Source organism: Rhamphochromis sp. 'chilingali', assembly GCF_963969265.1.
Source record: "Rhamphochromis sp. 'chilingali' genome assembly, chromosome: 1".
Lineage (NCBI taxonomy): Eukaryota > Metazoa > Chordata > Actinopteri > Cichliformes > Cichlidae > Rhamphochromis > Rhamphochromis sp. 'chilingali'.
The window spans coordinates 58,258,347-58,330,435 of NC_137929.1; the positions used below are offsets into that span (position 1 = coordinate 58,258,347).

General features: G+C 38.6%; 4 protein-coding genes and 1 long non-coding RNA gene across 5 annotated transcripts in view; 3 read left to right on the forward strand and 2 right to left on the reverse strand.

Moving 5' to 3' along the window:
• Positions 1–11,454: 11,454 nt before the first annotated feature.
• Positions 11,455–15,603, forward strand: LOC308409283 (Fc receptor-like protein 4; the record flags this gene model as incomplete). The annotated part of the gene is made up of 5 exons (XM_080901905.1): positions 11,455–11,491; positions 14,505–14,768; positions 14,848–15,093; positions 15,162–15,329; positions 15,414–15,603. 5 exons carry the CDS (start codon positions 11,455–11,457, stop codon positions 15,515–15,517), a joined length of 819 nt encoding a protein of 272 aa, XP_080758031.1. The 3' UTR covers positions 15,518–15,603.
• A 4,611-nt stretch (positions 15,604–20,214) lies between these two features.
• Positions 20,215–30,962, reverse strand: LOC308402835 (neural cell adhesion molecule 2-like). The gene is made up of 5 exons (XM_080891933.1): positions 30,130–30,962; positions 29,774–29,862; positions 26,384–26,737; positions 25,916–26,275; positions 20,215–20,724 (listed from the first exon to the last, which is right to left on the reverse strand). Exons 2-5 carry the CDS (start codon positions 29,844–29,846, stop codon positions 20,702–20,704), a joined length of 810 nt encoding a protein of 269 aa, XP_080748059.1. The 5' UTR covers positions 29,847–29,862; positions 30,130–30,962; the 3' UTR covers positions 20,215–20,701.
• Positions 30,963–33,600: 2,638 nt separating this feature from the next.
• LOC308409289 (low affinity immunoglobulin gamma Fc region receptor III-like) lies at positions 33,601–36,764 on the forward strand (the record flags this gene model as incomplete). Its single annotated transcript, XM_080901918.1, is given in 6 exon segments — positions 33,601–33,685; positions 35,734–35,997; positions 36,077–36,322; positions 36,397–36,524; positions 36,528–36,576; positions 36,661–36,764. Coding segments are annotated over 6 exon segments (876 nt in total).
• Positions 36,765–39,078: 2,314 nt separating this feature from the next.
• LOC308392506 lies at positions 39,079–59,521 on the forward strand. The gene is made up of 5 exons (XR_013970824.1): positions 39,079–39,333; positions 39,412–39,582; positions 40,962–42,516; positions 52,533–52,668; positions 53,952–59,521. It is a non-coding gene; the product is annotated as an uncharacterized lncRNA (long non-coding RNA).
• A 6,284-nt stretch (positions 59,522–65,805) lies between these two features.
• LOC308409297 (uncharacterized protein) overlaps positions 65,806–72,089 on the reverse strand; it is an 11,214-nt gene continuing 4,930 nt past the window's right edge. The window contains exons 6-11 of the mRNA XM_080901930.1: positions 71,849–72,085; positions 71,189–71,455; positions 70,108–70,413; positions 69,753–70,013; positions 67,599–69,249; positions 65,806–67,382 (exon numbers count right to left, since the gene is read on the reverse strand). Coding sequence (XP_080758056.1) covers positions 69,092–69,249; positions 69,753–70,013; positions 70,108–70,413; positions 71,189–71,455; positions 71,849–72,085 — 1,229 coding nt within the window. The 3' untranslated portion in view covers positions 65,806–67,382; positions 67,599–69,091. The remainder of the gene's footprint in view (positions 67,383–67,598; positions 69,250–69,752; positions 70,014–70,107; positions 70,414–71,188; positions 71,456–71,848; positions 72,086–72,089) is intronic.

The following is a 72,089-nucleotide window of genomic DNA, read 5'->3' on the forward strand; positions in this document are numbered from 1 at the left end:
CACTGAACGTGCTCCTGTGACTGACCAGCATGTCATGGAGTGGGTGGGAGGTATTATCCAACATTGTCTTTATCTTGGACAACATCTGCCTCTCCGAAACCACCTTGAGGGAGTCCAGCTCCATCCCCACAACATTGCTGGCCTTACGGATCAGTTTATTGAGTCTGTTGGCATCTGCGACCCTCAGCCTGCTCCCCCAGCATGCAACAACATAGAGGATCGCACTGGCCACAACAGACTCATAGCAAATCCTCAGCATTTTCTGGCAGATGTTGAAGGACCTCAGTCGCCTCAAAAAATAGAGACGACTCTGGCCCTTCCTGTAAAGTGCTGTGGTGTTTTTAGCCCAGTCCAGTTTATTGTCAATGTGTACTCCAAGGTATTTATAGTCCTCCACAATGTCAACAATAACCCCCTGGATTGAAACAGCTGTTAGAGTTTGTATTGTTGATTGTCATTTATGCTTAGAAATATTTAACCATAGATGCTTAGAGGTGTATAATCAATTGTGTAGTGATAAGTTGTGTGATCTTTAACAGGCTACAGAGGCTTGGTGTGTATTCCACACTAGGATTAACGTAGCTACGTCTGTTCTAGTCTAAGTGCTTTTCTGTTTGAACTGCTGGACTTCCTCACCGGGGGGGTCTAGTCTACCCTCTTCCTGACCAAGGATGTTTGACCCTTTGATCAGCAACACACACACACACACACACACACACACACACACACACACACACACACACACACACACACACACAGGCAAGGTACTCTTTGTGTGAATGTAGACGTCATATGTTAATGAACCTATGCATATTCATGTAACCACAATAAAAGGAGTGCTATGGGAAGCCTGGCTGAGAGTCTGATGGAGGTCAAGTGGTGGAACGACGCTTGGCTCTAGCCAGGTCTCCCTCATGCATGAGTAAACCAGAGAACTCTGCCTACTTGTGTCTTGCTTTGCAGTGTAATTATATTGTCTTCAACGTTCCAGCGGATGGGTTCAAGCTACAAACCTATCAACAGCGGTCAAGTGTTTCAATTGTTTTGAGTGCCATGTACCACATAAAGTTGGTTCAAGGTCAGTAAGCACAACCAGGACAACCAGAATTCATACATAAGGCACACTGTTGATTTTTGAGAAAATTATTTTAAGTATTTTAAGTGCGCCTTATAGTGCGGAAAATGCAGTACATGCTGTTTTCATTACATGTATATGCAGCTCAATAGACAGGAATTGCTACAGACCAAAAAACTACCTGCAACATTTCTGTGGTGTGCTCTGTATCGTGGAATTGGTTTGTGACATTCCTCCTTTTTATTTGACAGGAGGAATGTCATGTGACGTGTGTCCTGATTTGAAGAGACATGCAAATATTTTCCATCTCTGATACACGCGCAAGCCCAGTAACAAGTCTTTGACTGGAATGCACTTCAGCATATTTTGGGTAATTCAGTTTCTCAGAAACATCTTAAGGTGATGTCATACTTTATATTTCCAAAACAAACACTTTCTCTTAACCTATAATAGATTTGAAAAGGTGACAGGCTGTACATTCTGAATAGGTCATACTCAAGTTTACAAAAAAAAAAAAACAAAATACTAAAGCTATTCTATTATACCTTTGTTCCAAAAATACACTGCACCCCAAATATTTCACAGTTCAGCAATACTGATCTTTTTATTTAAACTTTTAGCAGAACTTTAAATCTAAAGTAGTATTTAAAAAGCAATTTAAATGGAATTTTAGAGATTTCAAAAACTGAAAAAAAGTTCCATATCAGCACAAAATAATGTTTATATTTAAAAACTTAAAAAAGAAAAAAGACTGTAGAATGGACCCTTTTATACTTAAAGTTTAACATAAATAGACATCCAGAGTGGAAAGAAATGCAAATAAATGCAAACACAGCTTCATGACACTCATATTTTATCAAGATGGATGTCAGTGTGAGCTGTTTCTATCACATTTAACCTGAGACCGAATTTTTTGTAATTTTTATACAAAACTTAACACAAGTATGAAAAAAGTGTTTTTCATGTTTTTTATTTTTTTTAACGAAAAAACAGTTTAGCCTGCAACACTGCGTTTTGCAAAGTAAAACTTGAGTATATCCATTGTAGAGTCAGACTTAGCCATGGCAACGCACAGATGTCCGAGCTCCATATATTGCTTGCAAAGCTTAATGTTGGAATGCTTTACAAACATTCAGAAATGAACACACTCGCTTTACTTCTCTGTTATAGCTTGAAATGCTTGTTTGGAAGCACGTAGCGAGCCTCCAAATGCTTTCAGTGTGAACTAACTCTAGACTTCTGACAGATCTCGCACACCACAGCCACAGCCAGACACATGTCGCATACTGCTCCGATGTCCTAAGGTCATGAGGTTATGCCATGTCACATTTTTTTGAGCTGGTTTTGTGATATTTAACCCTTTAAGACCTACCATAGAACCAAGTCCGCTAGAGCTTATATTATATTTTTACATGTTGTAGTGCCATTTTTGGGAGCATTTCAAGTTGCTATACATCAATACAACCATTATAGACCAAATTTTAATAATATGTCTGCATTAAGTGCATAGTAATTACATAAATTGCAAAAAAGTGCAATAAACTACAACAAGTTGAAAATCGTTTTTGTTCTTTTAACCTATATTTCTAGTTAGAAAACTTATCCCTCAAAACTGTAAATACAAAAAAGTTGCACAAAATAGTTTCCTACCACAGGAAATTTATTTTAAGTGTCTTCATAGTTTTATTTCTGAAATGCACCAATTTTTATACACTGCAGGAAAAACAGAAATAAATATTAAAATGCAAATTTGCAAAAAAAAGCAGCATGTGCATCAAAACAAACTTTTTCCAGCAGTGCAATATGAGTAATAAGCATCCCAGAAACGACACATAAAGCCAAACATAACTTTTAAAAACACCAGTATAGGCTCATAAGGCCTTGATGGTAAAAAAAAAAAAAAAAAAAACCCTACAGTTCCGCAAAATGATAGTTCGCGCTGATGGACGTAGGAAGTGTTACAAACAGCTGATCGGATCGGCAAAGCGTGTTTCTGGAATATTATCTTTTTGTTGCTGCAAGTGCTTTTTATGCAGTTTTTGATAGTGATGGGCAGATGAAGCTTCATGAAGCACTGAAGCTTTTCATCCTGCCCACGTTTTATTCTGTAAAAACTAAATTTCCACTGCTTTTATGACCTTTTTAGTGGGGAGAACATAGCTAGGTGTCACGGTTCTGGGTCCGTTGGACCCAGTATTTTGAGTTTATTATGTTTTGGTGTAATTTTGCATCATGGATTGTTTTCTTGTTCTCTTGTGGTTGTGATTATTATTATTATTATTATTATTAGAGTTTCATGTTTCTGTTATCCATGTTTTAGGAATTGTGGATTCATGTATAGTTCAGTTCCATGTGTCATTTTCTGTCTCTCTGTGTTGAGTCCGTGTCTCTGAGTTGTGATTCATGTTTCCTGTTTTATTGTGAAAGTCTGTCTTATGTTAGTGTGTGCAGCTTTGTTTCCCCCGTCTCGTTAGCCCTGATCTCCCCCAGCTGTGTCTCCCTTCTGTGGCCCATTCCCTCATTACTACCCTGTGTATTTAAGCCCTGTGTTTTCCCATGCTCGGTGTTGCGTCGTACCCTCAGACCCTGCCTGTGTGTTCCTGCTTGGTTTCATGGTTTGGTTTGGTTTGGGTTTTTGTTTCATGCCAGCAGTAAAAGCTGTGGTTTTAGTTACATTTCGTCTCGGAGTCCTGCATTTGGATCCACATTTCCACCTGCCCGCACACAGAGCCCTGACAGCTAGGATTTAACGATCTAACAAATCTTTTGAATCCTTTGTCCTCCACAATGCTAAATGGCTGTGAGTCCTCAATCACCATGCTAACCAGGTCTTCATCTATTTGAGATTGTTCTCCTGAGGAAAGACAATAAAGACAAAGCACAAATATAAATATCACACACGTAACTTATTACAGTTGTATAATATTGTTATATCATTTAGTAACATTACTGCATGCTATATTATCATGACATTTGATGGCTCACCTGGTCTTGCTCCACAATCGGTGTTCCCCTTATTCTCATGCAAAGCTCTGTAGTGCCTGAGCATGGATGAGGTGTTGTTGTTATATCCCAGCTCCCTGGCACATAGCAAACACTTCACCTTGTACAAAAGTACAGACAGCTTAACATAAGTTTTATTGCACCATCAGTATTATGAAAATACATCTTCTGTAGAAATTTACATACCTTGTTGGGAGGAATAAGATCAAAATGTTCCCACACAGGGGAGGACATCCTCCTCTTCTTAGCTGGCTCCATTCTCTCCTGACTTTCTCTCCTCACTCTCATAAACCTCCAAACGGCCTCCAAACTCTCACTAACTGCAACTCTCCATCAAACACCCACATTTTGAATGAAGTCTGGGGGGTTTATATCGCTGTCATATCTCGCGGCAAAGTTCGAACCACTTCATGAACCAGTCACGTGGTACAGCCGGGCAGCGAGGCTTCGGACGTCATCATTTTCAGCTCCTCCCATAAATGAAGCAAGCCTCGATACGCGCATCGCGGAAACGCCCCCTCAATTACTCGACACAAGCTTCGAAGCCTCGATACAGAACGTCACATCACTAGTTTTTGAAAAGCTTTATGTGGAAGGAAACTGTGACCTAGGACAATCTGATGGCATAAGATGTAAGTACAACTCCTCCGGTTTCATACGTAAAAAAAATTATTGCGCTAGCTTACGTGGTTGCTACCGGGATTTAAAAATAGTTGAGCAAAACGGAGCGTGCCCGCTCCGACTGGCTTTAAAGGGTTAATTGATCGGATTATATTTTTAGTTCTCCTCGATTTCCGACCCATCATGTAGGTCAGGATCAGACCAATACCGATACTGTATATCAGGTGAGTCCATCACTACTTACTACAAAGCTAACTGTTATTAAACAGGAACCACTGCACCACCATATCTTGCCAAACTTTATATGTACACATTACAAAAGTAACTTCAGTAAAGTTTAAAGCCTCTGCCTCTCTGTCATTCTTCCAGAAATAGACTGGTGAGGCGTTATTCCACTTCAGTTTAAAAATATTAGATTATATTTTAACTTCCATGCCAACAATAGGAACAGTATTGATACACATCAACAGACTGAATAAATAAAAATGTATATAAAACTTTTAGACTGATTCTGGCAAACCATTAAGCAATTCAGGAGGTGTAAGCTGTGCTGTACTTGCATTGAAGACAAGTTTGTCCAAAAACTGTTGATACTAAATCTGAAAATTCACATCTTTACCTACAGTTTTTAAAAACTGCAAGACCAAAACAGACGAAGGTTGTAGTTGAAAGTTCAGCTTCACTTGCTCTTCAGTTGACTGAGGAAGTTGAATTCTATTTTTGGTGTCATGAAACTATTTATGAAACCTGTTTCTACTTTAAATAAGGTTTGATTCAGGCACAGATCCACCTCGCTGGCCACATGTAAGGAGTAAGCAAAACTTAGCTAAGATACTGCGCATGTGGCCACCTCATAAGCAACACTTACCACACAGTAGTTGCTCTAACTTCATTGTAGACCCTCCTAATGACTCACTCAGATGAAGATGAGACTGGCAGAGACAGAAGACTTGATGATGAGCGATTGTAGAAACTGTGGTTACATAACTTGCATCATTTCTGGGTTGCAGCTTTTAAACACTGAACCTCTAAAACTGACTAAAACTGAGGCCACTGGTTTGTCAGAGACTTAAGTTTAAGCTCAGATGAATTCAGCTTAAAGTGTCTGTAAGTAAAGTAAAGCGTAAAACTACTCAGTTATATATATTTCAGTTATATATATTTATTTCTTTAAGTAACAAAATGCAGGCCCATTGCCATTATGCGTCAGGGCCAATGGGACCTCTCACTGTTTCTCTTTACTCCCTCACTCGTTTCTGTTTCTCTGATTATGTCTGTTTGTCTTTCTTTGATCTTTATCTATTTTTCTGTACTTGGTGCATGTGCTTAAGGTTCTACACCCTGGGGTTAATTTACTGTTTGGTTTCACTGTTTACTATCCTTTTGTTTTCTTTAAACAGAAGCTCAATAAACTGTTTCAAAGACTTCAGATTTTCTCCAGAGGATCTTTTTTGTGGGTTTTTTTTTATTTGGTTTTAATAAGTTGAATCTACAAGTGACATTCCTGACTAAGTTTATTATTTTGGCACTAGATGTTTGACCTTTTGTTTGATTTCTGCACAACTCTCTTTATGAAAAACCTGTTTGTTATGGAAAACCCTACCATGTTTTCTGGGTGCAACAATGGCACTCTCTGAATGAATCCAATGTCTCCTCTTTTGATCCCATAAAGCTGTCACAAATTTTACAACAATAAACTTGTGACAGTTTTATCAATAATCAAGTATATTGCATATAGCGTAACACCTTCCTGAATACACACAGAAACACTTGCAATGTGCTCATGATGTGCCTGTGTATTTACACACTGCTGCAGATTTATACTCAAACATCCTATCAACAGTAAGTTTCTGCCTACCGTGTGTGGTCCCTGGCTCCTTAGGCACATCCATCAATATCCATCTGAACCATTTTCTTCAGTTTTATTTCCAATTGTCAAAACCAATGAAATAAAATAAATCAATGAATCAAAAAATAGTGTGTTTGCATGAGCCAAGCATATCTGTGGCTGTTTGTATTCTTTGTTCTGAAATCATCTACCACGTGTGTCGTCAGAGTTTCTCAGTCTGCATTTTCTGTTTTTAAGAACAGAAACAGTTAATGATGTTTCTGAGTCACTTTGTTCTGCACCTTTGCAGACCAACCCAAAAACTGTTATCGTGCATGTATGCAGGCATTCCAAATGACCATTGTGTTTAACTGCCTGCATCCCCAGAGACTGGTGCTCTGGACAGAGCCTTTCCACAGACTGAGTACCATGCACCAATCCTTGCTTTTAGGGTGGGCCCACCATGCTTCTCCACTTGAATCTTTTTCTGTGGTGAGGCCTACTGGATCCCAACCACAGCTTCATTCAGCTTTCATAGAGGTCTGTGTGTCCTGCAGCAAAGCCCAAGCTGCCAGGAATCAGCTGTGAGCACTGACCAGCCAGTTCTACCCCAGCTGCCTTAGCTTCAAGCATCCCTCAAATCAGCTCCAGAGCCTTCAGTGCTGCTCGAGCCACCTGAGCCTCAAGACCCTACATGACCTGAGCTCTATCCAGTGTCCCCTGCAAGATCTGTATATAGACCTAAGTCCAAGAGTTTGGCACCATCTAGTTCTGACTCCCTCCACCTGTGCATCTTCATCTCCATCTCCTCCAACTTCATGTCCAGGGCATCTTTACCCCTGCCAGCAGACTTTGACCAAGCTACCAGATCTGTCCCGTTGCCTTCGCTGACACTGGCCTCTGGCTAAACCAGAGGTGTGCTTTTATTATTTTCCTTGTTATATCTTTACTTTTCTGCCATTACTTTAAAGGTTTGTGGTAATTGTTCTTTCACTTTAGTTTTGCTTCCTCTGTCTCATCTCTTTGCATGTTTGCCATCAGCCTAAAATAATTTGCTTTTTGTGAAACACACTGTGTCTCTACACATCCACATTTGAGTCCTCAAACATTCGGCCTGCACGTCTCACAGATCTTGACCAGTTAAAGAAGGTCAATGTTCAGATTTACTATAAGCTTGAGATACCTGTGATTTACAGGAAGGGCATTGCTTATCTGAGAACTAATATGAAGCCTCATTTAGGACTTTGTTTTTTACCACTTAGTGTCTAAAGATCTGCTGAGTGAGGGTTTTTAACTCCTTAGTGGTGTAGTTTGTCTCCATGTCTTCCACCCTGTGCAGTGAATATCACTTCTATAATAAACGGAAAATTTCAAACTAGATAAACTTATCAGGCTTCAAACGCAAATAAAGCACAGCATGAGCAAATCTGCCATTAGATACTGATAGGTTTGTAGCTTGAACCTATTCACTGGAACGTTGAAGACAATATAATTACACAGCAAGCAAGACACGAGTTGGCAAAGTTCTTCATTTTCTCGTGCACGGGAGAGAACCGGACAAACGCCGTTCCTTCGCTTGACCCCAGTTGCTCTCGTCCGCTCCCCCGTAACACTGCTCTTTTATTGAGGTTACATGAATATGCATAGGTTCATTAACATACGACGTCTACATACACACAAAGAGTACCTTGCCTTTGTGTGTGTGTGTGTGTGTGTGTGTGTGTGTGTGTGTGTGGGGGGGGGGGGGGGGGGTGTCAGAGTGTGACCCCATAAAGACTTCCCTAACCCTGCTGGTCTGGAAGTCCAGCAGTTCATCTAAACAAAAGGCACTTAGCCTAAAACAGATATAGCTACATTTATCCTACCATAAAACAATAAGAGAAGGTACGACCTCTCCCATGCTCCCAGAGTGCTCTCTAATGCACACAAAGTTTGCAAACTATCAAGGATCAAACCTCTACCAATCTAAAACGAATTATAAAACTCTAAGCATATATAAGTAGATATTTCTAAGCATAAATGACAATCAACAATACAAAACCTAACAGATACCTTAATGGTATTAAAAATTTGAGTCTTGGGTCACAGTTGAATGGTCAGATAAAAAAAAATATTTGAGATATGCCTCTGAGTTCAGTCTGGGTTTCCTGTTTTACTTTGAAGGTCTTGTCTCATGTTAGTGCAGACCTTCCCAAAGTGTGGGGCCCGCCCCCTAGAGGGGGCGCAGAGCCATGACAGGGTGGGCGTGGTATGAAAAGGAAAAAAAAACAAAATGCTTGGACACTGCCAGCATGGGGCGCCCACAGAAACGCAAAGCAGGAGATGAAGCATCGCTGAATATGTTTCCAAACCAACTTCATTCTAAGCCAAAGACTAGAAAATATGGTGAAGCATATCTGCCCTTTGGTTTCACCTGCACAAGTGCCGAGGTAGGTCTCCCCTGCAGGATTGGTTTTCTCTTCGTTGGGAGCAGCGCTGGGTTCTTCAAATCACGGACAAACAGTATCCCACATTCTTGATTTTTAGTTCACAAACACTTGTTGTAATGACTAACTACTCCTGAACATTTTTCTTGTAAAACAAAGGGGGGCCCAGCAAAAAAAGTTTGGGAACCACTGATGAAGACAAAAACAAAAAATAAAAAGATAGTTATGGATCAGGACTCCCGATCCTTACTGCGCATGTGCAGAGGTTTTCTTCTTCTTCTGTTTATTTAATGGCAGTTTACTCCCCAGTGTACGAGGATACCGCCACCTGCTGACCGAGCGAATGAACCCTATTGTAAACGGAATTAGCGTCATTACAAACGTGTATTAAATTTGATTTAGTGATTGTCAGTAAACACTTCATCTGGCTGTTGAATCTTTACATGACATATTACAAAGTCTGTATTATTAACTCTGTAATTAGGCGCCATTCTTCTTATTTTATGGCGCTGTTGTTCAATCGGGGAATGCTCTCTATTGAGGAGAAAAGCGTGAATTTGTTTGTATACAGATTATCCATTGTTTAAATGTCCCAGTAGTCAAAAAGGAGGCAGAGCTGTTGAGAAATGCTAGGAGCTAACTGGGCACTAACCGTATAATTCAAATATATTGAATGTCGCAATGTTGGCAAAGAGAGGAAGTGACGTAAGATTTGCGCATGTGGGGTACCGATCGGGTTTCCGGTACGGATCGGGTAGCGACACGGACCACGCTTGATATTTGGGGAAATCGACGGCGCATTTGGAATACACTTCGGATTGGGACATCTGTTGTCATGTCGCTGTGACGTAATAGGTCTCAAAATGCGTACTCCAAGTGTGCGGTCGCTAAATTGGGACACAGCCATAGTGTGTCCTCCAGTGCTTGTGGTCGTGCTGTTCTGTCATTGAACGACTGTGTGCAGGCAGGGGAAGAGGACCCAAAGAGGCAAAACGTGAACTCAAAAACATTGTTTTTGTTGCAGGCTCAGAAGTAATACAAAATAATATCAAAACTAAACTGGGAGAATTCTAATAATATGGGAAGACAATGGGAGACACACAGCAAGAAGGTGAACGAACGTTAACGAGGCAACTGGAGGACACATAATGGTTAACAGGTTAAAGATATTGGTAAAGACCTCTAGCTGCTCAGCACATCCTTGAAGCACACATTCAGGAATGTTGTCAGGGCCAACAGCTTTGCGAGTGTTGTTAATGCTCAGTGCATTATGGACATATGTGATGGTAGGAGTGAGTTTTGCGACTTTATGGAGGCTCACCGTTTTTTGGGGGTAGTGTTTTCAAGAAGTCAGTGGTGGTCAATCTGCATGAAGCCTTTCAGGCGTGACAGCATATCAGTGGTTAAAGCAGAGAGATGCAATCAGTCAAACAGCATTCGTACCACCTCCAACTCACTTCCTCTCAGCTGAACTGTGGTCAGCTACAGGAAGATGCGAGGTATTTCCACGAATCAGCAACACAACCAACATTTAAGATAAAAAGTAAATAAATCTTTTTTGAGATAAGAATAGTTTGCTCTATAATGACAAAGACACCATCCTGTCAGTGAAGGCGCCATGTGGGTGATCTTTAAATATAATTATTTTGTTATTTACATGTTTTTTAAATTTTTCTTTTTTTTGGGAGGGGGGAGGGGGGGGGTTGTGTGTGTGGTTTCCTGACCGATTTCAGCCACTCACAATGTTAGGTTTTTTTTAAGTCAGTGAAGGCATCTCAGAGGTACCCATGTTCCCCCTAATGTCTGCTAATTTTGCTGGGGCTCATGTCTATAGTCATTAGTCAGTTTTACCATTTTTAAAGCTTTTTCTCTCTCTTGTTGTTGCAGTCAGACAAAGAAACCTTCCACTAAAAACCACAACACTGGCATCCTGTCACAGAGGAAGAGGAGGAGGGTTTGACTTTAAATGACTGTGAACTGGTCAAACTGTTGACCTGATATCGAGAGTAGAACGATGAACACATCTCTGCTGTGGCTGCTCAGTAAGTACACTGTAATGACTATCTATGAAAATCTGTTTTTTCTTCATCACAAACATTCAGGTTGGATTAGAATAGGAGGGCTTAGATGAGTTTTGATCAAGAACACTAAGAAGAAGGAAGAGGGTCAACAGGAAATCAGAATATTTTATAACAAATAAATACAGTGCAGAAAACTGACATGGATACATTGATTAACAGTTTTATGTCCAGCCCTCTTACAGATGCACGACATTCAAAGTGGTTTAAATACTATTTGTGTTAAACTACTTCAGAAAGTGGTAAAATAAGTCTTAAACACTTTACTTTAGCAAATATTAGAAAGTATTAGTGCAAACATTTTACTTTTCAAAAATTAAATTCCTCAATATATAATACTGTCATGGTGCCTGTATCTGGGACTCAGGGTTTTGAAATTTTGGGATGTTCAGATTTTCTCAGCTTTTTGTGTCTGTCAGCAAGATGGCGCCTGTGTTTGGCTTCGCCGCCTGTGCCGCTAGTACAGCTCGCTGGTATAGTTTTATATTGACCGCTATTGTCGCTTGCAATATTAATTTTACCGTTTTGTGTCTTCATTTTGTCTCTGCCACCAATATTTATGTTCGGGGCACACTGTTGTATATTAAAGACTCAATGGAGAGCTACTTTGACAGCTGGGACAGTTACAGGAAATTTTTCCCTCCACCTTTTGTGTGTTCCTCACCTGAGTGCACAGTACCATACATATCGGTGGGATTCAACACGAAGAAAAGAAGGAGGGGAACCAGGGCCGGTGTCCAAGTGCGACTGAGAAGGTACCAAAGATTAGCTCCTTGGATGTGGGAAGATTCCCGGTGCCTACAACCAATTCAGCTACTGTCACCGGGTGCCGACGCTACACTTCAGTTCCAAGCCCGGAATCTATGGTCTGATGGCTGCATGCTCACCTTGCGTCTGTCATCCGACAGTCGTTTTGATGGCAGAGGTGATGTACTACCATGGATATTAGCTTCAATTAGCCCTGAAGTCACCGCCCGGTGTAACAGGTGTAGAGGTGCACAGGTGTTTAATTCAAGTGCCACTGCAGTCAGCTGTTGAGTGCACCAACCAAACATCATTGATCAGGTTTGCCCTGCTCAACACTCGCTCAATCATAAACAAATCGTTTATTTTAAACGATCTTTTTATAAAGGAATCTCTCAACTTCATGGGTTTAACTGAGACGTGGCAACAAAACATGGATTATATACATCTGAAGGAAATTTGTTCGACTGGCTGCTCCGTCATCGGAACTCCACGTCTTTCGGGACATGGCGGAGGACTCGCTGTTTTGAACCAGGACAGATTCACATGCAGACTGATGAATTCAGATTCCTTCACTTCATTTGAGCTGCAAATGATTAAGGTCGGCTCTTTGCACACCTTTTATTGTATTTTAATCTACCGACCTCCTGGAGCTGCCGAAGTCTTTCTAACTGAATTTAATGACCTCTTGTCATCCATTATTAAATTAGAGAAGGTGGTAATGTTGGGAGATTTTAACCTTCATATTGATGATGCATCCTGTAACATGGCTGCTGACTATCACAGAGTCTTTTAACTTTAGGCAGCATGTTTCTGGTCCCACACATATAAAGGGTCACACATTGGATCTTGTTTTCTCCTTGGGTTTAAATATAAATGACATTCGTGTGGAAGATGTCCATGTGAGTGACCATAGCTGCATATATTTTAACTTGTCGTTTTATTTGGAGCCTCTGGTTCCCAAAATAATGATTGAAAGGTGAATTATAAACCAGAACACTGCCAAAAGGTTCTCTGCCATGTTTGACGCTGAACTGACTTATAATGATTTGAACTCCCTTGTCTCATCCTTTAATAATCAGTGTAATTCTATTTTAGACATAGTGGCACCTCTAAAAAAAGTACAGTGTTTGAAATCTCCTCCTTGGATAACAAAAAACATTCGTAATTTCAGGAGATATTGTCACAAGTTAGAACGTCTGTGGAAGGCTTCCAAGCTTGAGGTTTATAGGTTACACCTTAAACAATCTATCCTCTTATTAAATGACATGTGGAAAAATGACAGAACAGAGCATTTTTCCCTCCTCATAGTTTCTAAAAAGAAAGACCCTAAATTCTTGTTTAAAACAATTACAAGTATTCTTTCTCCTGATGCTCCTTGTGCACCAGTGCACTCAACCTCTGAATGCAATGAGTTTATGAACTACTTCATAAATAAGGTCACTGCCATCAGGTCTAATATCTCTCCATCATCTTCTCAATATCAAACTTACAATTTGCTCTCCTCTGATACTTGGTTCTCTTTTACTCCTGTTACATTACAAGACATCAGAGTCCTGCTTTGTCGTATAAAACAGACTTCAAGCCCCCTTGATGTCCTTCCATCTTCACTTTTCACTAGTGTGTTTGATTCCATTGGCCCCTGTATTGTGGAAATGATAAATACTTCTCTTCATACTGGCTCAGTCCCCAATTTCTTTAAACAAGCTGTTGTTGAGCCAATATTAAAGAATATATAAATAAATTTTACTTACTTACTTACTTTGTATTTTGGTTCTGTATTTAGATTTCTAGTTTTGTACTCCTGGCTCCAGAACTGCCTGTTTTGCCATTTTGTATTTTAAACAAATTCAGCGTTAAAACTATGTTGAGTTCATTTCCTGTCTTGTGAGTCCAGCATCTGGATCCTTATCCTGCCTGGTACACAAATGTTTCAATGAAATAGAGACTGCCCAGTAACTTTATCTCTAATAATATAACAACATACAGTAATGAAATCTGTAAAATAAATAGTGTGGAGTACAATGTTTGAATCCAGAATGCAGCAAAACTCAAGTAGAAAGCTGCGAAACAAAGAAACAAAGAAATACTTGAATATAGTATGAAGAATTTCCATTAACTACTCGAGTAAATGTACTTCTTTACATTGTGTCATTCTTTACATTGTAAAAGTCATCATAATACGAGTCTTTGTTTGTGTGAACTTTGTAAATAAAGTTTTGTTTGTTCTGTCAGCTCAGAGTAAATGTACTTCTTTACATTGTGTCACTGCTGATATTAACAGGTTACCAGCACTCTACTCCAGCAGACATGCCTCTGTTTAGGACATTAAAGAGAAAACTGTTTCATCCTTTCTACGCTCATCAGTGGACAACTCAGAAAAACCCGTCTGTGTTCTCCGCAGTCTGGTGGATTTGTTTTTACTCCTGTTTTGTTAAATGTCAAACTCAAATCAACCTGAGTGTCATTTCTCTTTAGTTCTGATCTCACTGCTGAGCTGCACAACAAACCAAGGTCAGTAACCTTCTTCTGTCACAGTTTAAACCTGACATGAACTAAACCTCACTAAGTGCCCAGTTCTTTTTTTTAACCTTTCTTGTGGCATGACATGGCAATCATACAGTAGTTGATCACTACAGCCCACTGAATATTTCAACCTCCTAAGTATAAAGGAAGTAGAGTAAAATAATTCATTTTATGTAAATAATATCATAAAGTCTTCTTCACAGCTCGTCTGACTGTGAGTCCCAGCAGCTCTCAGTTCTTTAAAGGAGACTTTGTGTCTCTGAGCTGTGAGGAGGACGACAACTCTGCTGGATGGACTCTGAGGAGAAACACAAGCAAACAACAGAGGACTCAGTGTGGAGATGGGTGGGGAAAAGGTGCTGGTTCTTCCTGCAACATCAGCTACATCTTCACATTGGACAGTGGAATTTACTGGTGTGAGTCCAGAGAGGGTCCCATCAGTAACATGGTTAACCTGACAGTCACTGGTAAGCTGAGTGTGTGGAGTTAGTGTTGATGAAGCTGTGTGTAAATGGATGAAATGCTGTAGTTTGTCTCTGTGTTGAGGTGGATCAGTGATCCTGCAGAGTCCTGTCCTCCCTGTGATGGAGGGAGATGACGTCACTCTGCTCTGTAAAACAAAGACCACTCCCTCCAACCTCCCAGCTGCTTTCTATAAAGATGGCTCCCTCATCAGGAAGCAGCCTACAGGTCACATGACCATCCAGCATGTTTCCAGGTCTGATGAAGGCCTCTACAAGTGTGACATCAGCGGTCATGGAGAGTCTCCATCCAGCTGGATCACTGTCACAGGTGAGGAGCTTCATTCGGATTTCACCTTTTATTTTGTCCACATATTCACTGACCAGAAGTCTCTGCAGGTAGACCTACAACCACAACCTCGCCCATCACCTCTTCAAACATGCCCCCGACCATATCTTTGCCCTCTTACTCCACCACGCTGAGACTGGTCTGTCACCTGGTGGTGATCTGTCCATACTTCATCTCCACTCTCCTCGTAGTGTCTTTATATCAACACAGAGCCAAAAGTAACTCTCTGAGTATCCTTGATTATTTACTAAGCACAATTGCTTTTGCCTCATTTAAATATGTCTAATAACCTCATGTTACAGGAAATGACCCCACCATCTTTGTGGCAACAGAAACTAACGCTGATGAGAGACTCTGTGAGGACTATGATGATATTGCCGAGGTGACCACTGAGCATGAGCTCTGAGCTTATTCCCCATCAGATGGTGGTTATCATAAAAGTTATCATAATACGAGTCTTTGTTTGTGTTAACTTTGTAAATAAAGTTTTGTTTGTTCTGTCAGCTCAGAGTTTGTTTTTTACATGTCAAAATGGCAAAAAGAGCTTGTTGACATCCTGATGTTGCTGTGTCACATTTTTATATTATAGGTTTTATGTTAGCACCAGTGAGAGGGAAGATATGGAGGCTTCATCAACAACAACATAAGCAATTAACATAACATCCATATTTTTAGACTGTGGTAGTAAATCCATGCAGTCTCCCCTCTGCTGCCTTGCATGTTTGGCAGAAATAGAAAACAGTGATGTCACATCACTAGTAACAAATTGATTACCAAAGTCAGACAAACAAATAAAAATAAAAAAAGTATATAGAATACTAGGTTTTTTTTTTGTTTTTTTTAAACACCTCTGAAAAACATATAAAGTTGTGCTCGTCACTGAGCTGGGGCCCGTTCTTCGTACTTCGCTAAGTAGGTTAGCTGGATTAGATTGTTGACGATTTCGCGTGATCTTGGATCGTTCGGTTCCCCGAAGCTCATCCGGGACTTGCTGTCATAGCAACAGAGCCGTAAGCGTAAACCTGCTCGGGAGCAGGTTTACTTTATGTAAACAGGATTAGATCGCGGCCACGCAGGTATGTCCGCTTCATTTATACGAAAGCAACAGCGATATTCCACCACTGTTTCACCATAAATAAATAACATCAATGTAACTAAAGATAATGCAGCACTTGATCCTTGTATTGATGTCACACAGATACATACAGGTCATTTCCTAAAAAAGGGAAATGTACTATTAACATTCTATTACATGTATGTGATTATTACAGATGTAATTCATATTTCAGAGTAGTAATTGCAAATTACTTTGTGTAATCAAGATGAGAGACCACGGCTATAAAAGCGAGGGTGGATTTGGGAAGTCTGTCGCAGCCATGTCCTGTCCGTATACGCGAGCCACCCATTGCGGAAGGTGCAAGATTGATAAGGAGAGTCCTCAGAATTCAGCGTATATTGCGGGACAGACAGGATCCTTTAGCTCAGCGCGACAGTGTGCTCATTGCGAGATATCGATTTTCCCGTGAGGGTATTATTTACTTAACCAACTTGTTGACGAGGGGGTGCAGGACCTCCACCTGTCTTTTTTTGCTCTGCCCTTTTCTTGGTTGCTGTTATGAACAAACAAACAGATTATTTCAGGGTCTCTTTCCAAGAGACGAAAAGCAGTATAAGTGATAAATATTACCATTCTGTAGAATATTCTTATATTTCACTTTTACGTGTTCCCATGTTCTTGTGGGTCCTGTTGTGGCTCTAATGTGAAAGGGGATATAATATAACATATTATAATATAATATAATGCCATATAATATTGGACAATATAGTGTCATATGATAGATCTACCCTACCGCCTACTGGTGTTGGCCAGAGGGGCCGATGGCGCGACATGGCAGCCTGGCTTCTGTCAGTCTGCCCCAGGGCAGCTGTGGCTACAACCGTAGCTGCCTCCACCAGTGTGTGAATGTGAGAGTGAATGAATAGTGGTATCGTAAAGCGCTTTGGGTGCCTTGAAAAGCGCTATATCAATCCACTCCATTATTATTTTTATTATTAACTTACTTACGAGTTTAATTTGTCAGCAACTTTCTGCCAGCCCTCTCTCCTTGCTTTTGCAGCCTTTGCAGTGTTCCCTTGCGTTTTAATTAAACTCTGAAACTCCTGAAATCCCTCACTCAAGAGTTCTTGCTCTGCTGCCGGAAAATACCGAGCCGAGCGCGCCCCTTCGACATTTTCGCCGACCAATCAGAGGGTTGCCGATCAATGTTTCTACTATCGATGCGTAGCCCCTTTTACGACACCCAGTGATGTCACATTGCTGCGTCCAGCTGTACTAATCGTCAACGGAAGGTGTGTTCGGAGAACCGGATTAGCGAGCTCACGGTTAGCGCGATGGTTTGATCTTGGATGTGTCATTTGATCTTGGATGTAGTGAGCGACGTACGAAGAACGGGCCCCTGTTTGGCAACTTGTAAACGAGCTGCTTTGTGACGTTAATGTAGCAAAAGTTTATTCTAGCGGCTCGACCATGCAGCCCATTTTTCTTGAAGCGCCTCTTTTTTGTGCATCTTGAAAACCATATTATATGCTACCTCTGTCTGGTTTCCTTTTCATTTTATTCTGGACCTGTTTGTTACTGTTCTCCACCCCCCAGACCTCATTTGTAGGGACATAACACAGCCACAGTCAGTTTTTGTCCTCTATGTCAGCTGAAGTTATTTGTGGGTTCTTTTCATCCCAAACATTTTCTGACAGCTGTGGCTGAAATTTCTTTTTGGCCTACACTTACTGAGGCTTGGTTTCTACAGAATTCCTAATTTTCCACTTCATACTTAGAGTTTGGACATTGCTGACTGATGTTTTCACTTGTGGGATATCTTTAAATATCATTTTACTGTTTCATAAAGTTAAACTTTCTTCTACAAATTCTCTGATAATTCTTTTGCTCTCCCTTTGTCTCTGATTTCATCAACGTCAGTGCAAAAAAACGTGCAGTGGTCTGTCTGAAGACCAGAACCTCACTGACTTTTGATAAACACAAACAAGCAAACAGATGACAGGTAAGGATGGTTACCATAATTTATCATCATTTAGACCTGTGTGTGTGAACCTGTGTGTTATCATGCCAAAACTTCCAAGGTATGTAATCATTTGATTGGCATCATTTAGGTGTTTTCTGATGTCATCATGATTGAAAAAGGGCAAACATAACCACATTTGAAATAAAAGATTTTTTTATTTTTTCTCATATTCTCTGAAAAATATCCCCAAAATCGCAAAGGTTATGCCAGGTTATATAAATTTATGAGTACAGCTGTACCTCCGCTGTCTGCACAGTCCCATGGCAGTAGGTTGAGGATTTATATCAGTAACCAAACACCCAGTCACATGACAGCAGCTCATAAATTTTGGTAACTAGTCATTATCAAGAAACCTGATTGATAAGAATCTGAATCAAGAAGAAAGATGATAACTTTGAACTTAGGATGGTTGTGTGTGCCAGCAGGCTGGTCTGAGTGTTTCACAAACTGTTAATCTATTCGCATTATCACAACCATCTCCAGAGTTGATAGAGAACAGTCTGAAAATGGAAAATATCCAGGAAGCAGCTCTTCTGTGGGACAAAATTCCTTGTTGATGTCATAGATCTGAGGAGAACGACCAGACATCTTTCATGGCACAGTGTACAATGTTTGAATTCAAAATACAGTAGAGCAGAAATAGAAAACTACCAAAAAAAAAATACATCAATACGATTCAAACATACAGTATGAATTATACTCTATAAGTACTCAAGTACATGTACAACTTTACTTTGTGTCACTGGTGGTATTAACAGATTTACAGCACTCTGTGTAAGATATAGAAGAATAAGCTGTTTCCTACTTTCTCCACTCATCAGTCTGTAACTCAACCAAACCCATAACGTCTGTGTTCTCCACAGTCTGGTGGTTTTCTGTTTTCTCTGCTGTTTTGTTGAATGTCAAACTCAAACTAACCTCAGTGGCATTTCAATTAAGTTGTGATGTCACTACTGAGCAGTGCAACAAATCAGGGTCAGTCAATTTAAACCTGACATGAGTTCAGACATTTGATGCTTTTTAGGCTTTGCTGTAATAATTATCATGCATGACATGATAATTATTACAGTAATTGATCACTGAAGCCTAACGATGTGTCGTGTGTGTCGAAGCTCCAAAGCGTGTGTCGGGTAATCTCAGGTTGTTTTTGTGAAGCACGTATCGAGGCACACTTTGATTACGTATGCAGTGACGCTCGAGGCCTCGCGGGCAGTCCGTATCACGTGACTGATTCAGGAACTGGTTTTCTGGTGTGTGCCAGATTCGAAATCAAATGGGCAGAAAAACACAGCTGATTTCCCCATCACATTGTGTTGTTGAAGTTGATTACGTACGTGCTACATAGTTGAGCTTCTTCTTCAATGTAACCAGCAAGGAAGAGCTTTTTTTTAATATCTCATCTCTCCTAATAAAGTATGCACAGAGTAATAAATATCACAAATGATAAGAACCATAATATAAATAAACACCACAGATCCTATAATCTGATTTCTGTCTTTTAGTTTATTAAAAACTGAAGCACCACACACTAGTTTGTGTCATTATCCAGATGTAAATAAGCATGCCAAAACGTTGTCCTGATAGTTTCCACTTTCTTTTGTATCAGACATCTGATGGTGTTGACAAAATACCATACTTTCTCTCATAACACATGTTTTTCTGACAGAAGCCATCTTGTTTTTCATCATTTGCTTATGGCCTCAACAATCTACCTAAATGAGGCTGTTTTTACAAGAAAAAATAATCAAATCTTGGATTACCTCGACTTGACGCACGATTTTAATCACTTAAAAAATATGTAAAAATAAATTTTCAATTGCATATTTTGATATAAGGTATTGACTTTAATACTTAGTGACGAGAGCCATGATGTTTAATTTTACATTACTTTTAATTTTTTTTCTGTATTTTAATATTATCACACCTGCTTCAGGACAATGGATTTTTAAGGTACTGGTAATGTATTGTACCATTTAAAATAAATATATATTTATAAAAAATCATAGTTTTGTAGTATAAACATTGCCTTGGTTTGTCTTTTAGGCAGTTGGGTTAACACTTGTATGCATATTTTTAACCACAAAATTGGGTTTTATCTGCTGGACATGTTTTGTCCCTTATCTCAAGAATCACTGGTTTATTAAAAAGTGAAGCGCCACACAGTTTGTGTGATTATCCAGATGTACATAAGCATGATTACACAGTTACACAATCATACCAAAGCTCTGTCCTGATAGTTTCCACTTTCTCTTTTGTATCAGACATGCTGAGACAATATTCGTAATAAATAACCATGAAAACAATTTATTTATTCAGTTTAGAGGTTTACACATCACATCATTACAATCAAAGAGCCTGTTTCACTTGAATCGTCCACTTGATGGCGCAGTAGAGCAAATGAATCATCACAATGCTTTGAACCATGAGTCGACCAGTTGGATGGAAACCTTCAGTTCCTCACGAGGCTTCATCTTACCATCACTAGGAGTCATCATCTAATGACGCCTTCCCTACTTCAGTAGAATGCCAGGACCTAGAAAGGAAGAGGGGAGAGCTTAGTGCAGGACGAGCAAGCTAGGTAAGGAAGCAGTGTGTACAACAGTGTTTACGGCAGCTTGAAATAAGCTGCATTAATAAGGCCACAAGCATCACAGCTAAACCACTGTGTGTGCGTCGTGCTAGGTACCCCTGTAACACATCTCTTGCTAAACAGTTTTTGGACTAACTTGTGCTCTGCAGCCAGAGCTTTGTTAGACTGCTAACTGACATATTAACAGTTTTCTTTATATTGACGCAGAGCCAAAGGTAACACTATGAGTATCTTACATTATTATTATTTTGTCAACAGAGAGATTGTCTGAGGACTATGATGACATTACGCAGGTAACCACTGAACATCAGTTCTGAGCCTGTGCTCCATCAGTTAGATGGTGGCTCTCAGATCACTGTAATTGAATTACGTGTGCCACTATAATATATATAAATATATATACTATAATACCTGGTTGTTTGTGTAAACTTCGTACATAAATTTTATTTTTTCTGTCAGCTCACATTCTCTACATGTCAGTCTGAGGGAAAGCGCTGATCCTGATGTTGGTGTGTCAAATTTGTATTTCACCAGTTGACATCACATGCGTACCTTTAGAATGTGGTAGTAAACCCATACAAGGTCCTCTCTGCTGCCTCGTACTCGAATCAGAGTTTGATCGATGTCAAGTGATCTATTGATGTCAAATCACAAGATTTGATATATCAAAAATCCTTGTACATCGAATCAGAGTGTAATCGATGTCAAGTGATCTATTGATGTCAAATCACAAGATTTGATATATCAAAGATCCTTGTACATCGAATCAGTTTGATCGATGACAAGTGATATCCATCCATCCATTCGCTTCCGCTTATGCTTTTCAGGGTCGCGGGGGGTGCTGGAGCCTATCCCAGCTGTCATAGGGCGAGAAGCAGGGTACACCCTGGACAGGCTCTGTCGCAGTGCTAACACACAGGGACAGAAAACCATTCACACTCCCATTCACACCTAGTGGCAATTTGGATTATCCAATTAACCTATCCCCACAAGCTGCATGTCTTTGGACGGTGGGAGGAAGCCGGAGTACCCGGAGGGAACCCACGCAAACTCCACACAGAAAGACCGCGGTCTGATGGTGGAATTGAACTCAGGACTTTCTTGCTGTGCGGCAACAGTGCTAACCACCGTGCCACCGTTCTGCCCTATTGATGTCAAATCACAAGATTTGATATATCAAAGATCCTTGTACATCGAATCAGAGTTTGATCGATGTTTGATGTTTTAGAGATACTTTTGATTTTACATAACACTATTTAAAAATTTTAGTAATATCAATTTGATATAGATATTGTTATGTTATTATATGCTGTATGTGTTTTTACTTTAGGTCTCTCTAGGAAATGTGATTTGAATCTTAATGAGATTTTTATATGGATAAATAAAGGTCTAATAATATAGTAAAGATTAATTATAAATTAACCTGAGTAGCGAAAGACCGCGGTAGGTTTGAAAATGATTTGTCGGGAGTCCGGTGTTCTCACCGGCTCTGGTGAGCCTTGAACCCCGAACACCAGCTATCGAGCTGGTGGGTAACAGAAGACGTCGGAGCGCTTTTGAAAATATGTGGTGTCTTGATAAACTGAGCAGATATTTTAGGTTTACACAGCTACATTCTCGCCTGAAAATATGTTAAACATTTATTTTGTGACCCAGAAAGAATAATAAGAGTAATATTAAAACTAACTAGCTGCTGCCATTGTTGGAAACTGAGCAGGGCCGCACTATGAATTCTGGGACAAAGTTTCTTCTTCTTTGGGGTTTAACGGCAGCTGGCATCCTTGTACATGCAGTGCTGCCATCTTCTGTTTCAGTCCGTTATTACCCTCTTAAATCCTACTACTTATTCCTGCGTCTTTTGGGATCTTACGAAGCTTCAAACGACGCGTCGACTATTTAATTAGTTGTTGATCATTTTGATAGTCGACGTAATCGTGGCAGCCCTAATATCAACGCAGAGATTGTTCAGTAAACTTCATTTCCTACTTCATCAGTCAGAGGAGTAGGAAGTGGGGGATTATTTTTGTTCTTTTTTTTACAGATCAAAATAACAGCCACAAGAGCTGGTACAAGAAACAAAACAAAATATATCACTTTATATCTAATGACTCCATCCTCTGTGTCTCCTCCTGTCTGACCTGCAGGTGAGAAACAGGTGTGAGGTGTCAGCTGTCAGGTAGGTGATGAGTGAAGAACAGAACAGAATCCATTTCCTCTTCAAACTGCTGTCAGACATTATCTACTGCACTCTGATCACATCACTCAGACCAGCTGCTTTCTACAAAGTCTCATCAACAACATCTTTAGAAACAAACATCAAGTCTAAGGAGCGTCTGAACTTCTTTAAGTTGCTTGAAGACATTTCACCTCTCAACCGAGAAGAGTGTCCCCCCAAAAGGGACATGGATCCCCTAATGATCCTCTACCTAATCACAATAGCCAAGGTGTAAAAACAGGTGTAGGTCACAATCAGCCAAGGTTTCAGGTGAGTTCATTGTGAAATCTAGCCCCATAAGACCCTAGTCCTATTATGAGAGGTCAAAAGGCCCAGGATGTGCGTAGGTGTTAAGGTGTCTGGGAAAGGATCTCAAAACTGAATTATAGATGGCAGACAGTTGGTGACAGACAGTTTTTCACTATGGCTGAATGTTAAATTACTGTTTGAAGAGTTGAGTGAGAGATCTGATTTTTGTAGTTTTGTCCATTTTGGAAGTTTTTTGTTACTTTTCTAAGTGAATGCCAAAACGGCCTTCTGGGCCTTCTTTTGGGACTTCTGAATTGATTTGAATTCCTTTTAGATTATTGAACGTGTTGCACAACACATATAATTAAATGTGTGTTGGAAATATTTGATTAACCTTGGATAATGTTTATTACTCTTGCTAAATTACTTTACTTTGATGGGACCCATGCAAATGGTTTTCTATAACATTATTTTTGAATGAAATTCATTATAAGAATCAAATGTTATGACTTTGGTTATTGGTTTATTGGCTGTTATATAAAATATGACATTAATTATTTGACTTTTCTATTTATGGATTTATTTTTCAATTGTAATGGCAGTAGAACGCTGTTCCAATTTAACTGTGAATGCTAATTTATGTTTTTAACCTTGATTAAGTCAGAGTTTTTTCCCCATTATCAAACCCCTGATCAGTGCAGGATGGCGAGCCACCTGACCACCGCTGTATTGCGGTAGGACTGATAAATCTATATGAACTGATAAATGGACTTCAACTTCCTACCTGTTTGGAAACACGGCTTATTGCAGGTCAACTAAACTGAACTGACTAAACCTTGTCCAACTTCCTCTTGGGACTAAATTAGTTGTTTTGTATTATTATTATTATTATTATTATTATTATTATTAGTGTTATTATTATCACTATCATTGTGTTTTTTATAATATATATGCTGTTGGGAATAAATAATTTTTCAGTGCCTCAATAATGCTATGCTTATTTATTAATAAGTGTTATGAAGTTATATAGTGTAGTATTAAGTTGACACAGCCCTGAAAAATAAAGGCATTAGACCATGTGTCCTTGGGGAGTAGAAAGCTGCAGGCTCTTGCTCACGCTTGCCTGGGAAAATTAGACAAGAGGGGGCGCAAATAATGTATAAAGTCAGAAATAAATTGCTTCCCAAAGAAATCTGTAAATTGTTCATAGAAAGAGAAGGTGGGTATAACTTAAGAGGGAAATGGAATTTAAAAATACAAAGTGCTAGAACAACTTTAAGAACTATGTCAATCTCAATTGCAGGAGTTAAATTATGGAACAGTCTAACAGAAGAAATAAAAGACAGTAAAAACATAAAACAGTTTAAAGTAAAATATAAAAACCTAATTTTAAATAAGTATAAGAATGAAGAAAACGGGGTTAACCCAGGATGGTAATGTTGCTGGTAATGGTGTTGCGGTTCTTTTTTGGTTGTTTTTTTGTTTTGTTTTGGTTTGTTGTTTTTCCATAACTTGTGTATCTGCAAATATACACATTCTGTATTTTTCATATGAAAGAAACTATACTGTGGTGGGGCTTGCTAATTTCTTGTTTTTGATTTATGTATGTTATGTTTTGTTTTACTTCATATGTTTATATGTTTCATATGTTGTTTGTTTAATTTAAGACAAAAAAAAATTAAATGAATGAGAGGTAAAACTTGAGGGGGTAGGGACAAATAAGTAAATACTTCAGCCTACTCCTTTTCAAACAAATAATGGAATGATATTTTGTAATGATTGTGAAGGCACATGTTTGAAATGTTTGAAATAAAAATGAACTGAACTGAACTGAACTGTCTCTAGTGGAAAGTTACTGAGACACTGTTGTTTAGACTAGAGTGAGAGAGCTTCTGTAATAAAACTGTCAGGGGCACACCACCAATTTGAGATCTGCGGCAACGTGTCATGCAGGACGCATCTCCCTTCTAAAAGTAATAAAGTGTTGAATGGTCTACTGAGCAGTGTTTTGTCTTCCATCGGATGCCTCTGAGGAATCAAAAGAACTCGGTGAAGTGTTGATATTTACAATGTATATATATTTTTCTTTTGTTTATCTGTCTATAAATTTCATCTCACCATAAGATACATAATACATGTATATTTGAGCTCTACTTCTGTTGTTTGTATTTTATCCGCACACTCAGGCTCCGTAGTCGAAGCACTTCTGACTAGCTTATTATCAAGCTGCAGTCAGGCTGATCCTTTACTGCGTTACATTGTGCCATGCGTTTATGAAGTGGCTGTTTGGTTTCTCCAATTTAGAGGTCTGAGCATTCCTCGTTACATTGTACAGTATACACTAGGATTTACGTTTGTGATTAGGAGTTCTGTCTTTGGGAAGAACCAGTTTTCTTCTGGGTGTGTTGCTGGGTCTGAGGTACACTGGGATGTTCTCCCATCGGGCTTAAGTCTGGGACTCTCCGCCATTTGAACCTAGAACTGAAGAAGCTTCTTGGATGAGAGGTGAAACATCTTTAAGCAACGTAAAGAAGTCCAAATGCTTTTCTTTCCAAGCTCCTTAGATTATGATAATTTGGATGACTGAAAACCTTCACAGACAAACAAACATCAACAACCAGGAAGCAGCTTCACCTCTGATCACACTTACACTCAACTCTACTCACTCACCTGGACGAACAACATGAAGGTTGACAACACTGATGAGGTCACTATCCAGTTTTGCTCTCCTTCTGTGTTTTGCTCCCTTCATGAAGACGCAACACATGTATGTTCCAGTGTCATTAATTGTCACATTGTTCAGAATCAAAGACACATCTCCATCCTTCATCTGTCTGTCCTGCAGATCCACTCGGTTCTTAAAAGATGGATGCTGGTCATCTGGAATAAACTTCTGGTCCTGGTAAAAAAAGACATTTTCTTTCCCCAGATCGGTTCTGCTCCACTCTATAACCACACTGGGATCACTGTTGAGGTTTGGAACTTGACATGGCAGAATGGCTGTCTGTCCAGCTGTCGTGTTTATCTGGACTGAAGGACAGGAAACACCACAGAGCAGAGAGGTTAAAAACGTCATAGAAAACATCAGCAACTAGGAAGCAGCTTGTTTTTTGATCAAAAACAATTGTAATAACTCACCAAGAGGAAGAATATTTAGCTCTATGGTACAGGTGTGCTCTGTTGCTCTCTCCCTCTGGTTTGCTCCTCGCGTGACGACATGGCATTCATATGTTCCACTATCAGCAGGTGTCACGTTGTTCAGAATCAAAGATACATCTCCATCCTTCTTCTGCCTGTCCTGAAGATCCACCCGATTCTTAAAAAACGGATGCTGATGATCTGGAACAAAGTGCCCATCCTGGAACAACAAGGCATAACCTGCCCCCAAATCAGATCTGATCCACTCTACAACTATGATGGGCTTCTGATTGCTGTGAGCTCGACATGGCAAAGTGATGTTCTGTCCAGACTCAGCTGTGATGTTTATCTTGTCTGAAAGAAGAAATACAAGATAGCTAAAGTAAGAGAAAAAGAAAACAGAGATAAAGCTAATGGTATCCATTTAAAAAAATCCAATGTTGCCTTGTTCTCGAGTTACCGCACTCACAAGATTTTTGGAAAACTTGACTTCTGACCAAGGTCTGGTCAAGGCCACTGAGATTCAACCTCATCTTCATTCTCACATTCACATAGTTGGTTGTCCAGGCCACTACCCACCTGCCTAACCAGTTGACAACAATACCCCATCAGCCTTTTAAAGCTGAGGCATCAGTTTGAAAGTCCTCTTTCTCAAGTTATCTTGTTCACAAGGCTGGGTGTGGGGTGCACAAAGGTAAAGTTTATGCAGACTAGAAATAAGGAGCCTGATGTAAGAGTATAGGTAATGATTATTCCAGTGCAGTGTTTGTGTATTATCTCGAAAGTAAGAGTGACAAGGTGCAAGCAACACAAAAGTTTCTGGCTGATACAGCCACGTATGGGCAGATTAAATGTATCAGATCAGAACAGACTTTATGGGGAAAACTTATCAGACTCTTCTTAGCAAAACTGGGATCAGACATGAGACCTAAGAACCACACACAAAAGAGTACTGCTAAGCAAAACTGGCATACACTTTTTGACGTGGCCAGATGTATGCTAACAGAGAGAGAGTTACTTAAGGAGTTTGTATGCAGTACAAACAGCAGCTGTGGTGAGGAACAGATGTTTTAACAAACTCACAAAACAGACACTTTAGTTGATGCTGACAAGAAGAAAGCCAAAACTTTTCAAGATGCAAACATTTGGAACAGCATATTATTTTTATAAACAGAACAAGAGAAAACTATACTCAAGGTGTGCAAAGGGAATGTTAGCTGGAAATGACAAAAATATTTCAGCCTTCTGGGTCTTTTGTCCTAACAGTGGGAAAGTGCTCAGCCACAGACTCGTCATGTCTGTGATGAAAACAACTGTGGGAAGACAAACACAAACTGACATGATGCCATGTGATAAAGATGACTTTGAGATATAAAATAGGACTAAAAAGTTGAAGTCAGAAGATGGGTGTAGACTTTGAAGAAACTTTCTCTCCCACTGCTTATCTGACCACTATCATGGTGTCTATGCAAAGAGCAGTACAATTAAACATGGTTTTACATCAGATGGATGTTAAAACTGCCTATCTACGCACACCACTAAATTGTGAGACATACATGAAACAACCGGAGAGCTAAAAGGTAGCTGAATCTGATACACATGAAAGGTTGAAATAGTAACTGTATGGGCTAAAACAATCAGGCAGAAGCTGGAATAAGATGTTACATGAACATATGAGTGGGAACAACTTTGTGCTCCTCAATTTTATGGTTACACATGAACACCAAAGAATGAAAACGTAATCTTGATAAAATGGGTAAATGGCCTGATCATTGACGCCAGCAATAACAACACACTGATTGTTGTGAAGGAAATGTAGGCAGGAAAATTCTAAATGAAAGATTTGAGTTAACTGAAACATTGTATTGGTATTGATTTTGACCAGAGAGATAACTATGTGAGGATGTCACTGAAAAAATAAAAATATGTGGGGAAAAAAAATCCTTGAAAGGTTTCATATGCAAGGTTACAAAGCTAGAGCGACACCTTGTGAGCAAAAACTGAACTACACTGATGGTGTAGAAAAGATGAACGATTTCCAAAGGTACAGAGAGGCTGTCTGATCAGTGCTGCAATAAAACCAGAGTTCTGAGCACATAGTGATACAGATTGTGGGGCTGATGTAACAGACAGAATGACACAGCAGAACTGGTTACTGTATAGGCCTGACTGTGAATGATCATCAGCAAACCACTGTGTCATTATCCAGCTGTGAAGCTGAGTACATGGCCTTAGCTACAACTGTACAAGAGAGTATGTACTCATACAGCTGTTCGAAGGTATCGATGGACCTATGCACCACCTAAGGTTTATGAAGACAACCAGGGTGTGATAGCATTGGCAATGAATCCTTTAACCAGACAGAGATGCAAGCATAGTGACATAAACTATCACTTTATAAGGTCAACTGTAAATGAAAGGAAAATTATTTTGGATAGCTGTCCAATGGATGGATGTGATGACAAAACCTGCTACAAAAGTTAAGTTGTTTAAATATGAATGGTTCATGTTCATACCAAAAAGTTTTATATGATACTGGGTGAGAAACCTCCTGTTTTTAGGAGAATGACAAAGTGAGAGCAAGTGGAGGTGTTAGATAAAAAATATGCTCTAAACTGTAAGAAGGACTTTCTTTAGTATTTTCTAGACACAGACAATGTTTGCGCTGATGTAGAGAGCATATAGAGGAAAATGGAAACAGCCAATAAAATCATTGTTTGGCATGTGACGTGCATGTGCCTGTCAATAAAGTTACTCTCTCTCTCTCTCTCTCTCTCTCGGAGCATGTTAAGTCTAAAAATGGCGGAAGGCTGTTGTGTGTTTATTCCTCCGTAATAATCCTCGGCGCAGTCTCGATATTTACACCAGAATTCCTGCGCATTTCTCCTTCGCTAACACTTTCAAATAAGAAAATATGAATGCTGCAGAAAATCGTTAATGTGGTGATTTATCGCACAAAGCGGTAAAACAAAGATTTTAATTACAGTTAATTATTTTATCACTGAGCGCGCTTCAGTGCTGCTGTGAAGGTGGCGGCAGCACATCAGCGCTCTGAAACCATTTAAACATAAAAGCTGACTGTCCCACCGCCAAACGTGGAAATCACTCGTTTGCAGAACAAAGTCAGTTGAATGTGACTGATTGAACACATATGTGTGTGTTCTGCGTTCTTGTAACTGCGACAGCAGTAGAGTAAGGGCGTTTCCACACCTAAAGCTCGTTTACTCTGGTCCCAATCCCAGTTTCTAAACTGGTGGTTTGGTTTGTTTTCACACAGAAAAATCAAAGTGAACTCCAAACAAAATGCGTCACTACAAACAACGTGAACATGTCTGCAAAAGGTTCCGTCAGAACAACATTTAAATTAGATTAGATTAAACTGTCACTTACCATCGGAGCCTGAGGCGAGAGTCACAGAGAGTATGATCCACGGCACAAATCCTGCGCGGAAGATGTTACACATGTTCTCGGTGACATCTCTATAAACATCAAACAAAGTTTCCAAAGTTTATTCCAAATACAACTCCATGTTTCAGCTTCTGTTTTACAGCGTACCGGAGGATCAATACTAGGCTGCGGATTGATACCGAAACTTTAGATTTGTAAGTTCCTGCTCTGAACTTCATTTGGATGTTCGAAACTCAATTTTTAACGTCACTGATTTGAGCTAAATGTGTATTTTGTTATCAAAAGAGGACACAGAAGGAGACGAATACAATACGAAGAAACTCCAGAGTAAAAAATACCTGATATAGGAACTATTTATCCTTCCGCTGAGACGCCTCCTCCTGGGATCACCTCATGGCGCGCAGCGGAGTCTTACAAATGCTTTTGTTCGAGTTGCGTCATTTTTTTCCATTCCCGTTCAGTTTTCTGACTCTTTGGTGACTCACAGTTGTTGTTGTTTTGTTTGTTTCGTTTCGTGTTGTGGGAGGGGGGCTGTGTCAGGAAATTATTGATCAGTGAGCAGATTAGTGGTCAACATGCACGAAGCTTTTCAGCCTCAGTGGGAAGTTATTAAAGCAGAGAGGTGCAGTCGATTAAGCAGTATTCACACAACGTTTCCGCTCACTTCCTCTCAAACCGCTTTCAGCTACAGGAAGATGCAAGCTGTTTCCACGAATCTGCAACACGATCAACACAAGTCACGTTAAGATAAACATTAAACAAAGTCATTGGTAGTCATTCAGGTTCAAAAAGAAAAGTTTTGCTCTGTAATCTCAGAGGCATCATACTGTCAGTGAAGGCATCGCACAAGTACTGACATGTTTTCATTCATGTGGATTTACTGTCTTCGGCTTCCTGAGTTAATTCAGCCACTCACAATTTGTTTTAACAGTCAAAGAAGGCATCAAATTATTCCTTTATAGTTAGTTATCATTCTGTTTGAGCATTTGAACGCTTTCTGAAAGCTTTGTCAAACAGTCGAACCATTGCTTTCATGATAACCACAACAAAGACATCATGTCACAGAGGAAGAGGAGGAGGGCTTGAGTGACTTTGAACTGGTCAGTGTTGATTTCATATTACCGAGAGTGGCATGAAGGGCACTGTCCTGTCCTCCCTGTGATGGAGGGAGATGACGTAGCTCTGCTTTGTAAATCAAAGACCACTCCCTCCAACATCACAGCTGCTTTTTATCAGTGATGGCCAAATGAGACTTTCTGACGCATTGAAGCTTGTATTGAAAAACGGCTCATTACGCGAAGCTTTGCACAGTCCTCTCTGGTGACATCTGGTGGCCAAAAATATGACGAGCAGCTTGAATCTACAAAATAAAACGAACTGCTTCATTATGACTGCTCACTCTATAGAATGGAGTTCTGTTTGATATTGGGCCACCGCTGTGTTGCTTTGAACTTTGAAAAAAATAGTTGTTCATTTCTTTAATAAATAATTTTGCTCAGTAAATTTTCCTTGTTTAAACATGCGCCATGGTGTGGTTCTTTTTTACTTGTGACTTCTTGATGAAAAATACATATAACATATATATAATTCACTGGACAGCTGGACAAGTATGTTTATAATATAATATTAGGCCAATTTTCTTATACATATTTTTGACCAAGGGGTTGAATTGATTGTGAACTGGAAAGGGAGAATGCTTATGAACTTGCAAAATAAAAACTTGACGCATTTAAGGTAACACTTTTTCATTTTTCTTTAAGAAGAGAATTTGTTCTGCTGTGCGATGGCCGAGGCTGTTTCTTTTCTTGGAGATAATTTCTCCTGCCTTAGAGAAAATTCTTTCCCATGAAACGGAAGAGGCTGGAGTGCAGAGAAACTGCAATTCAAGTTGGTAGAGATGCAGTTATACGGTCTTCCTGGGTCCCACAGAGGATCACCTTAAAAGAATAAACAGATTAAATTGCTGGACATCTTGTAGAATAACATTTTAAGATTATTTAAAAAAAATTTTTATTATATTAAATTCATGTCTTTCTAAATGTGTTTATAAGTTATATAATGATATTTATATTATGAAAAGCGTATTTTTGACATTTTAAGTTTTTCACATTTTCAGATAGAAACACGCACATAAATAAGCACAAAACCAAAGTAAACAAAAAAAACTAAAACCTGGCAAACCCACCTGATTGACCAGAATCAACTCACATACACGACAGGACCTCCTCTCTTCTGGCTCCATATCTCTCAATAGAATGATCAGTGGTTCGCCATCTCTGTTTCATTCTTCAACTGTGGATCTGCGTTGTCATTTTCCCAAACCAACTCGGACTCAGCTCTCCCTCTCTTTCAGTGCCACTCCATCACCACTGTTCCCCTTGCTGAGCTGCGTCTATCACAGTTTATGTTCAAAGTTCACAGTAATCTCATAGCTTCTGTTCATAGTACATCACACTCACTTTGTCTGAGACCTCATACTTCATGTTACAGTAACTTCATTTTTACTTCATGTAAATATTATTGTCACAACATCACTGTGAATTAAATTCTTGTTCACTTCATTCTGGGCCTCCGTTTTAAGTCTGCTTTTAGGACCACCTCACGTTCTGGCTTCAGCCACATGTCACCAGTAATGACATGCATATCTTTACACTGTGGTAGGAAACCCACACATGCTCCTGTCTGCTGTCTGGTTTTCCACAGACTCGTGTACATCACAGCCAGCAGACTCACATGTGACACCTTTCTTTGTAACTGACACGTTGGCTGTGGCTTAACTTTAGCCATCTGTGGTGTGTTTGCTCTCAGCTTTGTCTGCAGCACGCCTCACAACAAACATCTACTACAACTGCAGTGCTATTCAGGTCTGTGGCAAAGCAGATCAAAGCAGAAATAAAAAAATAATGATGTTGCATCATTAACAACAAATTGATTAACATGAATCGCTACTTTATTGTGCTGCAGGGCCCTAGTTCATGGGGCCTGGCCGGCACAGCACAAACAAGGTCCTAAAGGATGGTTCCGACCCTCCTTTAGGCCCACCACCCATATGAGGCACTATAGGGGTAGGTGCAATGCGTGCTGGGCGGCGACAAGAAGCGGGAGACCCTGGCAGACTGATCCCTGGCTACTGACACTTGCTATTCGGACAATGAATGTCACCTCTCTGGAAGGAGCCCGAGTTTAGGCAAAGAGGTTGAGAGGTACTGGCTAGATATAGTCGGTGTGCTGAAAGGTGCTCCACCTGTGGACTCTGTTGTCCTACTGAAAGATTTCAACACTTATGTGGGAAACGATAGCGAGACCTGGAGGAAGGCTCTGCCAGATCTGAACCCAAGTGGTGTTCTGTTACCAGATCACGTGGATCATGTGGTGGGGAGGATGCTGGACAGACCTGAGGCACCCAAACGTATACTCAGGGTACACTGGGAACATCTGACAGATGCCCTGATCTCCAAAATCTTCAACTCCCACATTCAGTAGAGCTTCAACAGCATTCCGAGGGAGACTGGGGATACTAAACTCAAACGGACCATTTTCCACACCTCCATTGCTGCTGCTGTACTCAGCTATGGCCGCAAGGTGGTTGGTGCTTGTTGTGGTGGTAACCCCCGAACAAATGGTGGACATCAGAGGTGAAGGGAGCAATCAGGCTGAAGATTGCTCCCTTCAATCTCCGGAGGCAGCAACTGGGACCGACAGGCAGAGTGGAACAGCTTTAGGTAGTGACTGAAAGAACAAGGTCGCAGATACAAGCAGTGGAAATAAGCTTTCTCCTAAGGGTAGCTGGCTTCTCCTTTAGAGATAGGATGAGGAGTTTGACCATCCAGGAGGAGCTCAGAGTAGAGCCGCTGCTCGTCCACATTGAAAATAGGTATTTCTGGGATCTGAAAGGTATGCTTCCTCGGTGAGGTGTTTCAGACCGTCCCATCATGAGGAGGCCCCGGGGCAGAGCCAGGACACCCTCGAGAGATTATGTATCTTGGCTTGCCTGGGAACGATTTCTTGTTCCCCTGGACAAGCTGGAGGAGGTGCCCAGGGGAGAAGGTCGTCTTAGGCTTCTCTGTTTAGGCTGCTGCCCCAATGTAATATTTAAGGGTGCAGTGTTGTCAGAAAGACAGTGACATCTCAACGTGCATAAAACCTTTCCTGTTTTCTTCACAGTCAGGGGTTAAAAAAAGACTTTATAAATGTGTCTCTCCCACACTGATGACTTTGGATAAACAGAACCAATCACAGTGTTGGTCTTTGTCTCAGTAATAGAAGTTTTACCTGTTTTTGACAGCAAGTCAACGGTTTAAGCAGAGAGAAGCAGCAATCAAAACAACTGCAGGTCACTGTCTCTCAGCTGAGCTGCAGTCAGCTACAGAAAGAACCACATTGTTTCCACAAATCTGCAACACGACCAACACAGGAGATGATTAAGATCAAAGTTAATCAAATACACAGATAATCACTTTTGAGATTCTCTCATATTATATAAGAAACGTTTGCCACACAGAACACAGGTAACTGTCAATGAAGGCATGAGGCAGGTACTGACATGTGTTCATTTATATGTGTTTATTGTTGTCTGTGGTTTCCTGATTGACTTCAGCCACTTTCAATGCTTGGTTTAACATTTAGTGATTTTATTTTTTTATTTTTTGCAGTCTGACAGAGAAACCATTTCACTGATGACCGTAACACTGGCAACCTGTCACAGAGGAAAAGGAGGAGGGTTTGACTATAAGTGACTGTGAGCTGGTTAAACTATTGATCTGTTATCACCGAGAGCAGGATGAAGAACAGATGTCTGCTGTGGCTGCTCTGTAAGTGCATTGTAATGATCTATGAAAATCTGTTGGTACTCCAATTTAAACAGTGAGTTTCGTGTAGAATCGGAGAGGTATTAGATCATGTTATTATTATTGAGACAAGGAAAAGGGGTCAACAGGAAATCAAAGATTTTCTTTACAAATAAATACAGTGTAGAAAACTGATGTGGAAACACTGAGTTATCAGTTAATATGCTCCACCTATGCAGATGGCTGCACAAGACTTTAAACAAAGTTAATAAGTTGAGTTTTTTGACTCTTTAGTAAAAGTCGGAATCCTTCTTGAATAATGATAAACAGGCAAAAAAAAGTAATATACCTAAAGAAATAGTACTTATTCTTCCAAATTATATCAGTGATATTGGATATCATTTATTTGTGTGTGTTTTGTTTTAATGTTGCAGCTTGAGATGGTTAGAACAACTTATATAATGATGTGTAACTTTATCTATTATAAATGTTGAGGAACACAGTGATTGAATCCAAAATGTGCGGGAGCTGAAGTATAAAACTACAAAACAAAGAAATACCTCAAAAACATTCAGACACGTGGTATGAATTGTACTCTATAAAGTGCTCCTTTCTTTGCTTTCACTTTCTTTACTTTTCTTTGCAGTTATATTAACAGATTGCCAGCACTCTGTGTAGTAAATAGAAGTTTCCTACTTTCTTCACTCATCAGTGTGTAACTCAACCAAACACATAACGTCTGTGTTCTCCACAGTTTGGTGGTTTTCTGTTTGTTCTTCTGTTCTGTTGAATGTCAAACTGAAACTTACCTCAGTGTCATTTCTCTTTAGTTCTGATCCCACTGCTGAGCAGCTCAACAAATCAAGGTCAGTCCATTTAAATCAGTTAATGGGTTATACCTTTGGTCCTTTTTATGCTTTGCTGTAGCATGAGATGATAATTACTACAGTAATTGATGGCTGAAGCCTGCTGATTAATTGACCTTCCAAAGTATAAAGGAAGTATATTCACCCTTAAAAATTCCAGTTTCTAAATATACTGATCAGTATTTAATTTAACCACAGGAAGCAGACAGTCTGAATCTCGAGTGGTTCTAACAGACTACAAGAAGATAATTTATTTTGTTTACATAATCCCAAAACATCCCCCTCACAGCTCGTCTGACTGTGAGTCCCAGCAGCTCTCAGTTCTTTAAAGGAGACTTTGTGTCTCTGAGCTGTGAGGAGGACGACAGCTCTGCTGGATGGACTCTGAGGAGAAACACAAGCAAACAACAGAGGACTCAGTGTGGAGATGGGTGGGGAACATCAGTTAACTCTTCCTGTGACATCAGCTACACCGTTGAACGAGACAGTGGAGTTTACTGGTGTGAGTCCAGAGAGGGTCCCATCAGTAACATGGTTAACCTGACAGTCACTGGTAAGCTGAGTGTGTGGAGTTAGTGTTGATGAAGCTGTGTGTAAATGGATGAAATGCTGTAGTTTGTCTCTGTGTTGAGGTGGATCAGTGATCCTGCAGAGTCCTGTCCTCCCTGTGATGGAGGGAGATGACGTCACTCTGCTCTGTAAAACAAAGACCACTCCCTCCAACCTCCCAGCTGCTTTCTATAAAGATGGCTCCCTCATCAGGAAGCAGCCTACAGGTCACATGACCATCCAGCATGTTTCCAGGTCTGATGAAGGCCTCTACAAGTGTGACATCAGCGGTCATGGAGAGTCTCCATCCAGCTGGATCACTGTCACAGGTGAGGAGCTTCACTCTGATTTCACCTCTTACTTCATCCACATATTAACTGAACAGGTGGGGTTCTCTCTGCAGGTAGACCTACAACCACAACCTCGCCCACCACTTCTAAAAATATGCCACCTACCTCTGCTTTGTCCCCTTACTCTACCACCCTCCATCTTGTGATCAGAGTAGTCTGTCACCTGGTGGTGTTCTGTCCATAATTCATCTCCACTTTCATCGTGATGTCTCTATATCGAGGCAGAGCCAAAGGTAACTCCCTGAGTCTCCTCGATAACTTATCATTATCATTTATGATTGCTTTTGTATTATTTCTCTGATGACCTCATGTTACAGAAAATGACCCCACTATCCCCATGGCAACAGCAACCAATGCTGAGCAGAGATTGTGTGAGGACTATGATGATATTGGGGCGGTGACCACTGAGCATCAGTTCTAACCTCATGCTCCATCAGAGGGAGTTCACTGTGACTGAATTACATGTGATATCATAACACCTGGCTTTGCTCATGTGAACTTTATGAATAAAGGTTTTCCTTGTTGACATCCTGGTGTTGCTTTTTCACATTTTTGTAGTTTTTAAGTTTTATGTTAGTGTCAGTGAGAGGGAAGATATGATCGAGAACAGCATAAGCACATGTAAGAAGTTAACATGACATTCGTGTTTTTAGACTGTGGTAGTGAACCCACACAGGCTCCTTTTCTGCTGCCTCGTATGTATGTTTTTCTACAGACCCAGGCTCTATTTTAGCCGTCTGTTGTGTGGTTACTCTCAGCTGCAGTACTCGACTTTCAGATCTGTGTTTCTGATCTGGTCGCGTTTCCCCACACAACCATGTATAGAGTTTACAGAGAATGGTCTGAAAAGAGAAACCCGATGTTGAACTGTGTTCCAACTCTGAAGGTGATGACAGTCTGCTTCTCCTCTGTTTTATTTACTGCAACTGAATCAATGAAAACAACCTGAATCACAGACACAGTCCTCAGACAGGGATAGAGACCAAAGTTGAACAAGTTTATCTTTTGGATCAGAGATGAGCTTGTCTGAGGTAGAAATGATCAAATAATGAAGGAATAAATGTTCTAAGGTTCCTGTTGAACATGCGATTTCATACTTATCAGAGATGAATGGAGTAGTGTTCTTGTTTCCCTGTGTTTTTAGTAAATACCGACCTCATGATGTTTTAGCACTCTTTACAATTCACTGACTCTCAGCTCCCTGGAGTTCCTCTAAGTGTTTGTTATTAACAGTTTTCAGGTGTGAAGTCACAAGCTTTCTTTCTCAAATTTTCTAAAAAGAAAAAAATGTGTTTAGGTATTTTTCCCCCTTTTTTTAAATCAGTGTTGTTTTACTGCTGTGATAACTGTGTTAAAATGTTAAACTAGGCTTGTTTACACTCATCCAGCCATTGGCAGGAATTTGAGGAGGAAAAACAACACAAGCAACATGCTGACTCATCTATGCATGTTAGAGCAGGTTAAAGGTTTGAGTGGTTTGGCTGTCTACTCTATCACATAGTAGAAAGTGTACTCAGCTTTTCTTTTTTCTTTTCTTTTTTGTGATTTTTGTGATTTGAACAACACACAAAAAATCAATTGTACTAAATAATATTTAAAAACCAAATGTCATTTAAACACATGGACACAGTTTCAAACATGACCCACTTGTCATACTGATGTTTGTTTTGTTTTTTTTGGTTAAAAAGAGACTTTTAAAAAAGTCTTTGTTCACTCACCTACAGACTGCAGTGTGTTACAATGTTACAATCCAAATCAGAAACAAAAACACGACTTTGACAGAATTCATCTCGCACACTCTAAGGAGTGTCGTAGTCTGAACGAAACAGAGAAGTTTTAGTGAACAGCTCTGAAGATATGGGAGGAGGAAAGTAGGGCGAGAGTAAGTCTTGTAATTCAAGAAAATTCTGCTTACAAAAAAGAGGGGGAAAGAGAAAGCTACGAAAGCTACGTGTATGTCTCTTGCACCTAAACAGAAGAGCAAAAGCAGGAAGGAAGTTGGCTTTGCTATTTAAGTACCACAAAAAATAAGACCAACAATGGCTTATGAGGAGACTCTACAGTATAACCTGGTGTTGGGGTTCCTCTTTTCTTTGCGATGCTAATCGCTGCACAGAAACACCAGCTGGAGTCCTGTTAAACAGTCCCCTCAATGCTTCTAAAGGAAACTAAGTGTCATTGCAGGGAGCGCCGTTGTGTTTAAGGAACGGATCCAAATGCAGACCATATAATATAGTAAACAGAAACAAACTCATAACCAAGATTAAATAGAATAAACTAGACTTAAAACTCAAGGCAACCTGATAACAATACAATAATTTAACATCCTTTCAATGTACCTAAGAAATCACAAATATAACAATCAACTCAAAATGCTAGGTCACAGATCCCAGCCCCTGACACTAAGAGGGTGACAGGCAGCCAAATAAGATCACAGTCTCTGTTTAATATGTTAAATATTAAAGTTCAGGAAATGAATTCAAGTCACTGCTCCTTAAGTTGGATCTGCAAACCTATGTATCATGGGATTCACTTAATTTTCACAGAACTTCAAAGATGCCTGGAAGGTTTTTACACAAATGAAGCATGCAGATAGGGATGGGTATCGAAAACCGGTTCTTGTTGAGAACCAGTTCCCACTGTTTCAATTCCTTGGAATTGTTTGCCATTTTTGCAAACGATTCCCTTATCGATTCCAGTCGCCCCGAATGACGTCACCACGTTGCGGAGCGTCATTTACCTGGCAGGAAACACGGCGGCTCAAACGCTAAAAAGTTTGGTTATACTTTACAAGAACGGATGACAACAGGGCAACTTGCAAAGTAGATATTTCATTTAAGGGAGGAAACACTACGAATATGCAAAAGCATTTGCTCACAAAACACACGATAACCTTAAATGAATGGTGTTTTTAATCCCGCTCCGGACTCGTGAATCTCAACCCAGCAGCAGCGGTAACGTTTGCACGTCCTCTCCCGTTAATGCGGCAGGTAAATAATCAACTAACAGTGCATATTATGTTAGCGCGATCTGCCTTATTACAAAACCTGCTATTACTGTGCGTTTAGGTGACCATGATGAGAGAGACAGAGTCTGGCTGGCGCTCGCTGGCAGTTCTCGCTGCAGTCTACCGGTAGCGTCTCCTTTCAAGCCAGGATAGACGAATGTCACCGAGCAGTGACTAAGTTTGTGGTCAAAGGCTTGCACCCATTTGCCACAGCAGATGCCCCCGATTTTCGGTAAGTGAATGTGTTTAATTGTAGGCAGGGACATTACTGGATATTCTTGTGTAATTGCTACAGAATAATTTATGTTATACTTTGTTATTGCTACAGAAGAATATTTATTTTATTATTTTACATTTACAATTTTTTTTCCTGGGGACCCTGTGACACCACATTGAAGAGCCGTAGGCTGGATCTCTTAAGATCTCACTGCTGGGTTTGTAAGGCCATGTTACTCCTAAATTTCTATCTTGTTCAAAGAGAAGATATAAAACAAAGTTCTAAGCTAATCGACCTTAGTGTTCTCCTTTTTTAAAAAGAATCGATAAAGAATCGAATCGTTAAACAGAATCGAAAATGGAATCGGAATCGTGAAAATCTTATCAATCCCTAGATGTTAACCTCGCAACCTGCTTCTAGCCTTGTTCAGCCTGTTTGGTGTTGAAGCATGTCAAAGGTCAAACGAGATTACGAGGTCACACCACAATAACTATGAATAATAATTATGGTATATTGATTGAAAAGGATGAATAGCAGTATGTAGCAACACATTTATTGTATGTGCAATGAAAGGAAATGTGATAGACATTTTCTGTTGTTCCTTTAAAGTTATCATATAAGTAACAACATCCAGGCTGTTCAGCTTTCAATGCTTTGTCACTGTGGTATTTTAATGTCTTATTTCATCAGTCTGAAACTTCCTCCTGCTCATGTTCAGTTCAACCAGTCTGTTCAGACAATATTCTAGCAATAGAAAAAGATCTTACAGAGAAATATCATTGCTGGAGAAACAGTCAGTGGAATAAAAGTGACACAAACAACATGCTGATCCCTCGACACAAGTTAGAGCGACTTAAACATTTAAGTATTAGATAATTAAAACAGTTGTTGATTTTTTTATACTGTTTTCTGCCCTTTCAAACCTGGAAGAACTGATTCAAAATACACTGATATTCAACTAAACTTTAAAACTTCAGCAATGCAAAATTTGAAATACCATAGATGAAGTAAGCTGCTCTTACACAAACAAACATGAAACACATTAGATGCTCATTTTCACTCACATGTAGCGTCACAAATCCCAAACAAAAACAAGAGGACTTCAAGAGAATCCATCCATGACAAATGGAGAGTTCGTGACATGACTGTAGTCTGAACTGAACAGAGAGGTTTCATCAACAGCTTTGTCTGTGGGTGGAGGAAAGAGGAGGAGGAATCACCAGTGTGTGAATGTGTGTGTGAATGGGTGGATGACTGAATGTAGTGTAAAGCGCTTTGGAGTCCTTAGGGACTGCGTAATGTGCCATACAAATACAGGCCATTTATCATTTACTATTTAAAGAAGAGACTGATTATAAAAAATATAGCTGATGAATTTTGTTGATGTCTTGAAGATTTCAGAGTCATTTAGCCTCAACTCTGAAACATCTCTAAGAAAGGATTGTGGGAAACACTGAAGAGACATGACCGAGGAAGCTGGTTCTGTTTTGTATCCAGAGTGCAGGAAGTACTGCAATCTGCTGCACAGCTTCCAACCACAAAACCATCATGGTGACTCAGTATTTCTCTGCTGTCTGACAGGGACAGGCCTAAACTGTGATTTAGAGTCAAATGCATTTAATTTCCCTTCTTATTCACACAATGAATTTTTTGCAGTTATCTTTACTAAATACTAACAGAGCAGATTTGTAGCCTGAGCTGAAAATCTTCTTCACCCACCTGCAGATTGGAAAATCACCAGTGTTGGTCAAGTTACTTGAAAAAAGTAATCAGTAACTAATTACTGATTAGTAACTAATTACTGATTACTTCCCCCAAAAGTAATTCCGTTACTTAACTGATTACTTCTTTCAAAAGTAATTAATTACTTAGTTACTTTTTAAAAACACGATTTACAACCTGAATAGGTGATAAAGAAATAGATCTTTCAGCCCAATTCTACTTTTTCTGCATAATCCATCATACAAAATGTAATCAAATGGAAACGTCTCTTTTTAAAACTTGTTTTATTAGTTTTAATCTTTTAACTTTATGCATCAAGCAAAAATTAAATTATATGCAACATTCTCTGACTGGAAGAATTTTTTTTAACATTTAAACCTATTTTCTGCACATTCCAGCACAAAAAATGTAATATTGTTTGGTGTTTACACTCAGTCTTTCAAATAAATGCAAGTGTAACACAGCAGAAAATAAATAAAATCAAAGACTCAGCGGTCCTGTTACTCTATTTTCACCTGTATAGCAGGCGGATGTTTACCCTGGTGCAGTTGTGCCGCATGTCAGTGGAAGAATTCGCGAGTTTGTCTGTGAATTTCCCATTCCTTAGCAGCGCACTCGGTGTTTGCTCGGAAGTTAAGGTGTTTTTTTTGCTGTAAAAAGACGTTTTCTTCCCATGCAGTGAACAACGGACCCTAATGTTTTTGTCACTTTTTACGGAATCAAACTCAAAGTAAGGTCAGTACTTCCACACTTTAGAAGCTGCACGCTCATACTCTCTCCCGCACTCGATATATTATCCAGCTGTTGCCACGAGCGTCGCACTCGCTTACGTCATTGTCATGAGACACTCTCGCAAAAAAAATCACAGTTTTAGTAACGCAGTAACGCAGCACAGTAGCAGCACACTTGTAACGCGTTACTGCCCATCTCTGAAAATTAGACCCAAAAACCTGACTTTAAGAGAATTTATCCCTGGAGAGAAAACTGTCTGCACTGTAAAAAAAATCCGTAAAAATACAGTACAATCTACTGTATAAACGTGAAGGAATTTTCCGTATTAGTCATTTACAGGTATTTTTCTGTATTTCTCAACTACTGCAATGCATTGTGGGAAAAAGAACCTGAAAAGGAGGGAAAAGTAAGCGCAAGAGCAGCCATTAGGCTTCTTTCAGGCTTCATCTGGATTTTGGATTCTGAAGTTGGAGAAACTGCCTTCAAATTTTTGTGGTAAGTATTAAAACTCATGTTTCGTTTTATTAAAATAATGTTTTTCAAAAGACTCCGTGTTTTTATTTAGAAAGAATTGTTAATTTATTTGTTAACTGGTTTCGGCTGTCTCCAGACAAGTCAGGAATATTTTGCTGACTCATTTTTTAAAATAATTGTTATTTAGGTTTAACATGACTTAAGCTTTATTTTAATTAATGTTAAAATAATTTTTACTGTGATACCACCAGTTTTGCCCTTCAGTGGCTGAACCAGTTTTCATAAATATTATAGTTAGCTGTCTGTGTCTCTCTGGGTATTACACAGCTGTGACTGCTAACTAGCTAATTAGCGAAAGTCAGCGATGTGGATAACTGGGAAAGTGAGAACTTCATGGTCCTAGAAATTATTCTAGGACTCTAATAAGTACTGTATCAATACCTGTGTTTTACAGTTGGCTCTACTGTACACTTTAAAGGGTTTCAGGCAAAGTTACACTAACCCTAGTTTAAGCCTCAGACCTTCCTGGCTGACGCTAGCAAATGCTAATGTTAGCCTCTGATTTGGGCTGCTAAAGTAAAGACTTTTAGCTAGCTGACCAGCATAGATTATTTCGGTGGTTAACAGACTGTAGTGGTAAAATTATTGAAAGTATAGTTTCACCTCAGCACATTTACAATTACAGTATGTCTATTTTGTAGCACATAGAAATGTTTAGTTAATATTTACAGACAGACACATTTTCCCTGTAACTGTGTTTTTACTCCAACATTTGTTGAAAATGTAATTTATGAAATGCTGAGCAGCATTTCTTGTATGTGGAATATTTTTGTCACCCCACTGTGCTAATGTGATTAAATACTAAAAATTATTACTAAAAAAATTCAATAATAAATCAATAATAACTAGAAAAATTTGCATTTCCTGCGAAAATGCAGTGTGGATGCTTAAAGCTGAAGCTGTATGCAAAAAGTAGCTGAAAAAGCTGAAAAGTTGCAGAAATTGTAAAAACTTTGCAGAAGCAAAAGAAGTTTGCTAAAATGGAATAACTTAGCAGAACTGCAATATCTTAGAGGAAACATAATACTTGGCAGAGATACAATAGCATAGCAGAATTTAGCAGAAATATTGTAACTTACCAGAAACATGATAACTTCTCAAAAATACAAGAATTTAGGAGAAATAGTATAAGATAACAGAAAGAATATATTTAGCCAAAAATACTTAAACATTACAGAAACACTATGATTTAGAAAAATAGTACAACAGAGCAGAAATATTGTGATTTACCAGAGACACTGTGATGAACTATGAATATTGTAATTTTAAATTGAGACTATGTTTTAGCACAAATATTATAATTTGGCAGAAATACTATAATTTAGCAGAAATACTATATTAAGCACAAATCCTATAAAAAGCAGAAATGGTATGATTAAGCACAAATACTACATTTAGTAGAAATACTTTGTTTTAGCACAAATCCCATAAAAAGCAGAAATACTGTACTATGATTTAGTAGAAAAACTATAATTAATCAGAAATACTAAATTTAGCAGAAATACTATATTAAGCACAAATACTATGAAAAGCAGAAATAGTATGATTAAGCATAAATACTACATTTAGCAGAAATACTATATTAAGCACAAATCCTATAAAAGCAGAAATAGTATATTAAGCACAAATCTTATAAAATAGCAGAAATAGTATGATTTAGCACAATAGTAATAAGTTAAACAGAAAAATTGGAAAAGCAAAATGGACAGCTGAAAAAATGCTGAACATGCTGAGGGTCCCTCAAATATACTTGTTAAATGACAAAAATCTGCAAAAAAATTTATTACAGCCACACAATCACAAATATGTACACATGAGGAAACACACATGCACAGAGAGACCCACACACAAGATCCAATTCAGTCAACCAGTCTAAATATATTGAATTTAAATCTTAGAATGAGATCATCCCATTAAAAGCCTTTCTCTCTCTCTCTCTCTCTCTCTCTCTCTGTCTGTCACACACACACACACACACACACACACAGGGAGAGAGAAGTAAGTTTCTAGGTCAGCCTGGGAGCTGGTGAATTTGAATCCACCAATCAGAGAGGCTGTGCACTTTTCCCCACCAAAACAGGTGCATCTGTTGTTTACACACGCAGCAGCACAGAGAGACACAGGATTTTTGCAGTCTATTTCTCATAGTGACGACTCCCCTCAAACAAATGACCGTAATTTCCTAACCGTAGGGGCTAGAACGGTCATCCTTACACCGTTTTGTTCAGAAGAGATGGGGGAATCTTCAAGTGTTGACAATTTAATATTAAAATATGAATTTTTAGAGATATATGACATGGATGACTTGTTGACTTAGAAGCCACGAATTCCCCAATATGCAAATTTGAATGCCTGAGACCACATATGTGATTGGCTGGCTGGGAAGCCGTGCAGGCCCTGATTTGTGGATTTGAATTCCTCAGCCCTCAGATATGATTGGCTGGCTTAGAAGCCACGAAGGCCCCAATATGCAAATATGAATGCCTGAGACCACATATATGATTGGCTGGCTGGGAAGCCGTGCAGGCCCTGATTTGTGGATTTGAATTCCTCAGCTATGATTGGCTGGCTTAGAAGCCATGAAGGCCCCAATATGCAAATTTGAATGCCTCAGGACACATATATGATTGGCTGGCTGGGAAACCGTGCAGGCCCTGATTTGAAAATTTGAATTTCTCAGTCCTCACAGAGGATTGGCTGCCTGGGGACCTGGCAGAAATATATAGAAATACTATGATTAAGCATAAATACTACATTTAGTAGAAATACTATGTTTTAGCATAAATACTATAAAAAGCAGAAATACTATAATTTAGCAGAAATACTATATTAAGCACAAATCCTATAAAAAGCAGAAATAGGATGATTAAGCATAAACACTTCATTTAGTAGAAATACTATGTTTTAGCACAAATAGTATAAAAAGCAGAAATACTATATTAGGCACAAATCCCATAAAAAGCAGAAATAGTATGATTAAGCATAAATACTACATTTAGTAGAAATACTATGTTTTAGCACAAATAGTATAAAAAGCAGAAATATTGTAATTTAGCAGAAATACTATATTAGGCACAAATCTTATAAAATAGCAGAAATAGTATTATTTAGCACAATAGTAATAAGTTAAACAGAAAAATTGGAAAAGCAAAATGGACAGCTGAAAAAATGCTGAACATGCTGAGGGTCCCTCAAATATACTTGTTAAATGAAAAAAATCAGCAAAAAAATCTATAACAGCCACACAATCACAAATATGTACACATAAGAAAACACACATGCACAGAGAGACACACACACAAGATCCAATTCAGTCAACCAGTCTAAATATATTGAATTTGAATCTTAGAATGAGATCATCCCATTAAAAGCCTCTCTCTCTCTCTCTCTCTCTCTCTCTCTGTCACACACACACACACACACACACACACACACACACACACACACACACACACACACAGAGGGAGAGAAAAGTGAGTTTCTAGGTCAGCCTGGGAGCTGCTGAATTTGAATCCACCAATCAGAGAGCCTGTGCACTCTTTCCCTCCAAAACAGGTGCATCCTTTTTACACACGCAGCACAGAGAGACACAGGATCATTGCAGTCTATTTCTCATAATGACGACTCCCCTCAAACAAATGACCATAATTTCCTAACCGTAGGAGCTAGAACGGTCATTCTTACACCGTTTTGTTCAGAAGAGATGGGGGAATCTTCAAGTGTTGACAATTTATCATTAAAATATGAATTTTTAGAGATATATGACACGGATGACTTGTTGACTTAGAAGCCACGAATTCCCCAATATGCAAATTTGAATACCTGGAGCCCACATACATGATTGGCTGGCTGGGAAGCTGTGCAGGCCCTGATTTGTGGATTTGAATTCCTCAGCCCTCAGATATGATTGGCTGGCTTAGAAGCCATGAAGTCCCCAATATGCAAATTTGAATGCCTCAGGACACATATATGATTGGCTGAGAAACCGTGCAGGACCTGATTTGAAAATTTGAATGTCTAAGTCCTCACAGAGGATTGGCTGCCTGGGGACCAGGCAGAAATATATAGAAATACTATGATTAAGCATAAATACTACATTTAGTAGAAATACTATGTTTTAGCACAAATCCTATAAAAAGCAGAAATACTATAATTTAGCAGAAATACTATATTAAGCACAAATCCTATAAAAAGCAGAAATAGTATGATTTAGCAGAAATACTATAATTTAGCAGAAATACCATATTAAGCACAAATCATATAAAAAGCAGAAATACTATATTAAGCACAAATTCTATAAAAAGCAGAAATACTATATTAAGCACAAATCCTATTAAAAGCAGAAATACTATATTAAGCACAAATCTTATGAAATAGCAGAAACAGTATGATTTAGCACAATAGTAATAAGTTAAACAGAAAAATTGGAAAAGCAAAATGGACAGCTGAAAAAATGCTGAACATGCTGAGGGTCCCTCAAATATACTTGTTAAATGAAAAAATCAGCATAAAAATGCACAGGGAGAGAGAAGTAAGTTTCTAGGTCAGCCTGGGAGCTGCTGAATTTGAATCCACCAATCAGAGAGCCTGTGTACTTTTTCCCGCCAAAACAGGTGCATCTTTTTACACACGCAGCAGAGAGAGGCACAGGATTATTGCAGCCTATTTCTCATAGTGAGGACTCCCCTCAAACAAATGACCATAATTTCCTAACCGTAGGGGCTAGAGCGGTCATTCTTACACCGTTTTGTTCAGAAGAGATGGGGGAATCTTCCAGTGTTTACAATTTATCATTAAAATATGAATTATTAAAGATATTTGACTTCTAATGCACCATAACTGAGTAGAGCGAAGCAAAAACTGCCTTGACTTGCCCTCAAACAACGCTTTGTAACTCGAAATCTATTTGGAGTATCGATATCATTCTTTCACCGTAAGAGACAGCAGGCTTTGGTGAACAGTCATGGAAATTTTCAGGTCTCTGTGGAAATCCAAAAAAAAGTTATGACGAGAGAAAAAAGTGGTTCATTTCCAGAGTTTTAAATCTGAAGAAATCTGAGCGAAGGACGAATTTCCTACCCTCAAACAAGTCCAACTCATTTCAGAACGGTAATAGGTGAGAAAGAAATTCTTGAATTGTGAGCGTCAGGGGTGTCTGAAGATATTCGGGGACAAGCCTCATGTCTTAAAGTCGCTTCGTTAAGGAGATATGACGATTCGAATATGCCTCTCATTACAGAAATCCAGCGATGATTTTGAACAAGCTCTCCATTGACTTTATATGGAGAGTTTTGAGACCTTGTGTTGGTCTGAGGAGATTTGCAAAAATTCTATAAATCCCACAACAATGATAGTGACATTTTCTGAAAGCCAGCAAAAATACCTACGTTTTGATGTATAATTTGTGGAAGTTGAGTGAAAATTGAGCAAGTAGCAAGAAGTTGTTCGGACATGAAGTGAAAATTGCAAAACCTTCAGTGACACACTGGAAGCCAAGAGCATAGCAACCATAACAACGCATGTATTTTGTGAAAAATCACAATTTTGCAACTCAAAACTTTAAGAGGCATAAAAGTAAAACAGTAAAAGATTTCAAAAAGCTGAATCATACCTGAATAGCCCAATAATTTATGAACATTTTAAAGTTTGAATGGTTGTTCTAGGTGAAAATATGAGGAAGTAGTTAAGTTTCAAAAACAAGCAAATTTTAGCAGAATTGCAGAAGTTTCCCATTCATTTCAATGGGACAAATTAAAGGAAAAAAGTGGAATATTTTAAAAAGTATAATAGTTAAAAATAGCAAAAATCGTAGCGTAAATTAGCAGAAATAGCAGAATAGTTTAAAATTTGAACGGTGAAAATCGGCTGAAAATTGTGGAAGTAGTTAAGTGCCAAAAAGTGTACGGAAGCAACTAGAATAATAACTAGAAAAATTTGCATTTCCTGCGAAAATGCAGTGTGGATGCTTTAAAGCTGAAGCTGTATGCAAAAACTAGCTGAAAAAGCTGAAAAGTTGCAGAAATTGTAAAAACTTTGCAGAAGCAAAAGAAGTTTGCTAAAATGGAATAACTTAGCAGAACTGCAATATCTTAGAGGAAACATAATACTTGGCAGAGATACAATAGCATAGCAGAATTTAGCAGAAATATTGTAACTTACCAGAAACATGATAACTTCTCAAAAATACAAGAATTTAGGAGAAATAGTATAAGATAACAGAAAGAATATATTTAGCCAAAAATACTTAAACATTACAGAAACACTATGATTTAGAAAAATAATACAACAGAGCAGAAATATTGTGATTTACCAGAGACACTGTGATGAACTATGAATATTGTAATTTTAAATTAAGACTATGTTTTAGCACAAATATTATAATTTGGCAGAAATACTATAATTTAGCAGAAATACTATATTAAGCACAAATCCTATAAAAAGCAGAAATGGTATGATTAAGCATAAATACTACATTTAGTAGAAATACTTTGTTTTAGCACAAATCCCATAAAAAGCAGAAATACTGTACTATGATTTAGTAGAAAAACTATAATTAATCAGAAATACTAAATTTAGCAGAAATACTATATTAAGCACAAATCCTATGAAAAGCAGAAATAATATGATTAAGCATAAATACTACATTTAGCAGAAATACTATATTAAGCACAAATCTTATAAAAAGCAGAAATACTATATTAAGCACAAATCCTATAAAAGCAGAAATAGTATATTAAGCACAAATCTTATAAAATAGCAGAAATAGTATGATTTAGCACAATAGTAATAAGTTAAACAGAAAAATTGGAAAAGCAAAATGGACAGCTGAAAAAATGCTGAACATGCTGAGGGTCCCTCAAATATACTTGTTAAATGACAAAAATCTGGAAAAAAAATTTATGACAGCCACACAATTACAAATATGTACACATGAGGAAACACACATGCACAGAGAGACACACACACAAGATCCAATTCAGTCAACCAGTCTAACTATATTCAATTTAAATCCTACAACGACATGCTACCAAATAAGGGCAGGGTCCTCTCTCTCCCACTAAACACACACACACACACACACACACACACACACACACACACACACACACACAGGGAGAGAAAAGTGAGTTTCTAGGTCAGCCTGGGAGCTGCTGAATTTGAATCCACCAATCAGAGAGCCTGTGCACTCTTTCCCTCCAAAACAGGTGCATCCTTTTTACACACGCAGCACAGAGAGACACAGGATCATTGCAGTCTATTTCTCATAATGACGACTCCCCTCAAACAAATGACCATAATTTCCTAACCGTAGGAGCTAGAACGGTCATTCTTACACCGTTTTGTTCAGAAGAGATGGGGGAATCTTCAAGTGTTGACAATTTATCATTAAAATATGAATTTTTAGAGATATATGACACGGATGACTTGTTGACTTAGAAGCCACGAATTCCCCAATATGCAAATTTGAATACCTGGAGCCCACATACATGATTGGCTGGCTGGGAAGCTGTGCAGGCCCTGATTTGTGGATTTGAATTCCTCAGCCCTCAGATATGATTGGCTGGCTTAGAAGCCATGAAGTCCCCAATATGCAAATTTGAATGCCTCAGGACACATATATGATTGGCTGGGAAACCGTGCAGGACCTGATTTGAAAATTTGAATGTCTAAGTCCTCACAGAGGATTGGCTGCCTGGGGACCAGGCAGAAATATATAGAAATACTATGATTAAGCATAAATACTACATTTAGTAGAAATACTATGTTTTAGCACAAATCCTATAAAAAGCAGAAATACTATATTAAGCACAAATCCTATAAAAAGCAGAAATAGTATGATTAAGCATAAATACTACATTTAGTAGAAATACTATGTTTTAGCACAAATCCTATAAAAAGCAGAAATACTATAATTTAGCAGAAATACCATATTAAGCACAAATCATATAAAAAGCAGAAATACTATATTAAGCACAAATTCTATAAAAAGCAGAAATACTATATTAAGCACAAATCCTATTAAAAGCAGAAATACTATATTAAGCACAAATCTTATAAAATAGCAGAAACAGTATGATTTAGCACAATAGTAATAAGTTAAACAGAAAAATTGGAAAAGCAAAATGGACAGCTGAAAAAATGCTGAACATGCTGAGGGTCCCTCAAATATACTTGTTAAATGAAAAAATCAGCAAAAAAATGCACAGGGAGAGAGAAGTAAGTTTCTAGGTCAGCCTGGGAGCTGCTGAATTTGAATCCACCAATCAGAGAGCCTGTGTACTTTTTCCCGCCAAAACATGTGCCTCTTTTTACACACGCAGCACAGAGAGGCACAGGATTATTGCAGCCTATTTCTCATAGTGAGGACTCCCCTCAAACAAATGACCATAATTTCCAAACCGTAGGGGCTAGAGCAGTCATTCTTACACCGTTTTGTTCAGAAGAGATGGGGGAATCTTCCAGTGTTTACAATTTATCATTAAAATATGAATTATTAAAGATATTTGACTTCTAATGCACCATAACTGAGTAGAGCGAAGCAAAAACTGCCTTGACTTGCCCTCAAACAACGCTTTGTAACTCGAAATCTATTTGGAGTATCGATATCATTCTTTCACCGTAAGAGACAGCAGGCTTTGGTGAACAGTCATGGAAATTTTCAGGTCTCTGTGGAAATCCAAAAAAAAGTTATGACGAGAGAAAAAAGTGGTTCATTTCCAGAGTTTTAAATCTGAAGAAATCTGAGCGAAGGACAAATTTCCTACCCTCAAACAAGTCCAACTCATTTCAGAACGGTAATAGGTGAGAAAGAAATTCTTGAATTGTGAGCGTCAGGGGTGTCTGAAGATATTCGGGGACAAGCCTCATGTCTTAACTTTGCTTCGTTAAGGAGATATGACGATTCGAATATGCCTCTCATTACAGAAATCCAGCGGTGATTTTGAACAAGCTCTCCATTGACTTTATATGGAGAGTTTTCTGACATTGTGTTGGTCTGAGGAGATTTGCGAAAATTCTATAAATCCCACAACAATGATAGTGACATTTCCTGAAAGCCAGCAAAAATACCTACGTTTTGATGTATAATTTGTGGAAGTTGAGTGAAAATTGAGCAAGTAGCAAACAGTTGTTCGGACATGAAGAGAAGACTGCAAAACCTTCAGTGACACACTGGAAGCCAAGAGCATAGCAACCATAACAACGCATGTATTTTGTGAAAAATCACAATTTTGCAACTCAAAACTTTAAGAGGCATAAAAGTAAAACAGTAGAAGATTTGAAAAAGCTGAATCATACCTGAATAGCCCAATAATTTGTGAACATTTTAAAATTTGAATGGTTGTTCTAGGTGAAAATATGAGGAAGTAGTTAAGTTTCAAAAACAAGCAAAATTTAGCAGAATTGCAGAAGTTTCCCATTCATTTCAATGGGACAAATTAAAGGAAAAAAGCTTAATATTTTAAAAAGTATAATAGTGAAAAATAGCAAAAATCATAGCGTAAATTAGCAGAAATAGCAGAATAGTTTAAAATTTGAACGGTGAAAATCGGCTGAAAATTGTGGAAGTAGTTAAGTGCCAAAAAGTGTACGGAAGCAACTAGAATAATAATAATAATAATAAAGAATAAAGAGAAACAGGAACTCAATAGTGTGGATGCTTAAAGCATCCACACAATAATAAAGAATAAAGAGAAACAGGAACTCAATAGTGTGGATGCTTAAAGCATCCACACAACTATTTCTTGATTGAACTATAATGTAAGCGCAGTGCTGGTGTGCAGGGGCTCTATATGCCTTGTCTATATCAAGCTTTTAGCCAAATATAAGCAGAGATATTTGTATCTTTCTTAAAAATCCAGATCCTTACAGATTATTTGAGAAATGGATCAACAGCTATCACTACTTGAAGCACTTTAAGTCCTGCAGTGGAAAAATATCCCTTATTTCACCTTTGATCACACACTTTGGTTTTCCAGTGCAGAGCAATGGCCAAGAAAAGGAAAGACTTCCCCGAGTGGAAAAAAAAGATGAAGATACAAGCTGGTGATGATCCAGAGCAGCTGGTCTCAGGAAATGAAGAAAAACCCTGATCACCTTCTCTACAAACACAAGGTGAGTTTAATGTTGTGGTTGATTTAGTTTTTCAAGGTATGTATGTTACTTTAATTATAAACTGCTTTTGTTGCAACAGAATGGTGTTATGTGTATGCAACTCTACGTGAATTATAATCCTTTGTAGGGCTGCGTGATATGACTAAAGTCTCATATCCCAATATAAGACGTATCTCTCCTGATAACGATATATATCACAAAATAGTGCATTTTCTGTAAATTCTGTGATTCTCGGGCAACTCGACTTATGTGAAATGTTTTCAGTTGGGCGTCGTGTACCAGGAGTCGAGTGTTTTGACCGATGCATGAAACTATACATTTTTAGACATGAGTTTAAATGGCCGTCATTTTCTTTCTGAGTATTTATTAGACGGCGTGCTGCAAGGAAAAGCCTGTTCTAACGTTTGAGTCTAAGGATTATTTTGAGCACCTGACGACTCTTTTTTGCTTTTCATTCGTAAACTCTCTCGAAACTCTTTCATGTGATTCTTGTGTAGGTGGTTAAAGAGGTTTGTCGTGTTCGAGTGGTGGTGGGGACCAGTTTGTGGCATAATTTGCATAGTACAGTTTTCTGGGGCGTGTCAGACTTTTCATAACCAAATCATGTCCATGCTACAGAGGTAGCCCCTCATTTAACAATAAGGTCCTCGATTTCTTTTGACTGGTCCTTCTGGTTCTGCCTCATCCTTGCTGGCCATGCTGGTATTCTCTGTGCCTTCATCTGCGTGGTGACTGTAAGCGCCATTTATAGTTACTTGATGTTTTTATTTGAGGTCATTTGTTTGATGCATATTCTGAAATTTTATGTTTGAGAATAATGTATATCATTTCAGTTTAGTTTGAAAAGTCTCAACAGAAACTTGAGCTTTATTGTGAAAGGTTTATGTGGAAAATAAACAAGCGGACGGCGGAGCCACACGATGGTTTTATCCTCATTGTTGGTAACGAGAGTACGCGTAAAAACAGTCACTTGTCCGTCCATAGTGTGGTTATTTTAAGTATAAGAGAAGGAGAGAACTTTAAGAAATAATATAGCAACTACAGTGACCATCAAAACCATGAAAAAAATATTGCCGTAAACAGTTTATTTTGCAACACCACAAAACAAAGAATAGTGTATAATATGAAACGATAGACATTTTGATATCGTAATCTGATATATATCGTCATATCGCACAGCCCTAATCCTTTTTTTGTTTATGTTGTTTATGCTCTAGGTAAAAAAAAAATTATAAAAATACAAACTTTTTAAAAATGTCTTGTTGTTTCTCTTTTTTCCTCAGAATAAATTGCGACTAGTCTCAATGGCTGACACGGAGGAGCAACACAGCGACACGTTAACTCCGACTGCTGCAGTTCCTGTATGAACTGAGCAACTCTTAAAATCCAAGGAAAAGCTGAGTGTATTTTACTTAAAGCTCAGATGGACCTTGATGTACTAACATGCAGGCTGCATTCAGGACTTTGTCACACTGTTATATGAAGAGCGGTAACAAGACTTTGTAGTAATTTGTCTTACTATTGTCTTATTTGTTGTGATTTAGGGTCTGTGCGCACAAGCAGAGGTTTTTGTTTGTAACTGTAACCTCGTTTTCAGAGCCTTGTCTAACATTTAATGGTCATGAAATATGTCAGACTTTTTCCTCTACTTAACCAGCTTAGAGAATTTGAACACCGTGGAGAAAAAGGTGTGCATTAAGGATTTTGAACTATGATGTTTAAGTGTTGTCACTGCTGAGGATTCGTGGACACAGATCCTTATTCACTATGCTGCTGTTTACAGTTTAACTTTTCATCAGAACAAGCACTTCTAATTATACTTTGCTCCTCACTGACAAAACAAGTCCCGTAAATACACTTTTATCTTTAAGTTTGGGACAGTAATCTGTCTTAATTTATTATGTGTTGTAGTTATCATATGGGGAAAAGTCCTGTGGTTATCCATCAGTCCTGTTCGAATAAACCCAAAGTTCAGGAACATCTTCTTTAGATCTGTTCAGTTGTATTCATGTGGCACCACTTAAACAGTCAACAAATTTTGACTCAAGTATGTTATATTGTAAGGTAAAGAGCAGAGGTGTGGACTCGAGTCACATGACTTGGACTCGAGTCAGACTCGAGTCATTAATTTTATGACTTTAGACTTGACTTGAAAAAATGTTCTAAGACTTGTGACTTGACTTGGACTTTTACACCAATGACTTGGGACTTGAATTGGACTTGAACCGGTTTACTTGAAAAGACTTGATATTTCACCCCAAATATAAAATTTAACATGCATATTATATAGAGATTGAAAATGTGACGTCATTCACGGGTAGAACCGCAAAGGATTCTGGGAACTCGTGGCAAGAAGTACTAGCGCACGCAGGCTTTCAATTAAAATCAGTTACACAGAGATAAAAAGAAACACAAAAATGTCAAGAAGCTGTTGTATTATTAACTGCAATAGCCGGTCGCATGACAGCCACGGGAAGCCGACGGGTAAAGAGATCGGTTGTTATCGGATTACGACGTTTAAGAGAAATTGTTCGAGCCATGTTTCCGAAGTGACAAACAGGCGACGGATGGCCTGGATTGCAGCCATTCAAAGATCAAATATAACGTCCCAGAACACTCCAGCTCACAGGTTAGTCTGCTCCAAGCATTTCCACAAAGGTCAGTCTGCTGTTGTAGTTAATACGTCATTTTCATAACATAATTAGTGATATAGGTTACAAGCAAGTCTGGTGCTGAACAGAAATTGTCGTGCTATGCTCCTTTATTTATTGTGCATAAATAGTGAATTGTCCTGACACAATATTGTGTTTCGCCTCTGTTATTATGGTACATTGACAAAAACATATACTTTTATTCACAGGATAAAACAGGTTTTTTGTATCACTAATTGCCCAGTACGATTACAGCATACAGTATTATTGTCACTGCTACATTTCTGTGATGCGTACCAGAAATTATTTCCACTACTAATTAATTACAGTTGAGCTCAAAGGTCCTATTAATAAACGGTTAACGAATGTGTATTTATGAAGACGATTTGTGAGACTGGTAAACTTATATGATACGTACGATGGTCTTTCGTTCTACACGGTGCGTTTCAAGGTCCTGTACCCATCCGTCGGTAAACTGTACCTGGGCTTGTTGCAGTGACCTGAAGTTACTAAACTTCATGAGTGTATGCACTCACTCCAAGAACCGTATGCTTATAAATATGCATATAAATATGAGATAGCTGACTTCATCTAACTAGCAAATGTTTTCCAGGCTACGTTGGTGATGCAGTTTTTTTTTAATGTGTGTGATATTTTTGTCATGCGATTTTAAAGCCGGTCCTACAACCGCATCCAAGAATAACATGCAGCTTATCTCAGAACTGTCGGTGAAAATTATTCTTGGAGCTAGGTTTAATTGAGCTGCATTCTAAAGAGGTGCAATTTCACAATTTGTGTATATTTTCTAAGTTCACTATTTTGTCATGTGTTGAGAAAAACACAGATTTAAAAATTACATGGTCTAATATTTACATTTAGCATAACTGCAACATGCTTTTTTTCGTTTTTTTTAATGACTCGAAAGGACTTGAAATTCAAAATTTCAGACTTGTGACTTGACTCGGACTTTTACACCAGTGACTTGAGACTCGACTCTGACTTGCCTGACATTACTTGAGACTTGACTTGAGACTTGAGGATAAAGACTTGAGACTTACTTGAGACTTGCAAAACAATGACTTGGTCCCACCTCTGGTAAAGAGCCCAAAGAGTTAATCTCAGACAAATGTTCACACAAATGTGAATTACATTCACTTCATTAATGAAGTGAATGCAATTCAGTAATCAAAGGTGTTTGGCTATAACTGACTACATGTGTATACTGTATCATAAGTGGACAGAGATGGATGTAAACCACACCTTAACCATTTGGCTGAGGCAAAACTACCACAAGGCAGTGATTCTAACTAAAAGGTACTCTGGATATTATTAAATGTGAACATGTCGTTAAATATGACATTTTTTGTTTGTCAGGTGTCCTGTTTGAAGAAAACACTTGGTAGCCACTTGAATGAATGTAAATAAACACATTTACATGAGGGCAACCTGATTTCAAGGAAATAAAAATGCTCAAATTTGAAAGCTTGTGAGTTATTTTGTTCATGTATCAGCTGTTTAGTAGTTTTATGACAAGATGGATGCTGTCATTATATTTAAGTATAGTGTTTGAGTTAAGGAGAATAAAAGAATATTTAACATTAATTGTACCAATGTTGTTGTGTACGAAGCACAAATTAATTTAAGTTTTAATTTATGAATTTTTGAGTACATGGTGTACTAGGTTGTAATTGCATAGAAATGTACGTTTAAGGATATAAAGAACTATATTTAATGAGTTACAGTGAAAAGAAGTGCTTGGAAATAGTAATATAAACAGAAATTTCAATTTTTCTATTAACGGAAAATATCAGTTAATGATACAGAAAATATACTGTGAATAAACGGAATTTTCTGTTTTATAGCTGAAGGAAATGTCCGTAAATAGTACAGAGAGTATACTGTAAATCTACAGAATTTTCCGTTTTATCATTTACAGAAAGGTCCGTCAAACCTCCGTAAAAAAACAGAAAATGTACTGGCAGAAAATTACCAGGACATTTTCTGTTTTTCTACGGAATATTTTTTTACAGTGTGCAGTCTGAACCAAACAGAGAAGTTTTTTGCGAACAGCCCTGAGAACATGGGAGGGAAGGAGGGCGTGAGTAAATCTTGTGATTTAAAGCACTTCTGCTAAGCAAGAGAGGAGAAAGAGAAAGCAACTGAGATATCACAACTTTTGCACATCTTCCTGATTCATGAAATGGAAATATAAATACTTGATTATGTAAATACTGGAACACAGCTTTGCTGTTGTGCAGAACAAAAGTCATGAAGTGGCCTAAGTCCAACATAACTTTCTTGATGTGACTGGTTGTTGTTGTTATGACCATGAATAAAAAAAACATCCCACATTGAAAGTTTATTTATATACAAGCAAGCACCTGCAAGCACTGGGGAGGACAAACTCCCTTCATAAATCTATGGCGGAACCAGACTCAGGGAGGAGAAGCAATCTTGCACGAATCTTTGAGGTGGTGAAAAGAAACAAACACAAACAGTGGAAGAGAAAATAGAGACTATCTAGCATAGTTGAGATATGTAAACATCTGCAGAATGAAAAAGTGAAAATGGGGAGTGGAAAATAAATGCTCAGTGCATATAGGGGAAGTCAGCAGCAGCTTGGTGGATGGGCCTGAAAGCTAAAGCTGAAGGTGAATAGAATTAATGATAAATAAAATGATCAGTAGCTAAAACTCTAGTGTGAATCGTAACGTTGACTTTGTCCTGTAGGCCTACCTGTTGCCTCGAACAGCCTTCACAGAACATAATAATATCATCTTCATTAGCACATAGACGACTCAGGATCTGATGGTGAAAAATAATTTTTGACATGTTTTACTGGCCAGGTAACATGTTGTTACCTTCCTTCACATCCATAGAATTAGTTTTGGGTTAAACTGAAGTGACAGCCCTGCAGATCAAAGTATCGGATTATTTCCTGTCACAGAGTGAGAGACATGGTACATCCTGGACCTTCACAGGGCTGACACAGAGAGACAAACAACTAGACCAGGCAACAACTAGAACAACTCCAGGCCTCGGCAGCCTGAATCCAATTATTAGTTCATTGGCAGGCCTCTGAAGAACTACGAGACATGTTGAGGAGGTCATTTAGCCATTTAAATTAGCTGTGTTGAATCAAGGACACATCTAAAACCTTGGGGCCTGGAGATCCCCTGAGCTTGCTTATCGTGTTTACATTTTACATCTTTAGATTATAAGAGGAAACCCACACACGCACGCATTTTGCTGCTCTACATGCACATTTTTCCACAAACTTCAAATACATCACAGCTTCCAAAGTTTCAGGTGACAAAAAGGCGTCAAACATGTAACAAGCATCTTATACCTAATAAAGTGGCCACAAGTAGAAACTATAAAATTCTGTTTATATTTTTGCACTTGTGTCAGTCTGAGTGAGTCCAGTTTATCACCAGCTGCTGTTTTTTTCCTACTTTTCTTCCTCAGTAACATTGTTCATCTTTCACGACAAACGTTAATTTTTTAATCTTCTTTTGAATCTTACAAACTTTGCAGAAAAGGAAAGAAAAATGTTTCAGTTTGACCTCTAGGTGGCAGTGTTGTCTTAGTGCTACCATAGCCACCTACAGAGGACTGCAGTAACAGTGTCAATATTAGGGGTGGGTTTTTATAATCGATTCATCGATTAAAATCGATTCCGGCTTGGATAACGTAAAATCGATTCATTAAAATCCTGAATCGATTTTTTTAATATAAATTTATTTTGCCCGAAATGCCAGAATCTCTGGTGACATCTCACAAAATTTCAAGAACCACCAAACAGTTAAGACAGTAAATGAGAGCAGGAACACGGATTCTGCACATAGACTTAAACACACAGCGCGACCCGCGGATCAGAATCAGTGAGATGTCGCCTTTCTCACCCGACGGCAAGGACACGGTCGGGGCTGAAAGCCGACAGCTTGCTGATTCTGATGTGTCGGCGGGTCCAAGCTTTGTGTTCACGCCCTTTATGCGCCGATTCTAAAGCTGTTAGTTTGATCTCTCTCCAAACAATATTGACCGAACCAGCAGCAAAAGAAGATTCACATAAACATCGTCATGTATTCACTCTGACTTTTACTGTTTTGCTTCCACCGCGATGCACAGCTCTCTCCCTCTCTCTCTCCCTCCCTCTCTCTCTCTCTCTCTCTCTCTCTCTCTCTCTCTCTATCTCTGTACTTCAAGAACAGTTTCCCTTTCTTCATTATTCGCTTGCTTGTTACGCACAAGTCTACTGTTGTTTACAGCGCTGTCAGCCGCTGTTTTTTTTCCCTTTTACATTCTTCCGAAAAGAAAACCTCATTTCTGCTGTTCAATACTGAACAAATTTAAACTTTTTAAAATTATTCAAAATGCAAAACGCTTAACCATGTCTCTAATAAAACCGCTGTAACTTCAGAGGTAATGTTCATATGTTGATTAATGGTTTTCTTTCGTTTTTGATGTACTGCAGAATATTTTTATAAAATCCCAGGCCAGGAAAATCACCTTCATGTTTTTCTGTGTTTTATCTTCAGCTACTTTGACACAAAGGTATCTGCTGTGACGCTCACACCTTTGATAAAGTCTTGCGTGTGTCAGCTTCCTTTTTATTGATACAAAAAATATGTAAATGTACTGATCTGAATTATAATATTTCTGACTGTCAAAATATCCCAGATTTAAATCGAATCGAATCGAATTAAATCGAATTAAATCGAATCGTGGATCGAATCGATTCGGGACCTTGTGAATCGGAATTGAATCGATTCTAGAAATCAGTGACGATACCCAGCCCTAGTCAATATGTTGGAGCTGTAAAATAAATATGTGTGTGACTGAAAACTGACCTTGATCAGCTGCCAGTGATCCAGTCAAAGTGTGGGACACAAACACTATTAAAATATGTTTCATTTGGATTTCAGACTTAAGTTTTCCCAAATGTTAAAAAGAGAAGAAATAAAAGACACATTACGTGAAATACATACAATTTTTGACATTGTCAGAAACACCTGTCAGTTTGCACATAAGATTTTAGTCATACTGACAATAATTTAACCGTCTTATATGGTCACTTTGTGTTTTTTTTGCTAAATACTTCAATCCTCTACACATGCAGGCATAAACATCCATTAAAGATCCAGACCTACATGAAATATAGGCTAAGACATATCTGTAAGACAAGTTGGAGATAATCATCGTCAAGTGGTATTTGAGATGTTCCTGTGAGTTGGTCATCCATCCATCCATACATACATAACAAAGCACACACACATAATCTGGGCTTTCACTCCCTCACGTTGGACCTGTTACTGTAATCAGAGACAACATGAAGCTCTGATCGAAGAGTGTAGCTGCTACAGCTCTGCCACCACAGTCTGAAGCAGGAATAAGGTTTGACAGAGAGCTTCCTCTGTGACAGGATAATATGTTGAAGTTTCTTCTTGTTTCTGCTTTATGTTCACAGAAAAAGAGAAGTAGTGAATTTATCACTCAGTGTAATGCAGACAGCAGCGTGTGGACACACTGAGAGGCCCACTCCTGTTTTTCTCTGTTACTGACTCACAGGAACATCCCAAATGTCTCAGTCCACCTGAAAGCATGAGTCACGATCAGTCACTGAGAACCACGTGACGATGATCTTTCCATCCATCTGACAAACATGTCTCAGAATATGTTTGCAAAGCTGAATCCAGGTCTCCTTGACTTCTGTCACCACACACAGACATGGCATGTATAGTTTCAACACTCCCTCAAACCCCCATCTTCTTTTATTTGAGCCACACTGGTTCATCTAAAGCTGATCTCAATAGCTACAAAACAAATTTGACCCAGAAGAGACTTTGTGTGCTTTTGATCGGTAGGCCCACCAAACTCCTTCACAGGAAGCTGATTTCAGCTCTCTGACAAACAACGTCTTGATCCCTGATCCGATGAATCTCACGCAGTAGATAATGCAGGGTTCTGGAGCTGAGGTGGGTGAGAGGACTCGCCCAGCCTGACTGCCTTGTTGCACAGGAGTCTTTGCTGCTTGGCCTGATACGAAGAAACCTGAGTAGCCCTGCAGGCCAATTCTGAGTCACACCTCTTATGGCAGCTCCCCTCTCGATCGTGACGATGATGATGATGAACACCTCTGGGCATCCAAGTTTATACTTTACCCCATTCACATCCCATTCTCTTGCTCTCCCTCTAATATCAAGTCAACCAAATAGGTTTTGACATAAGATTCACTGATCTTCAGCCCCACCTTATTATCCTCTCCATCTCTGACCTTTCACCCACTTTTAACTAAGACAAAGGTCATTTCATGCCTTTATTCGGTTCATTAGCATTTCATTCACTTTAGAAGAATCCCTTTAAAACCAAATTTTCCCTTTTAAAACTACTCAGACTTCAGCAGTTTATTTGATCACGTCAACAAAGAGACTCTAAATGTAAGAAGAAACAGCACGATAAGTGACACTTTTCACATTTACTTTTTATTCTTTCAATTCAGCTTTCCAAAAAGTATTAATGCCTGAACATTCACACAATGTAATCAAATAAAGTTTCACTTTACATTTCAGACTGCAATAACCTGAGAGAGAGAGAGATAAGATAAAACTTTATTAATTCCTCGGGTGGGTTCCTCTGGGAAATTCGGTTCACAAACACATTTTTTATTTGCTTTTTACACACACAAGAAACTGTAAAACCCAGAGTGCAAAAACAGAGGTTCAGGAAAATCTGTGTCCACAATCAGCGAAGAAGTGTAAAAACTGTAGAAAGGGAGAAAAGAGGAAAAACTTTGTTTAAAAAAAAAACCCGGAAAAGATCGTTAAAACACGTAAGAAAAAAAAAGAAAAAAAAAAAGTTGGAAAAAGTCTAAAATCCCTGTTCACAAAAGGTGAAGAAGCGTAAAAACTGTTCAAAAAGTCAAAGTGGAAAAACAGTGTTTAAAAAAAAAAAAACAGCAAAAAAGTGTGAAATGCTTCTCCAAAAATAGAAAAAAGTTTAGAAAAGTGTAAAAACTGTGTAAACAAACATACAAAAAAACAACAGTAAAAACGAAAAAGTGTAAAGCGATTGCCCAAAAAGAGACAGAATATTGGAAAATGTCCAAAACGAAATCAAAGGTTGAGAAAACTGTAAGAACCGTATCCAGAAAAGTTGAAAAAGTGAAAAAACTAGGTTGAGAACCCCCCCACCCCCCAAAAAAGACCGAAATCTGTGTGGCAAAACGGGAAGAAAGCTGCCAAAGTCGTGTCTCCGTCTTTGGTGTGGATACGATTTTTAATTAGGGCCTCTAAGCTCAGACTGAAAACCAAAAATCATATAAACTACAGTGAAACGAGCAAAGGTCGAAGTGGAACCCATCTGAAAAGAATTGTGTTTAAGGGTTCAGCAGGACTAGAGAACAATACCTGAACAAGTCTGCTGAAGCCCTTAAACACAGCCTCTCAGTGGGTAAAGAGGTTTCAACTTACCGTCAGAGGCTGAAGAAAAACTTGGGCACATAAGAGCCGATGTGTCCACACCGAAGCTGAGAGAGGCTGCTGAAGTGTTTTCAGCTTCGTGTGAGGCAAAACAGACAAGCCGCTATTCCCGAAGCTGAGCGGTCCCGAGAAATTTCAGTTTATTAATGTTGCATGTGTGAGCAGCATGTATGAGACACCTCTTTGCTCTCCGCTAGAATGGCTACACTCCCAATTGCGTCACTGTTCGGGGGCGTGCTCTGCGCATGCGTCCTGGCTTGCACTGCTGAAGGCGAGCTCAGCGGTTCTTCACACACACGTGACAAAAAAGTCCCAGCTGAGTCTGGAAACAACGTCACTCTGACATGTCGAGCTCCAAACAACAAGTTCATAGTTGTGAACTGGAGCAGAGCTGATCTGGGAGAAGAATATGTGCTCTTGTACCGGGACGAGCACTTTGATACCACCAAGCAGCATCCATCTTTTAAGAAGCGGGTGGCTCTGCAGGACAGACACATGAAGGATGGAGACGTGTCTTTGATTCTGGAGAATGCGACGACTGCGGATGCTGGAACGTACGAGTGTCGCGTCTTCATGGAAGAAACACGCTCGTGGGAATCTATCTGCACCTCACACCTGTTTCTGCAAGAAGATCAACCAGGAGGACTGAGAGGGGACGGAGTCAGAAGAGGACGTGCTGGACTGATAGCGAGCGCGTCACTTTGTGTTGTGCTTGTTGTTGTTGCTGTTGTTGCTTTTCTGACCTACAGAACACATGGACAGAGTCAGGATTCAGAGCGTCCTCCTGCTGAACTGCAGACTGTCTGAAATGTCTCAGAGCGTTTTGCAGATGAACTTTGAGTCTCCTGCTGCTGAGCAGAGACAGACAGCATTCAGCAACACTCCACACAGACCACTGATTTCACTCTGACACTACAGGAAGGACTTCATCATCCTGCGGGCTGACGAGTACATTTACTGTAAATATTTTTCCCCTATTGTCTATGAGACTGACCAATAGGAGCAGAAAGTACTCGGCTGAGCCAAACTTTAAGCAGCTGTTACTGAACCCAGCCTCAGTGAGAATGAACTGTTCTGTCCAACACAAGCTTCATGTTGGAAACATCAGCAGGTCTCTTCTCTGACTCAGTCCAGCTGATTATTTGTCTTTGCAGGCTGATAGTCCCGATGTTTCTACACTAATGTGTAAAACATCAGTTTCTCGGTTTCAGATTATTATTTATTTGTACCACTTTGTTATTTTCCATTTTAAAGGATTCAATAACTGTCAGATAACCCAGGAAATTACACGAACGTGTCAGTGTGCAGCAGTTATTAGTTTTATTGTGTTCTCTGTTGTGAGTTGTAAAGATTTAAAGCAGAATATATTGTTGTAAATGATTATTTGTGGATTATCAAATTTTCCTTCACAATAAAGTCAAATGTAACTAAAGTATTAGACAAACTGCAGCAACTCCTTTAGGAATACTTTCACATCCTGATGTAAAAGTTGTGTTTTTAAATCAAATATGAATGGTTGAGACACTTATGATGCACATTTGCTGATGAATGCAGCTTGAAGCTTTGATGAGACTGTTTCATTACTTGTTTAGGATTTTATTCATGTTTTTCATTCAAAATGTAAAAGAATAAAGAGAATAAATGTGACAATCATCACTTGATTGGTTTGCTTCTGCTTCATGTGTTATTTCTTGTTGTCTTTGTTAGCACCCTTCATGCTTGGGGTCGATTCTGTAGGAGTCAATTTGAAATTGACTCCTACACACAGGCACAGGTACCCACTAATCATGACTCATGCTTTCAGGTGGATTGAGAGATTCGGGATGTTCCTGGGGGTTGGTAATATATATTAAAAAGGAAAACCCACCCAGTCTCTCACGTTGGCTCACATGTAACTAAAGTATTAGACAAACTGCAGCAACTCCTTTAGGATTACTAATTTATTAATGCCTGAACATTCACACAATGTAATCAAATAAAGTTTCACTTTACATTTCAGACTGCAATAACCTGTTCACAAACACATTCTTTATTTGCTCTTTTTTTTTTCACAAGAAACTGTAAAACCCAGAGTGCAAAAACAGAGAGGTTCAGGAAAATCTGTGTCCACAATCAGTGAAGAAGTGTAAAAACTGTTGAAAGTGGAGAAAAGAGGAAAAACTTTGTTAAAAAAATGGAAACATTTTTTAAAACATTTGTCCAATAAGACAAAAAAAAGTTCGAAAGAGTCTAAAGTTCCTGTTCACAAACGGTGAAGAAGTGTAAAACTTGAAACACCCGCTGAAACACCCGTCCCCACCAATGCCAAAACCAAATCTACGCCCTTGCGTTGACAGATTGTTTTTATAATTATAATTAGCTAAGCAAGCTGGGCCAAGTGATGGTTTTTTAACTGGTGGTTTAATTTCTTCCAGCTTGAAGGCCAGTGATATGTAGCCCAATTCGATAGATGGGTTGGTAATATTTAAGACTGGAGTATTAATCAATGGTTTGACTTTTTTAAACAGTGTTGTAGGAATGGAGTCTCAGATACACATTGATGTTTTGAAGGAATTATTAAAGTTAACTTGATAGATAATTTGGGGGGAAAGATTTAAAATTAATATCAATGGCAGCTGTAGATAGTGTAGATTATATAACCACCTTTTAGGTGGTTATATAAAATAATCTAATGGTTACAATTCTGTTTGTGAAGACATTCATAAAGTCATTACTAGTTAATGTTAAAGGTATGCTTGGTCAACAAACTTCTCGTGTTTTGTCAGCATGGCTACAGTACCGAAAAGAAGCTTAGGGTTTAAAGTATAAGAAATCTGCTATTTGTAAGGTAATAGTAACAATGTTAAAACAGCCAGCTGATTCACAGATATGAATTGTTTGGAATTCTGAGCAGTAACATATATTTACATACACAGTTAAAAAAGGGTCATGTAAACTACTTAAATGTATATCTTTCAAATTACAAAAGAACTATGTAAAACCAGTAAAAGATTTAAAATGCACACTGTTTGTGGCTGTATAAACATCCTCTTATTCATGCCATACTCCGCTAATGTAATATTACTGAGAGAAAGGAAAAAAAAGGACAGATCACATAACTTTAACTTCCATAACTAAGGGATAAACAGGAGAACTTACGAGTGTCTTCAATGATGGCAGCATTACTTTGGTGTGTGATGCTACCTGAATCGCTTCTTCCTCTGCAGTGGTAGATACCTCCTTGTGACACATTAATAGCTTTTTTCCCTTCGTATTCTGTCATAGGCTCGTCTTTAGAGCCATATGTGGCAGCTCTGTACCACAAAATGGTCCAGTTGTCAGAGCCGTCCACAAAGCAGCTCAGTGTCACGTTGCCCCCTACTGGTATCTCATACCTCGTTGTTCTCAGTGTGGCAGTGGGTGTGTCAAAAGGGTACTTCGCTTTTCCAGTAGTATTTAGAGAAAAGCAAAGAGAGAGAGATTTGTTTTAAAAGCTGTTGTTTCAGTTATTTCATCTTCACAACAAAAGCAAGAGAGTTCAAACAAGCGTCATAAAAGACAATGTTCAACTTGATCAGCTAAAATAATAGCTTGAATTAAAATTGTCCAAATTCGAATGTTAGAGGTACAGTGGGGCAAAAAAGTATTTAGTCAGCCACCGATTGTGTAAGTTTCCCCACTTAAAATGATGACAGAGGTCAGTAATTTGCACCAGAGGTACACTTCAACTGTGAGAGACAGAATGTGAAAAAAAAAAATCCATGAATTCACATGGTAGGATTTGTAAAGAATTTATTCGTAAATTAGGGTGGAAAATAAGGTCCAATTTTGGTCCATTGGAAGGGTTGTTTTGTAACACCAGGCAATGTCTTTTTTTCGACATCTGCTGAACATCTAGTGTTGTTATTGCTAGGATCTTTACGTTTACGAGCTATTATTGTTCAAATGTAGTGGTTGTGGACATCTTTTCAACACATTTTAATAAATGACAATTTCAACCTGGTTACAAACAAATAACTTGATTAATTAACATAAACAAACCAGTCAAAGAAAAACAAGAAAATGTTAAATAACCAAAACAATTACCCACATGTACTTATTAAATATATAGGCTAACACGTAATTAATCATGTTTGTTTATACATAACCCACATTCATATGCATCATGTTGATAACACCACATTAATGTTTATATTTGTAAATTAATAAAAATACATTTATTAATCATGTAAATTCCCTGCACCTGTAATAGACATCCATAACATCCAAAAGATTACTCAGTTAAAATCCAAATGTTGAACATCATATTGACCTTCAAGTTGGGTCACGGTTGGGCTTGGTTGTGTATAGATGTACAGAATTAGTCTTCGACCGACGGACCCAATAAAGACCTGATCTGCAAGTCTAGAGCTGGAATTCCTTTTTTGTGCCATATTTGTAGATAATAGTGTATAGAGTATGAGGTCTGTATTTAATGTGCTATCTTCAAACAAACTAACTGTGGAAAATCTGAAGCGTCACTGATATTTGTGTAGCAGAGGAGCAACAGTGGGTTCACAAAAGGATTCTTTTTTGCTTCGCAGCTACGGCTCTCCTCACTGACCTGTAAAACATCCACATAAAGACATAGAAAGTTTTATGATGCCATGATGAGCCAAAACCTGAAATCCTTTAATCAAAAATACTTATATATATATATATATATATATATATATATATATATATATATATATACATATATATATATATAATATGTGTGTGTGTGTGTGTGTGTGTGTGTGTGTGTGTGTGTGTGTGTGTGTGTGTGTCTGTACTGTACCATTTCCAGTGTCTTCCATTTTTGTTTGCTGATTCATAGACAGCAGCACTACCTAAAAAAATAAATAAATCCAGCACCAATTATTTTAAAGTCATTAGACTGAATAAACAACAACAACAACAACAACAACAACTTTTATTGTATAAATAAATCCAGAACTATGCAATTTTTCATAATTCAAAATATTTTCATACTGTGAGTCTTTTTAAATTAAAATATTCTTCATTTGGCTGCCGGCTGCCAACACATTATCACATAGTCACCACAACACATTATCTGACTCCATCTCAGCCTCCCTGTCATTCTCCACAGTCACACCAACCCTCTACATACTCGACTAGTTATGGATAGATGACACCTTATGCACCTTATGTCACCTGTGTCAATACTGTGTTGGCGTGTTATTCGATATGTGCTGAATTGTAAAAAACAAAACAAAACCCCCCCAAAACATTTCAGGCTACTGGGATCCCAGATGATACCAGACTGGAGAAAATCATGTTTTCTCTCAACTTGGATTGTTTAATGGAGGATAAAAAGCTAGCACCTCTCCTCTTGGTGATTTGGAAATTGCAGTCAATTTGGCTCGGTCATATGATTTTTTTTTTTTTTTAAAGCTATACACACACTGATGAATCTTCTTCTATGGTCGTCTGCTTTACCTCCTCTAGGGCAGCTCCATCTTCAACTTCCTTTGTCCACTATGCCCACTGTCCTCTGCACATATCCAAACCATCTCAGTCTCACCTTCAATCTTGTCAACCTGAGCTGTCCCTCTGATGTACTCATTTCTACTCTTGTCTATCCTGGTCACTCCCAATGAAAATCTTAATATCACAAATCACCCCTGACACATTGTCAAACATGTCCTGCTCCACCCTCACAAACTTCTCTGTCACTTCTGACTTCCTCCAGCAGAACCACAGTTGCTCTCTTGACACCATATCATGTCACAGTGTGTGAATGTGTGTGTGAATGGGTGAATGACTGAATGTAGTATGAAGCGCTTTGGGGTCCTTAGGGACTAGAAAAGCGCTATACAAATGCAGGCCATTTACCATTTACATAAAAATTTGACTTGTAACGCAGCCTCAATCAAAATTAAAATTTTAATAATAACAAATGTAAGTACTGACCAGGATGAAGGGGGCTGTTTTCACTACTTTCATTCTGGCTGAAGATTTCAGGTGGTACAGTAGCTAGTGTGATACCAAACATTTAAACAGTATTAAGTGACACTATATGAGACATTTTTCAAAATACAATTTTAAAACCATTCTCCCAAAAAAGAACAAGATTATTTCGATGCTCATATATGTGCTAATACAACAAATGACAAGTGAGTTTCTTCTCAAAGATTACGATTATTTTAAAAAAAAGTCACATTTTTTAATGCTACTCACATTTAACCGTCATGTAACGCGATGGTGACTCTTTTCCTGAGTACTGACACTTGTAGAAACCTTCATCAGACTTTGACACTGCCAAGAAGTTCAGCTCCTCTCGGGAATCATTTTGGACAAGTTTGTCATTGTGATAAAAGCCACATTGGGAAAGATTTTTTTTCTTCTCAAGTTGCAACTAAGACTAACAAAAGTTCCCTCATTCACAGGATCAACAGGGACCACCATGAGAGGACCAGAATAAAAGTCTGCAAAACATACAGAAGATATTGTTTCAAATGAATCAGCTGGTGCTGGATTTTAGAAAATAAAAAAGAGGGAAAAAAACATGTGCAATAATAATTACTGATTGATCAAATGTCTTATAGCTTATAGCTAAAGATCTGATATGTGACTTATAAAAAACAACAACAAAATCGTCCTTTCTTTTAGCTCATAGAGCCCTTTCAACTGTCAAGTGTGTCTCAGTGAGATGCTATTCAGCCTCAGCTGAATGGGGAGTACAATTACATCATAATCATATATATATATATATATGTACTTGAAAAATGTTGGTAAATTAATTTATAAAACATGGAATGAAATAAAACTAATAACGAAGAGTATTATGCTGCTGAGTTGAGATTCCAAAAATAAAATAATCTTTACATTTCTGCCTCTTTTTCCATGAAAGAATTGCTTAACATACATAGTGATAGAAATATTCATGAAACGTTATAACACAAAAGGGGAAAAAAACCATTCTACAAACCCTGTAAAGTGATGTTGACTGCATTGCTGAACTCTTTTAACATAGACTCACACCAGTACACTCCGTCATCTGAATATGTTGTGTCGATTGTGCATACAGATTCTCCTGACAGCCAAAAGTTGCTACAATATGGCCGGCCATTCTCTGGGAACTTCCTCACTCTCCATGAAGAAGAGTTTCCCTTACAAGTCAGTTTGACAAAGTCAGAGCCAAAATTTTGCACTACAGGGCCGACTGTGAGAGACGCTGCTGATGAAGCATCTGAAAAACAACATGGATCAATAAGTGAAAGCACAGGAAGAACACATAAAAACTAAGCATCATTACAAGTATTGAGAGACAGAAAGAAACTGACCAGCAGACCAGACAAACTTTGGATCGCTGTAGTAGGTGTAGTAGTAGTTGCTTCCTCTTTCCGCTCTGCACACATATGCTGCTGTGCTTGTCTGCCCAGTAATGATGTACAAACTCTGAGCAGTCTTGCTGCCATCAGGTAGCAGCTCATACGTGTAGGGCTCCTCTGTTATTTTATAATAAGGAACAGCTTTATACCAGGAGAAGCTCCATCCTTCAGAAGGATATTCAACCTCACAGTTCAGAGTTACTGAGGCTCCAGGACTGAGCCATGAGGGAGACAGAGTGAGGACAGGATGCAGTTTAACTGTTGAAACAATATTTTTAGATTAGGCTTTTTTATTTATGTATTTTTTTAAATAAAATTGCTATATGATGGGTCCACAAATCAGGCCAGGTTCACTCTGCCCTTTTGAACAAAAACATTTAAATAACTGGATGAAAACATGTAAATAAATATCACCAAATCTTGACAGTGGAATTACAAACTGTACCACTGTCATACATAATACTAATTTTATTGTTGTCATTTGAACCACACCATGTCACAATACGCTGTGTGTGGCACACATAAAGTTACACACTGGAGAACACAATAACAGACACTGAGATACAACTGGAAAAACACGACATTTAGATGTGACAGACTGAGAGGGAGTAAAAAAAGGGAAATATGCACAAAGATGCTGAAGACAGAACATGGAGATCAGACAAGGACAGACTAGGCATGAAAAAGGGAGCCAACATAAAACAAGAAATCCAGTGCTATAGCTACCAAATTCAGAGAAAACACACACATTCTAGAACTGGAACATAAATAATTTCTTAACTCCAAGGCAAAGAATCACATGTTCAGAACAAACTCAAAATACTGGGTCATTATTTAATTAATCAGTCAAGTGACTGGACTTATTTAAGTCCATTCAAGAAACTTAAAGAAGTCGAGTTGCTTTTCTTTCCAAGCTCCTTAGGTTACCATGGCCTGGATGAATGAGAATCTGCACAGACAAGTTATCGTATGTTTTTTTTTTTTTACTAATTTGAATGAAGCAGTTTATATGGATGAAAGATGCCCAACTTACATGATACAGTTACTGGAATGACATTACTCCACTGTGTGAAGGAAAGATCCGTTTTGCCTCTGCATTGATAATCTCCATTGTCATCCCAACCAACATTGTAGAATGTTCTTTCATTGGTTGTATAATATGTGGTAAACCTTTTTGGTCTCCAATCATAGCTCCAGTAAGTTCCTTCACCTCCCTGGATGTCACATCTGACAGTGAATGTTTCACCCATGTATATCTTAGTCCAGTTGGGCTTCAGGGTCAAAATGGCCGTAATAGGAACTGTTCACATAAAATATGAAATTAAAAGAAACACAGAAGCATCATCTAATTCAATCCAATTAAATTTATTTACATAGCACCAAATGATGCCAACAATTGCCTCAAGGCTCTTTATATTGTGACGTAAATACCCTGATATATATATATATATATATATATATGTATGTATGTATGTATGTATGTATGTATGTATGTATATATATATATATACATACATACATACATATATACAAACACACACACAAAGTCTCTCTATCTGTCTGGCTGAGAGGAAGACAAAACGAAGGACAGATCGCATAATCTCATAACTTTAACTTCCATGGCTAAGAGATAAATAGGAGAACTTACGAGTATCTTCAATGATGGCAGCATTACTTTGGTGTGTGATGCTACCTGAATCGCTTCTTCCTCTGCAGTGGTAGATACCTCCTTGTGACACATTAATAGCTTTCTTCCCTTCATATTCTGTCATAGGCTCGTCTTTAGAGCCATATGTGGCAGCTCTGTACCACAAAATGGTCCAGTTGTCAGAGCCGTCCACAAAGCAGCTCAGTGTCACGTTGCCCCCTAGTGGTATCTCATACCTCATTGGTCTCAGTGTGGCAGTGGGTGTGTCAAAAGGGTACTTAACTTT

Coding starts and splice junctions, on each gene's coding strand:
- LOC308402835 (XM_080891933.1), bottom strand. CDS start 29,846: ATGTGTAACATCTTCCGCGCAGGATTTGTGCCGTGGATCATACTCTCT. Junction 26,738..29,773: donor TCTCGCCTCAGGCTCCGATG/GTAAGTGACAGT, acceptor TTCTTCTTTCAG/ACAAGATAAACATCACAGCT. Junction 20,725..25,915: donor CCTTCATGTTGTTCGTCCAG/GTGAGTGAGTAG, acceptor CTTCCTTTCTAG/GTCCTGGCATTCTACTGAAG.